Source organism: Podarcis muralis, chromosome 7 (assembly GCF_964188315.1).
Source record: "Podarcis muralis chromosome 7, rPodMur119.hap1.1, whole genome shotgun sequence".
In the NCBI taxonomy this organism is placed as follows: Eukaryota; Metazoa; Chordata; class Lepidosauria; order Squamata; family Lacertidae; genus Podarcis; species Podarcis muralis.
In genome coordinates, this window is record NC_135661.1 from 25,962,639 (window position 1) to 26,023,586 (window position 60,948).

General features: G+C 45.3%; 4 protein-coding genes across 4 annotated transcripts in view; all 4 read left to right on the forward strand.

Annotated features, from left to right (window-relative positions):
* The window catches only part of LOC114603186 (arylacetamide deacetylase-like 4), an 84,202-nt gene extending 67,390 nt beyond the window's left edge, over positions 1 to 16,812 (forward strand). Inside the window, exon 4 of the mRNA XM_077931413.1 lies at positions 16,032 to 16,812. Within this exon, the coding sequence (XP_077787539.1) occupies positions 16,032 to 16,812 (781 nt within the window). The remainder of the gene's footprint in view (positions 1 to 16,031) is intronic.
* A 12,023-nt stretch (positions 16,813 to 28,835) lies between these two features.
* On the forward strand, positions 28,836 to 40,053 carry LOC114603182 (arylacetamide deacetylase-like 4). The gene is made up of 4 exons (XM_028741983.2): positions 28,836 to 29,412; positions 35,707 to 35,917; positions 38,561 to 38,624; positions 39,239 to 40,053. Exons 1-4 carry the CDS (start codon positions 29,236 to 29,238, stop codon positions 40,008 to 40,010), a joined length of 1,224 nt encoding a protein of 407 aa, XP_028597816.2. The 5' UTR covers positions 28,836 to 29,235; the 3' UTR covers positions 40,011 to 40,053.
* A 994-nt stretch (positions 40,054 to 41,047) lies between these two features.
* LOC114602410 (arylacetamide deacetylase-like 3) lies at positions 41,048 to 52,330 on the forward strand. Its single transcript, XM_028740590.2, has 4 exons — positions 41,048 to 41,749; positions 46,173 to 46,389; positions 48,613 to 48,676; positions 50,668 to 52,330. The coding sequence occupies exons 1-4, from the start codon at positions 41,573 to 41,575 to the stop codon at positions 51,440 to 51,442; spliced, it is 1,233 nt and encodes a 410-aa protein (XP_028596423.2). The 5' UTR covers positions 41,048 to 41,572; the 3' UTR covers positions 51,443 to 52,330.
* Positions 52,331 to 54,023: 1,693 nt separating this feature from the next.
* CFAP107 (cilia and flagella associated protein 107) lies at positions 54,024 to 60,357 on the forward strand. Its single transcript, XM_028741982.2, has 4 exons — positions 54,024 to 54,424; positions 56,385 to 56,498; positions 56,603 to 56,780; positions 59,776 to 60,357. Exons 1-4 carry the CDS (start codon positions 54,314 to 54,316, stop codon positions 59,970 to 59,972), a joined length of 600 nt encoding a protein of 199 aa, XP_028597815.1. The 5' UTR covers positions 54,024 to 54,313; the 3' UTR covers positions 59,973 to 60,357.
* The last annotated feature ends 591 nt before the right edge of the window (positions 60,358 to 60,948 follow it).

The window sequence follows — 60,948 nt, forward strand, 5'->3', positions numbered from 1 at the left end:
TACCAAAAATAAAAAACTGCCAGCCGCACTCCTTTACACTGTTACTCTTTTGTCTAGGTTGGCTTCCAGAACTACCATGACAGGGATAAATGAATTTATCCTAAAATTGTCTCTTGCAGAAAATTTGTCTAAGGCTTCAGGTGCTGTCCAATCATTGGTGGGTGTTGTGTGTTGGTGTGGTTTTTTTTGTACTCTCTTCCTTCTTTTGATAGTTTTGTACTCTGCATCTGATAAGAGTAAATTTTGCTTGCTGTTCAATTTCATCTCAAATCCTGTTCTCAAAATGGAACTGCCTTTTGGTCTTGCAAATATTTCATGATGTCTTCTTTCTAACTATATCATTGTTTTTTGTGCTCATGAGAGAGGCATTGTATGTGGTTCATGGCGGCTTACTCTGCCAGATTGGAGCCCCATTTTCCATAAACCACTGAACAGTTGACTTTGCTTGAAATGCATTGAAAGTGACACGTTTCCTTTATAAAATAATAAGAATAAGCATAATTCTATTATTTATTCCCCAATATGCTTTGTTTGACCTCACCCAGATAAACACCCCAGGTATCTGTGCTTTGGGTTGTCCCTTTTAAAAATAAAATTAAATGGGGGGGGTTTTATTGGGTTGTTTTTGTTTTGATCATGGATTTTTTGTTTTTATATTTGTGATACAAAGCTCATTGTAGCGTAGAAGCAGCTGTATAGTGGCATGCCACTCGTGGCTTTGTGTCGGAGGCTGTGGACAACTTAGGGTTGTCTGCCAAAAGTGGGAGTTCCTGCACCTCTTTTTCTAGAAAAAGAGCTCTGGCAATTAGTAATTACCAAGCAAATCAATGATGATGATGATGATGATAATTGATTTGTACCTCGCCCATCTATGGGGTGGCCCCAGCCACTCTGGGCAGCTTCCAGCAAATATAAAAGCATTATAAACATTGAACATTAAAAAATACCCGAAGGGCTGCCTTCCGATGTCTTTGTTTGACATCTGATGGGAGGGCATTCCACAGGGCGGGCACCACTACCGAGAAGGCCCTCTGCCTAGTTCCCTGTAATGTCACATCTCACAGTGAGGGAACGGCTAGAAGGCCCTCGGAGCTGGACCTCAGTCTCCGGACTGAATGACAAGGGTAGAGCCACTCCTTCAGGTATACAGGGCTGAGGCCGTTTAGGGCTTTAAAGGTCAGCACATATATGAGCTGAGGGAGTGAGTTCCATGGTTTAACTTCTCATGGAATTCTACTCACTATTGATCCAGAGTAGATTCCAATGTATAGTTAGCAGTTGTTGTTGTTGTTTAGTCGTTTAGTCATGTCCGACTCTTCGTGACCCCATGGACCAGAGCACACCAGGCACTTCTGTCTTCCATTGCCTCCCACAGTTTGGTCAAACTCATGCTGGTAGCTTTGAGAACACTATCCAACCATCTCGTCCTCTGTCGTCCCCTTCTCCTTGTGCCCTCCATCTTTTCCAACATCAGGGTCTTTTCCAGGGAGTCTTCTCTTCTCATGAGGTGGCCAAATATTGGAGCCTCAGCTTCAGGATCTGTCCTTCCAGTAAGCACTCAGGGATGATTTCCTTAAGAATGGATATGTTTGTTCTTCTTGCAGTCCATGGGACTCTCAAGAGTCTCCTCCAGCATCATAATTCAAAAGCATCAATTCTTTGGCGATCAGCCTTCTTTATGGTCCAGCTCTCACTTCCATACATCACTACTGGGAAAACCATAGCTTTTACTATACGGACCTTTGTTGGCAAGGTGATGTCTCTACTTTTTAAGATGCTGTCCAGGTTTGTCATTGCTTTTCTCCCAAGAAGCAGGCATCTTTTAATTTCGTGGCTGCTGTCACCATTTGCAGTGATCATGGAGCCCAAGAAAGTAAAATCTCTCACTGCCTCCATTTCTTCCCCTTCTATTTGCCAGGAGGTGATGGGACCAGTGGCCATGATCTTCGTTTTTTTGATGTTGAGCTTCAGACCATATTTTGCACTCTCCTCTTTCACCCTCAATAAAAGGTTCTTTAATTCCTCCTCACTTCCTGCCATCAAGGTTGTGTCATCTGCATATCTGATGTTGTTGATATTTCTTCCGGCAATCTTAATTCCAGCTAGGGATTCATCCAGCCCAGCCTTTCACATGATGAATTCTGCATATAAGTTAAATAAGCAGGGAGACAATATACAGCCTTGTCATACTCCTTTCCCAATTTTGAACCAATCAGTTGTTCCATATCCAGTTCTAACTGTAGCTTCTTGTCCCACATAGAGATTTCTCAGGAGACAGATGAGGTGATCAGGCACTCCCATTTCTTTAAGAACTTGCCATAGTTTGCTGTGGTCGACACAGTCAAAGGCTTTTGCATAGTCAATGAAGCAGAAGTAGATGTCTTTCTGGAACTCTCTAGCTTTCTCCATAATCCAGCGCATGTTTGCAATTTGGTCTCTGGTTCCCCTGCCTCTTCTAAATCCAGCTTGCACTTCTGGGAGTTCTCGGTCCACATACTGCTTAAGCCTGCCTTGTAGAAATTTAAGCATAACCTTGCTAGCGTGTGAAATGAGTGCAATTGTGCGGTAGTTGGAGCATTCTTTGGCACTGCCCTTCTTTGGGATTGGGATGTAAACTGGTCTTCTCCAATCCTCTGGCCACTGCTGGGTTTTCCAACCTTGCTGGCATATTGAGTGTAGCACCTTAACAGCATCATCTTTTAAAATTTTAAATAGTTCAGCTGGAATACCATCACTTCCACTGGCCTTGTTATTTGCAGTGCTTTCTAAGGCGGAGTAACAACCTAAACACGTTGCAGGATTCCCAAACTATAGACCAGAGGCAATTGTGTTTCATCCAGCAGAGCTTTACTGCCACTGAAGGCAAATGAGCATAATGGTCACAAATCCAATTCATTCAGGTTTGGCACTGTCCATAAGAAATCCAGTTGCAGCAGACTTTACTTAAACTATGAGCTCCTAGCTATAGCAACCACAAATTAATTGCAGAGCTATCTTGAGTGCCAAGATGGTGTAAGCACAGCTTCCGGAGCAGTTCACTTTTGGTGCAACACAGTTGAAATCACAGAGGTGAAAGATCTCATGGGGTTTAGAGAGGAGGGGACCGGGGACTAAGGGAAAGCAAACAGGTGCAATGGGTCAGTGCGTCTGATGGTTAACCAGAAGTTTGGTGGTTTGAGCCCACCCAGGGACAGCTGTGGGCAGTATTCCTGCATTGCAGGGGGTTGACCCTTGAGGTTCCTTCCAAGTCTATGATTCTATGAAAATATCTGCAAAGTGCTCTACAATGAATGACCCGATGCCCGCATGCACTCCTGCTGTTTTTCTAACTTGACCATAAGGTGTTGGGGAGGAGATATGGGAGAAAGGGGACAGGAAAGGGTTGCATTCTTATCCCCCTATGTTCTCTAGGGTAATTGTTGATCACCCTAATACGCTGCTGATGGATAACAACAGAGTGCCTGAACAATGCCTTTCAGAACATTGTAATTGGAGTGCTATTTTGTATCATGCAGACTGATGAAGCGTGTAGCGAAACCTGTAATATATCCGGAGAACAGGTCTCCTTTTGCCCATCTAGGTTATTCTCACCAGGGTGGTGGCTTTGATTTGCCTTCCCGTGATTGATCCATGCACACGGCTTTGTGTTTCCAACTGAAGACCCATTGAAGAACATCTCATCCAGTTCAATCTTTGAAAAACAGCTTTGAAAAACTTTTTCATATTCTCCAGTGTGCTACCCTTGCCGTTGTGGTGGCACGGGGTTGCCGTTCTGTGGCTGGACTTACGCTACTTGTTGAACGGTTCATTTATCCAATCTGTATAATGTTTACTGCACATGTAACTTGTTAAGATAGACTTGTACATTTATCCACTCCATGTTTACAGTATCTCCAGGCTTTGTCTTGCACATGGCACCTTAGGATGTTTGTTGTTTGAATGGTTATAAGTCTATCTCTAGTCTAGCTATTATTCTAGTAAATTTGGTTTTATACTTATAAGCCAGTTTGTGGTGGTGTTGTTTTGTTGTATTTCAGAACGATCTGCCTTTGAGAAGGGTACAAAGTTTTGATCGCTACTAACAGCTGAGGTCATCAGGGTGAACTAGGATTATCTGTTCTGTATTATACTGATTATGTCTTGTACGTGTCAGGTCAAAGCATAAGAGTGCTGGTGGAAGAATGAATGAGATTCAGATATGGGATTGGGAGGTTCTGGATAGATGCTCTGATAGTGAAGAGTCATTATGCCTAGGTCACACTTGCTAGTTTACAACAGTGGAGGAAGTATTATTCTCCTTTGCCCAGGGCTAATATCCCAACCCTGCAACCAAGCCACAATGATGCCCAGGGAAATTTCTATAATGACCACATGTTAGTCATGCCCATTAATTTTTATAAACACCTTAGACAGGCCAGCTAAACCAGGTGAGGGTAGCTGATGAGTCCCAAACCCTCGGTGAATTAGGGACTTCACCTGCATGAGAAGACAGGCTCCAGCGGATTGAGTAAACAATACCAATAGTGGGCCCAACGGTCAAGGAGCTGGTTTCTGCATGTGCTGTTGAGGGAAGTGAGAGGCAGGTGGGGCACATCAATCTAGGACGCTAACCCATCTAGTAGAAGGAAAACTCTGGGACTAAACCTAAGCTGCCTTTCAGGAAATCTTTGGGAGAAGAAAAGACTAAGGAGTAAACCCTACACAAATTCTGAGTGGAGTCCCTAAGATGGTCGTATGTCACCTTTTACACCTCCTTCCAGCAACTTAGAATCAGCTTGTTAAAATCAAGGAATCATTCATTATCAGAGTTTACGGCCAAGAGATTATTTATGGGAGGGAAAGCAGCGCCAGGAAGTTCCTGAGTGCAATGATATCAGGAGGTTCTATTTACCAGAAGCCTCACTTGTGCAAACTCTGTGTAATTCAACTGGGTTTTGCAAGAGTTGCTCCTTATGGCTTTCAACTTGTGATTAAAGTATCAGATGTGACCATGGTCATTAAGCATAGGTATGGAAACAGTAATTAACTATGAAACATATAAGTGGGGAAGCTGTGATGACACATCTTGTTGTATTGATTTATAGCCTGCCGTATTTTTCGCTCTATTAGACGCACCGGACCATAAGACGCACCTAGTTTTTAGGGGAGGATAACAAGAAATAAGAAGGCAACGCAAAGCCTCATGAGTGAAGAGGGAGCGCTCCTCCCTCTCCGCTCAGGAGGCTTTGCGGGGCTATCCCTGAAGCCAGGAGAGCAAGCGGGATCGGTGCGCACCCATCCCTCCTGCCCTCCTGGCTTCAGCGAAAGCAAGCCTCCTGACTCCCCCCCCCCCACCTCCCACAAGAGCTGCACGCTCTGTCCCTTCCCCCACCTCCCGCAAAAGCCAGTGATAGCCGCACAAAGCCTCCGCGGGGTAGCGGGATGAAGGCTTCCTGCTGCCCTGTGGAGGCTTCACGCCGCTAAGGCAGAAGTTAGAACAACTAGAGGGAGCACTGCGCAGCGCTCCCTCTAGCTGTTCTGGCTTCTGGGGTAGCCCACAAAGCCTCCGCAGGGCAGCGGGGAGCCTTCATCCCACTGCCCTGCGGAGGCTTCGCGGGCTACCCCAGAGCTGCTCAGGAGCGCAGGGCATCTGCGTACAGCCTGCCCGCTGCTCCCAGGGCTCGAGGGGGAAGCCCGGGTTTCCCCCGCCAGCCCCAAAGAGCAGCTCAGGAGCATGCCGCACTCTGGCAATTTAGCTCCAGGGACCACACATTCGCTCCATAAGATGCACAGACATTTCCCCTTAGTTTTTGAGTGCGTCTTATGGAGCGAAAAATACGGTACTTTTCCTCCAAGGTTCTTACCCTTCCCATTTTCATTCCCACAACAGTACTGTAAGGTATGAAAAGTTGGAAGGGACCCTAAGGGACCATCTAGTCCATCCCCCTGGCAATGCTGGGATCTCAACTAATGCATCCCTGACAGGAGGCCATCCAACCTCTGCTTAAGAAAACCTCCAAGGAAGGAGATCCCATCACCTTCCGAGGGAATCTGTTAAAAGCTCTTACCATCAGAAAGTTCTTCCTAATATTAGACAGAATCTCCTGTTTTGTCCTTTGAGTCCATTGTTTCAGGTCCTAAGCTGTGCAGCAGCAGAAAACAAGCCTTCTCCATCTTCCATGTGGCAGCCCTTCAGATATTTGAAGAAAACCTCTGTCTTCCCTTCTCCAGACTAAACATACCCAACTCCCTCAATCATTCTTCACAAGGCTTGATTGCCAGATTTTGTTTTGTTTTTTAAAGCACAACTTTGGCTGAAACTGAAATGATCTTGGAAAGGCACCAGAACAAATACTCATTAAAGGGTGTGTCCTACTCAGTGTAGACCCATTGAAATCATTAATTTCAAGGGGGCTACTCTGAGTAGATGAACCCTAAGAATGCAATGTGTCTAAACAGCAATGGGCAGCCTGTAGCCTTCTAAATGTGGTTGGATTCCAACTTTCATCGTCCCTACTCATTGACCATGCTGGCTAGGGATGATGGGACTTGCAAGTCAGACATCTGGAGAGCCACAGGTTTCTGACCCCTGACTTAAAGACACTCACTGGTTTGTAGAACGCGCTTGAACTCATTGTGGCTTTTGAGAGAGGACATGTTCATAGGACTGTAGTTCATTCTTGGCTTGGTTTATACATGGCCTCATTAATTAAGAACTGATAGGCACATATGCAAATACAACACATTTATAAGACTGTTTGGCCTGATAATGACATGGCTTGGTGTGTTTTGCAATCTAGGACTTCTTGTCATCTAATGGGAGCATGATATTAGTCTTCACACCTACCGTTCAGGGGGAGGGCAGTAGTACAGTTGTAGAACATCTGCTTTGTATACAGAAAGTCCCAGGTTCAATCCCCAGCATCTCCAGGTAGGAGATACACCACAGTTTCCCAAACTTGGGTCTCCAGCTGTTGTTGGACTACAACTCCCATCATCCCTAGCTAGCAGCACCAGTGGTCAAGGATGTAGTCCAAAAACAGTCTCCTTTCTTGTGGCTTCCAGCAGCTAGTATTCAGGACCATTGCTGACTCCAATGGGGCTAGTAGCAGTTGTTAGTCTTCTCCTCCATGGATTTGCCTAATTCTCTTTTACAGCCATCCCTGCCTCCTGAGGGAGCGAGTTCCATGGTTTAACTTCTCGTGGAATTCTACTCAGTATTGATCCAGAGTAGATTCCAAGGTATAGTTAGCAGAGTAACAACCTAAACATGTTACAGGATTCCCAAACTATAAACCAGAGGCAATTGCATTTCATCCAGCAGAGCTTTACTGCCACTGAAGGGAAATGAGCATAGTGGTCACAAATCCAATACATTCAGGATTGGCACTGTCCATAAGAAATCCAGTTGCAGCAGACTTTACTTAAACTTACAATAACTTATAATAAGTCTAAACTCTAACACTAAGCATACTATGTGCAGAACACCACACCAGAAGGAAAAGAGATAGAATGAGAAAGTGAAACCCAGGCTCCTTCTGGCTTTACTTTTATAGTCAGCATGACCTTGACAGAAAGAGATAACAGAAGGAGTTTAAGCCAGCTGTACTCAGCTTCTCTGAAGGAATAACCCAAACATCATTAGCCTTCTGTCTGTTTCTTTCACACAGAGAAGCTTCCAGAAGCTTCTAGAACCCTCTTGAATTAATTAGAATAGGAAAGATCTCTACACATCAGATCAATACTTTCTGTACTAAGACATGCAAACTGACATAACTAAGCACTGCATGAAGAAGGAAATCTTTTAATCCAGCCTGAATTTTCCAACATCCAGTTTTCTTGGAAGCCCTTCTCTGAAGGCCTTCTGAATGTTCACAGCCAGCTCTATCAAACATTATGCTGTAGCTATATCAGATGGGCTCCATTCCTGGCACTGTTGAGTCAAGGAACATGCCGCCAACAGAGCCTGCTCTTTGTCATGGCAATTGTGTGGTGAGTTGACAGGACTCATCAGCTGGCCATTCCACATCCAGAGGCAGGTTGTAGTTAGGAGAAGTAAGCCAACTGCTCTAATACTACAGAAATGCTCCTTTGATCTGACTTGTCCTACATTCTATGGAGAATCCATTAGCTCACTAGCACAGGTCTACTATTATTACTTTCTTTTGTAAACAACGAACACCGCCACACAGGCAGTATTTATTTATCGTTTGTTTCAGAAAATGCTTATATTGTTGTGTTTTAAACACACACACCAACCTCAAAGCAGTTTGCAAAAAGATAAAAGAAGAAAATCAAGGCGTACCTAATATTTTAAAACAATGCAGTGGTTAAAATACAATAGTTAAAATACTAAAGCAGATTAAAATTACCTCAACTTCCTAGGCGTCTAGGCAGGCTTGTCTAAAGAAGAAGGCAACTGAAATAGTACAGTGAAGGCACCTATAATCTCAATAGACAGGGAGTTCCAAAGTGTAGGTGCTGCGACACTCAACAATTGCAGACTGGGTATTATGTCGCCCCCAAAGTGGTGTGGGGTTGCCATACGTCCAGATTTTCCCAGAGACGTCCTCTTTCTCAGGCCTAAAAATTCTATGGGACTGTGCTTTGGGGGACTGAACTCTAGGTTCCCTGAACCTGGATTGGCTGCAGAGGCGGGTACCTGGCCTGACGTGGCTGGCTGTATTGAACCTGGACCTGTTAGACTGCTGGACCACTCACTAGCATTTGCTCTTGGGACTGTGTACATCAGTGGGACTGGTTGCCAGGTACGCTGGGGTGCAGGGCATGCAGGAATCCGGTCCTTATGTAACCAGTGTGTGAACTCCTGTGGCAAGGCTTTACAGGTCCAGGAATGGCTGAAGCTGTCAAACCATCCACACTTGGTCAAAGGCACTTCTAGCCACGGAGACTACCTGAGCTTCCAGTGACAGAGCTGGATACAGAAGCACCCCAAAGTGCGAACCTGCTCCTTCAGGGTGGGTGCATCCTGCGTAGGCAAGATACCATGGCCGATGATATTGAATGCTGATGATAGAGTAAGAAGCAGGAGCAAGGTTGCACTCCAATAGTCCCGCTCTCTGCATCAGGGTGACCAAGGCCAATTCAGTTCTATGGCCAGGCTGGATTGGAATGGATCTAAACAGCACGGCAGTGCCCATTTTAGGTTAGGATCCTACTAATTCCTCCTTAGATCTCACTTGACTTCACTAGGTCTACTCTGAATAGGACTAATGTTGGCTGCAACCTATTATGCTGAAATGACCTCATGAGAAGGATCTGTTCTCTTGTCTTCTATAAAGCAACCTGCACACTAATGGTGATGTCCATGTATAAATACAGAGAGACACACACTTTCTAGACCAGTGTTTCCCAAACTTGGGTCTCCAGCTGTTTTTGGACTACAACTCCCATCATCCCTAGCTAGGAAGACCAGTGGCCAAGGATGATGGCAATTGTAACCCCAAAAAAGCTGGAGACCCAAGTTTGGGAAACACTCTTCTAGACTAAGCAGGGATGAGCAATATCTGTGTCCCTGAAGATGATTTTGGACTTCAGCTCCCATGAGCCCCAGCTAGCATGGCCAAGAGCGATGGGAGTTGTAGTCCAGCAACATCTGGAGGGCCACAGGTTCCCCATCCCTGCCCTCTTCATATCTCCATCTATTTCTCTATATAAACATATGAGTGCAAATTTAATAAATAATAAAGTTTGGAATATTAATTTCCTTAGAAATGAAGTCCATTTCCCCTATCTAACTTGCTCCCCATTGCAACCTCCTTTGATTTATTGATGAGCAGCTCTTTGTTGTCATATGGGTGTTTTGCATCCTGGGCAGAGGTGGAGCCAGGCTGATACTGTCTATTCTAATTTGTCCACCAGACCTTTTGCCCTATGACAAATATATTTGGAAGCTCTTTCATCGCCTACATAAAGAAACAACTGGTTGACACGGCAGGAGGAGCTGCCATAACCACAGCATGCTCTGCCCACAGCAAAGTGGAAGGATGTCCTTTGGCAGGTTCGTAGCATCTGCTCTTGTTACAGTTTGCATCTATCCAGCCTTGTTTTTGGTCTCCACTGTCATCCACTTTGCCCAAGCTGTCTTGCCTCCTGGAATTGACCAGCCATTAAAGCTCCGTCTTTGTCATATTATATTCATCTCCTTGTTCCCTCTGGTAAGTTTTCCTTAATTCTGAGTACTCAGAAGCTCTTAATCTCAGAGTTATAGGTTCAATCCCCATGTTGGGCAAAAGATTCCTGCACTCCTAAGCCTATTGCGGAATGGTATTATAGCCTCCAGGGTCAGGGAAAGTCTAGCCGTGCCTATTAACTATTTGAGAACATTAGCAGGGTAGGGTTGAACTAGATGTACTCTTGGTCTGAACTGGAATGGGAGGAACTGTCAATTTTGTTTTCTCACCTTTCCAATCTTAACTTCACTCTACTTTTGCCTCAGTCTCTGGTGCATGTTTGCTTGTTCTTTTTAGAAATGTTTTCAAAAAACTTCATGCATATTTTTGAGCTCATTTGCTCATTCTTAGTGTCAGTGAAGTTAATCCTCTTTATTCAAAGAAGCAAAATAGCTCAGGAGGCCAAGTGAGCACAGCAACTCTTCCCCAAAGAGGGGAAGTTCATGCCCCAATGAAGCTGTTGTGAGGACTGAAGGTCCCTGCCTTCCCACAGATCCCTAAGTCTCTTCCCCCACCCAGGTCCTTCTCAAGCAATCTGAGACTTCATTGCCTCATCTGTCTCTGCTCTGCTCTCTTCATACCTCTTCTGGTCCTGGGAAACCAGGGGAGAGGGAAGCTGATTGCAGCAGGAGGGGAAGACTCACTGTCTTCTTCAGCAGCCTGCTTGGCCTCCCTCCCTTGTAGCCTTTGCTTCTACCTCTGCTTCTGGACTCTTCCTGCTCACCAAACCCTGTTACCTCTTCAGCTCCCGACACCTCTTCTGCTCCTTCTTCTCCCTCTGACCACGTATTGTGGTCCCACTACAACTCTCCAGAACAAGATAGAGGACCGGATGAACCAGTGGGCTAGTCTTCTTATGTCCTTACCTGTCACCTTACCTGTTTAGTACAACCCCTATCATCTGCAACCTTCGGCCATGCTGGCTGCAACTGATCTGAGTTGAAATCCTGCCACTGGCTCCCCAAATTTGATTTGTATTATGGAAATGAAAGGGAGGGCAAGTTGATGGCAAAACACAAACAGGATTCTGCTTGTTTCAGTTTTCCATTTATTGCAACTCTTTTTTACGCTTTATTGGTTGAAAACTTTATAATGGAAATGCAATAGATGTTACAGGCAAAATGAGAAATACAAATAAACAATTATTCATTCTTTAACTAATATTTGCTTTTGTAGATTTGACAAGACCTCCAATCTTCCCCTTGCGTTCCCATATTAAGTTCCTTAAATATGCACTTAAACTTTACTTTCTCTATGTTATTTGACTTACTATAAATTTTATTTTACAAAATTAACCTAGTTACACACCAAAGCTCAATCAAGACCTGCCAATTGATTTTTTGACAGTATACTCTGTATGTATCCCACTCTCTGATACATTTTTCATCTGTAACATCTCTTAACCTTTCTGATCTCACCAGCTCAGCGTACTCTCTTGTTTTGCCATTCTAATTTAGATGGAATCTCTCCCTTCCAGCCTTTTGCAATTAGCATACTAGCAGCAACTATAACATACATAAAGACTCTCCTGAACTTTTTGGGGATTTCATTACCCATAATTTCTAGCAGGAAGGCTTCAGGTTTTTTAGGGAAGGAGCATTTGAACATTTTCTTGAGCTCATTATAAATCATTTCCCAAAATTGTCTGATCTTTTTACAGTTCCACCACATGTGGATCCATGTGCCTTCAGCCTCCCTGCATTTCCAGCAAGCATTTGTCTTAGATCTGAACATTTTGGCAAGCTTAACAGGCATTAGATGCCATCTGTAAAGCATTTTCATGCAATTTTCTTTTAAATCATAAAAGGGTAAAGGTAAAGGGACCCCTGTCCATTAGGTCCAGTCGTGGCCGACTCTGGGGTAGCGGCGCTCATCTCGCTTTATTGGCCGAGGGAGCTGACATACAGCTTCTGGGTCATGTGGCCACCATGACTAAGCCACTTCTGGCGAACCAGAGCAGCACACGGAAATGCCGTTTACCTTCCCACTGGAGTGGTACCTATTTATCTACTTGCACTTTGAGGTGCTTTCGAACTGCTAGGTGGAAGGAGCAGGGACTGAGCAACAGGAGCTCACCCTGTCGCGGGGATTCGAACCGCCGACCTTCTGATCGGCAAGTCCTAGGCTCTGTGGTTTAACCCACAGCGCCACCTGCATGTTAAATCATAACATGCTGTAATTTTGATGCCTTCCTTCCAGAGTCTCTCCCAACTTTCCATGTAAATGTTGCAGCAGCGGCGGTTCCATTTATTGTAACTCTATAGTCATCTGACCTTCTCAAACAAATAGTTCACATGTTTTCTTTTTCTTTTTGCAAACAGGGAGCAATTGGGAAGAAACTGGGACTCTTCTCTTTTTTGGATGTTTTGAGACTTGTAGCAAATGGAATCCCACTCTCCTCGGATGCATCCCTTCTAATTCAGAACCAGCAGTTTGACGAGGTGCCGGTCAGGGTTTATCAGCCTAAGAAAACAACTACTGGGAAAAGGAAAGCTTTTGTTTTTATTCATGGAGGGTCTGGTGTCTTTGGAAGTCCTGGTAAGAAGAAAAGGCTTCTTTAGATGACAACTGAGCAAACAAAATTAAACCCCATCAGTGCTGTGCTACATTTTTGGGTGATTTAGTTTTTTCAGTTGGGGGGGGGAGCTGCAGAGGTGTGCTGAAAAAGTTGCGACCTACCCTTAAGGTCCAACTCTTTCTTTCTCTCCACTGGAGGTTTTTAAACAGAGGTTGGATGGCCGTCTGTCAGGGATTCTTTAGCTGTGATTCCAGCTTTGCAGGGGGTTGAACTAGGTGATCCCTAGGATCCCTTCCCGCTCCATGATTCTATGATTCATTCACACCCTGCATATTCTGCTTGTCTGCCCTGCTTTTGTAGAAGCTTATTACTTCTCGACTGCCTATCCCTAACCCACACTCCCTCTCCTTAGACCACATCTTTCCCTTGCTCTGCTTCATGGTCTCCTCAAATATACGGGGATAGGTCACTCAGTAGAGCATGAGATTCTTAATCTCAGGGTCATGGGTTCACGTCCCATGTTGGGCAAAATATTCCTGCAGCGGGTTGGACTAGATGACACTCATGGTCCCTTCCAACTGCACAATTCCATGATCCTAAGTGTCGCGAACTGTGATGAAGCTTCCTGCTTGACTATCTGCATGGACCTCTAAGTCTAGCTCTGGCTGGAATGTAGCCTACAGCAGTACAAATGTAAGAACTTTGTCCATTGCTCCACCTAATTTGTTTGTTTGGTTGATTGTTGGATGTTTGCATCAGGCCCTCCCCACCACCCTTAGCCTGTGCCCTCTAATAATAATAATTATTATAATAATTATAATAATATTTATTTATTTATACATACATACATACATAGGACGCGGGTGGCGCTGTGGGTTAAAGCCTCAGCGCCTAGGGCTTGCCGATCGAAAGTTCGGCGGTTCGAATCCCCGCGGCGGGGTGCGCTCCCGTTGTTCGGTCCCAGCGCCTGCCAACCTAGCAGTTCGAAAGAACCCCTGGGTGCAAGTAGATAAATAGGGACCACTTACTAGCGGGAAGGTAAACGGCGTTTCCGTGTGCGGCTCTGGCTCGCCAGATGCAGCTTGTCACGCTGGCCACGTGACCCGGAAGTGTCTCCGGACAGCGCTGGCCCCCGGCCTCTTGAGTGAGATGGGCGCACAACCCTAGAGTCTGTCAAGAATGGCCCGTACGGGCAGGGGTACCTTTACCTTTTTTACATACATACATACATACATACCCACCTCACCCATCTGACTGGGTTTACTCAGCCACTCTGGGCAGCTTCCAACAAAGATTAGAAATACATGAAAACATGAGTCATTAAAAACTTCCCTAAACAGGGCTGCCTCCTAGACAGTTTCCTAAGAGGGAATCTAGGACCTGGGCTGAGAATAAAAAATCCCCCTACCCCTCGCTTTAGGACATCACCTGGGCATCTCTCTGAAAACTCTTTAAGGGGCTATAGTTGGTTTGATTGACCTTGTATGTATTGCAACTGTCTCACTTTTAGAAAGCTACGAGAGATTATTGCGGCATATTGCCAAGGAATGTGGAGTGGTGGTTGTAGCTGTTAGGTAAGTGCCTTCTCCATCTTGCCATTGCTCCCTGATTACGCTCTTAAAACCCAAGGCATTTCAGCACCTGTGGCGAAACACCCATTGTTGCACCTGCGATGGGAATGCAATCTCCTAAAGGAGTCTCCTCTGCTCTCCTCTTTCCAACTCAGCAACAGGGGAAGTGTTCCAGAGAGATCTGTTGCTAGTCCCCCTAGAGACAAGGGAGACCAGCAGCAAAGCTGCGTGCAGGAATGGGTTTGCTGCTCTTTCAGGGTTGCCGCCTGAGGCAGCCATCTCACCTAGCCTCATGTGTAGGTTGACTCTGGTGAGGTGGCCAGTCAGATGTCTGTGGGAACCAGCAAGAAGGATTTGAGGATATAAAAGCACTCTGGCCTTCTGTGGGTCTTCCAGCAAGTCCTGTTCAGAAGCATTGCTGCGTCCAACTGTGGAAGCAGGGCGGAGACATCTTGGAGCGTAGCCCTCAATACCCTCCTCCTCTATTAATTTGTCCAATCTTTTTTTAAAGTCATCCAAGATGGTGGCCATCACTGCCTCCTGTGGGATAGCACTCCGTAGATTAACTATGCACTGTGTGAAGAGCCCTTCCAACATTCAGCTTCATAGAATGTCTACGAGTTCTAGCGTCACAGGAGAGCAAGAAAAACCTTTCTCAATGTTTTACCTCTTACCTTGTAAGAGCCAGCTGTGACCATCAAAATCGCTCTCTAGCCTTCCTGCATCTCCCTCCTCACACCGAGGTTTTCTGTTTCATAGCTTAAAAATGGAACATATGTACCTTTGCCAGACCTTACTACGGATGCAGGTGGCACTGTGATCCAAACCACTGAGCCTATTGGGTTTACCGATTGGAAGGTCGGCAGTTTGAATCCCCTTGATAGAGTGAGCTCCTGTTGCTCTATCCCAGTTCCTGCCAACCTAGCAGTTAGAAAGCACACCAGTGCAAGTAAATAAATAAGTACCGCTGTGGCGGGAAGGTAAAGGGCATTTCTGTGCGCTCTGATTTCCATCACGGTGTTCCATTGCACCAGAAGCAGTTTAGTCATGCTGGACACATTACCCTGAAAGCTGTCTGTGGACAAACACCAGCTCCCTCGGCCTGAAAGCAGAGATGAGCGCCGCACCCCACAGTTGCCTTTGATTGGACTTAACCATCCAGGGGTACTTTACCTCCCCCCCTTTACTGGGTTCATGGTATGTTTTCTGAACCAGGATGTTTATTTAAAAGAGAGACCAAATGTTTCTGAGTACTTAAGATCACCTCCATGCCCATGGCTGCACTGCTCTTGGAGGATCAGCCCCTAGTTCTAATTTCAGTACCTCTACCACCAATTGAAAGGGATGCAGGTGGCGCTGTGGGTTAAACCACAGAGCCTAGGGCTTGCCGATCAGAAGGTCGGTGGTTCTAATCCCCACAACGGGGTGAGCTCCTGTTGCTCGGTCCCTGCTCCTGCCAACCTAGCAGTTTGAAAGCATGTCAAAGTGCAAGTAGATAAATAGGTACCACTCCGGCGGGAAGGTAAACGGTGTTTCCGTGCGCTGCTCTGGTTCGCCAGAAGCAGCTTAGTCATGCTGGCCACATGACCTGGAAGCTGTACGCCGGCTCCCTCGGCCAATAAAGCGAGATGAGCACCACAACCCCAGTGTCGGCCACGACTGGACCTAATGGTCAGGGGTCCCTTTACCTTTACCACCAATTGAAAACAGGATAATAATTCTTCTGCACATATGATAAGAAGCAATGACCCCCCTTTTTCTTCTCTCCAGGTATGGGCTTGGTCCAGAGAACCCTTACCCAAACCAGTATGTCGAATGTCTCAGGGCCCTTGTCTACTTCATGAGGAATGTTGCTGATTATCATGTGGACTCCTCCCGTATTATTGTTGGGGGGGACAGCTGTGGGGCCAATTTTGCCACCCGGCTTTGCCAGTTGCTGGTGGACAGGAAAGATCTCCCCAAGGTTCATGCCCAGTTGTTGATTTATCCAGCACTGCAGGGAATGGACTTCAACCTGCCTTCCTATCAGCAGAACAGCCAGGTGCCTATGTTGTTCAGGCAGATGGTAAGCCATTATACATGCCTTTTCCTGAATAAGAATACTTCCCTTGCGAATGATGTCCTGGAAGGCTGCCATGTTCCTGAGCATGTCAGACTGAAGTACCAGAAATGGGTAAATGGAGACCTCATTCCTGAAGAATTCAAAGTCAGAGGCTACAAACCGCAAGACCCCAAAATATGTAAATTTAAACCTAAGGTGTATGAAGAAATGAAACAACTATTGGAGTTGACGTTTTCACCACTTTTCGCTGAAGATGCTGTCATCTGCAAGCTTCCACAGACATACCTTTTGACCTGTGAGTTTGATGTGCTTAGGGATGATGGGCTTCTGTACAAGAAGCGGTTAGAGGACAATGGTGTGTCTGTAAAATGGGTCCATCTTGCAAATGGCTTTCATGCGGTGGCCGTTTGTTTCGGCTATGGGTATCTGTCATTTCCGGTGGCAGATCAGATTGCGGAAAGTGTAGTGGAATTTGTCAAATCTTTATAAGGCAAAGGGACAAGGAAACAAATTGTCTTGTCCCACCCTCTCTTGAAATGTTGAGCCCACATTACATCTCTAAAGAAATGGTGTTGGCTAAGGCCCCCTGCCACTCACCAAACCCCCCCCCCTAAACAAATGGTGTAGTACAAATGGTTGCATCCCATTAAATCCAACACAGAGTAGACCTATTGAGATGAATGTACCTAAGTTAGTCATGCTCACCAATTTCAGTGTGTCTACTCCGAGTAGGGCTATCATAATAGAAACCAAATTGTTGGCATACATCTGTCTCGGGAGACAATGGAAGAGTGTGCCTTTGATTGTGAGGTCAAACTGTTGGAAGGTCACAGTGCCTGCTGTGGCTGTAGGGACCGATGCAGGAGAGACATGTTTTGTTGCATCTGGGGCAGATGGAGGCATCCGGTTGTGCTGCTGTAGATACACCATGGTGTTTCTTCTCTCTGAGCTCCTCCCAGGGAACATTCATCCTCTGGTCACTGCTGTGGACACAACCTGACTGTTTGTCTCCAGGCACTGTCTGTCTCCAGGCACTGTGGTTGTCTGCAAGGGATTATCACATGGCTGGGTTGATGTTGCCAACCTTCACAACTTTGTTTGGGACTGTCCTGCCATGTGATACCCCAAATCCTCTTGAGACAGTGCATGTGGAAGGTGTTGTGGCATTGCTTGACTCACTTCCATAAAGCAGCATGCTCAACACACAAGCGGTCCTGTATACCTGAAGGAGCGTCTCCACCCCCATCGTTCAGCCCGGACACTGAGATCCAGCACCGAGGGACTTCTGGCAGTTCCCTCATTATGAGAAGTGAGGTTACAGGGAACCAGACAGAGGGCCTTCTCGGTAGTGGTGCCTGCCTTGTGGAACGCCCTCCCATCAGATGTGAAGGAAATAAACAGCTATCCTGTTTTTAAAAGACATCTGAAGGCAGCCCTGTTTAGGGAAGTTTTTAATATTTAATGCTTTAATGTTTTTAACACTCGGTTGGGAGCCGCTCAGAGTGGCTGGGGAAACTCAGCCAGATGGGCGGGTTAATTAATAATAATAATAATAATAATAATAATAATAATAATAATAATAATTAGCTTGGTAGACCTTCATCTTGATATTGGATGTTAGTATCATATTCCACCATACCCTTTTGGAGAGGTGAGTCATTGCCATAATTGCCTTGCCAGCTAAGCATCGATGGAGAGGTTGCTGGTTATGGTGGAACCCGGCTAGACAAATTTGTCTGCCATCTTGCCTACTCTGAGCTAACATAATATAAACCAAACAATGCATTATTTATTCAGGGACAAAACAAGGATTTCTTTCACCCAGGTCAAAGACTCAGATCAGCACCATCCCATGTGTGATTGCATGCACATGTACACACACACACACACAGCTCAACAAGTTTGTTCTTGAAGGGCATAAAAAGTAGGTAATGTGATATTTGAATACACACAAACACACACAATTTTTATTGGTTTCCAACATAATTTAAGCAACAAAATATCCAACAGGATATTTGGGAGTGAATAGGAGTCGCAGGTGAGGGTGCCTGGGAAGGAAGGACAGGGCAGAAGAGAAGCCCAGACAGTAAAATAGTTGGGAGGCTGAGAGCAGCTATGGCGCCTTCTGAAGGCTTCACTCTGGGCAAAATTCCTGGCCAAAATGCCCTTACTTATGCCACCGATTTATTTCTTTAACATATTCTTATCCGCCTTTCTCCCAAACTGGGATTCAAGGAAGCTTCCAACATATGAGAAACATTGTAAAATACAAAGCAATAAAAACAAGCTAGTTATAAGCAATAAGTAAAATAATGTACATAAAGAACACATTTAGAACCAGCAATCAAATTAGCAGTTAGCATTGTCTGCTCCTGAGTTTCCAAAGGCTTCTTGGAACAAGAAGGTCTAAGCCTGCCAGCAGAAGGATAACGAGGAGCAAACCAGTCTGAGAGCGTTTTGGGGAAGGGATTCTGCAACACAGGAGCGGCCTCAAAAAAAGCTTTCCTTTGTGTCACCACCCACTGTGCCTCTGATGTTGACTGGACTAAAAAAAGGTGAATCTTTTAGGTAACATGGGATAAGCTATTCATCCATCAGTCCTAAGCCTGCCTTGAGCATCAGAGCCTACCTGCAAACGCTAATGTATAATCCAGTGGTTCTCAAAGTGTGTGGTATACCACACTGGTGTGGCAAGAGAGGATGGCAGGAATAATAATAATAACAACAATAATAATTTATTATTTATACCCCGCCCATCTGGCTGGGTTTCCCCAGCCACTCTGGGCGGCTTCCAACAAAATATTAAAATACAATAGTCTGTTAAACATTAAAAGCTTCCCTAAACAGGACTGCCTTCAGATGTCTTCTAAAAGTCTGGTAGTTGTTTTTCTCTTTGACATCTGGTGGGAGGGCATTCCACAGGGTGGGTGCCACTACCGAGAAGGCCCTCTGCCTGGTTCCCTGTAACTTGGCTTCTCACAGTGAGGGAACCGCCAGAAGGCCCTCGGTGCTGGACCTCAGTGTCTGGGCAGAATGATGGGGGTGAAGAATGATCAAAGAAACATTTAAATATTTCAGTGTAGTACAGTGTAGTATCAAAATAATTTTGTTTAGCTGCAGAATATGGAGAGATGGTGTATCTTTTCGAAATCAAACACTGCTAGGAGATTTTTCTTTTTGTTTCCAGAGTATTTCTTACCAATTAAAAAATTGGTTTTGCATGAGCAAATTCTTATTCTGAAAGTGCGACCCAGAGAAAAATGTCTGAGGACCAGTGATGTAATCCTTTCATTCCTGCATTAGAGGGACTTGGACTAGATGACTCTCAGGGTCTGCAATTCTGTGAACCTTTCTGCTTTCAGACAACAGTATGAAGAAACAAACGCCTGCCTTTGTTTGCAAATGAAATTAAATTAGTTGCACCATTGTTTGGGGAACATATGTGGGACTAGCATTGGGAAATGCAATTTAAACCAGTGATTAATAGGATGAGTAAGATTGCTACTTTGTGGGAACTGTGGGTTCTTAACTGCTGCAACAAATGCAGCAAATGAATGGACTGATTTGCTTGTATATCCATAAACACTTCATAATTCTTTAAATTGACCTTTTATCTTGCTTGATTTTATTTATTTGTTTGTTTGTTTGTTTCCCGCTTTTCGTCTGGGATAGCTCAGTCAGTAGGGCATGAGACTTCATGTCAGGGTCACGGAATCGAGCCCCACGCTGGGCAAAAGATTCCTGGCTTACAGGAGGTTGGACTAGATGACCCTGGTGGTCCCTTCCAACTCCATGATTGTAAAATAATCCCAAAGTGGGTTACAATAAAGCAAAATGGGCCAAATCCAACTCAGTCCCACTCAAACTAGACCCATCACAATTACTCAAATGGGTTAAGCCGACATGCATTTTCAAATGTTATTTTCTTCTTTGGATAATGTATATGTTTAACTACTGGTTTTCTTTTTCTTTTTTGAAATGTTTTTATTAACAATTTCAACATAACAAATGATCAAAACATATCATATTCATTATTTCTCCCCTTTCCCCCCTTCAACCCCCCCCAGAGACTTCCCTCAGCTCCTCTCTCTGATTTCTCAACACATATTATTCTCTGCATGTTACAAAATTATACATATCCTTACCGTTATCAACCAATAAGTTTGTGTGTGTTTATTCAAAATCTGCTAAGGAGTCCAATTCATTTTGTTGTCTTTTTAGATAAATTGTAAAAAGCTCCCATTCTTCCTTAAAATCACAATTGTCCTTGTCCTGCAATTTGTATGTCAATTTAGCCAGCTCTGTGCAGCTCACCAATTTTTCTTGCCACTGTTCTTTCGTTGGGATTTCCTCATTCTTCCATGCTATCAAAACTTTTGCCACTGTTGTCGCATACATAAATAAGTTCTTTGTCTTTCTCGGCAGGTCTTGTCCTACAATCCCTAACAGAAATGCTTCTGGGTTTTTTTACAAATGTCATTTTAAACATTTTTTTCCAGCTCAAACTACTGGTTTTCTTCATATTTGGAATCAGCTTGCCTTTAGCTTCTTGTGAGATATAATTTCGAAGTATATTTTATGCTTAATGTAAAATATGCTTAGTAGTTTCAACAATCAAGCATGGTACAAATCTGGTTAAATAGATAGCTGAACTTAAGTTACATGTGCCCATTCCTTTCAGTGGGTTGAAAGCATTTCTCTATAAGCAGGCCTTTGGCTAGTTAACATTCAATGGCCTTTTCAAATTGGGGGGGGATGGACGATATTGGTTTATTTCAGTTTTAGTTTGATTATGTATTTTGTGTTCTCGTTTTGTATTTTTATGTTCTGAACCACCCAGTGACCTTCAGATGAAGGACGACATACACATCATAATCGTAATCATAATCACAAACACAATCATAATCATAAACATTATTTAATGCTCAGGTCTGTGTGACAGAACAATGCACCTCCAAACTTGGCAGCTAGTAAAAGTCAAACAGCCAGCATGGTCAAACAGCCAGTTTGCCCTGTGCGGAGCTTCCTGTATATGTGGAAGTCTGGAGACACAGAAATATTTGCCACTAGGTGCCGCCAAAGAACAAACAAAAGTTAAGCATCTTCCTTATATTCCCCCTACAAGCAAGCACATGTGGGAACTACATTCTCATTTTCAGGAAATACAGAAATACAACCCATGAATGAAGCCTGGGGTCTACTCCCTCTCCTTTTCCACTGCCCTCCACAAGTTGGAGGACAACTGTAATGATAGTGTTTGTAACTTATTGACACTCCCTTAGTGTTAAGGACTTGGAAATTTGGGGACTTCCCTTGCATCAACATGACCTGGCCAGTTCCTTAGGCAGTTAGCTTCCATTCTTGCAGAAGGTCTTTGAGGCTCCTCTAAATAAAGCTCTCTTTATAAACCTATTCCTCGTTCTTGGTGCCTGTTATTGGACCCATGAACATTGCATGGTGTCAGAAGGTGGAGAATAAGGGTTGCATTAACCGGCAGCCAGTTTCTGGTTGCAGGGCAACAAAGAGAAGATAAGAAGCTGCAGCAGCCATGACCAGTAATAAAGCATTCATAGATACTGTCAGGTCTTTGCAAACATGGAAATGTTGTAGCCTTGCTCCAGCTTACAAGTGTCAAGGGCTATTGGACATAACTGGAAGAAGTCTGGACAAAGTTTTGATGTGCACCTGGCAGCAAAATGGTTGAGATCATATCCTTCATTTTCCTTGATGTGGTGGGAGAGGAGGCTCTAGACATCTATCAAAAGGTCTATCAAAACTGAGACCAGCAAATATCAAAATTACTGGTTATTGTGCAACAAATATTCCAATACTGGCGAGATGCATTGCAAGTACAAAAATGCCACATACCACTTGTTCCTTATTGTACTGAAGAAAGTGATACCCATCCTAGGACTAGCAGCCTGTGGAAAATTAAATGTAGAAAAACACATATTTGCATTACAGGACCATACTGAGCAAGGGTATGAGATTCTTATAGCTGAATACCAGGACTTGTTTGTTGGTTAGTCTGCTTGCCAGGTGAACACTCCACCCAGAATAATAAGGCATTGCCCTCCAGTTGCTCAGCCATGCAGGAAAGTGCTATTTGCTCTTCAGGACAGAACTGCAAACTGAGATGTTGTTGTTGTTGTTGTTAAAATTTGTATACCGCCCTTCATCCATAGAGCTCAGGGCAGTTCACAGGGTAAGAGGACTTGGAAGTAACCAACTGGCTGGTTGAGACTTGTGGGAAAAGCATAATGGCCACGTGTGTATATGCTGAGATTCAAGAGATCTCAACAAGACAATCATAAGAGAACTCTTTGAACTGCCAACTAGAGAGGAGATAATGATGCAGTTTGCAAATACACTTTTTTAAAAAATGAAAACTGGGTGCCTTTTCAGGATCCTGGCAACTGAAATTAACAGCTCATAATTATGGGCATTATAGATTTTTATTATTGCCCCTTGCATTTGCACCCAAAGTCTATCATAAAACCATACATATTCTCTATGAGCACATCACTGGGATGGCTATCTTTATGGAGGCCATTATCATTTGGAATGCAACTAAGGAAGGGCATGATCGACAGCTCTAGCAAGTCCTCAGTACCGCGAGAGCCTGAACCCTCAAGCTGAACAGGGATAAACATATTTTTGGTGTTAGAAAATTTGATATTTATAGGAGCCGTTTTTTCTGATGAAGTTGTGAAACAAGCACAAATAATATAATGGTTATAAACATGATGCATGTGTGTAGAGGACATTTGCCATTACTTACTACAATGTCCACTATATGCAGACCCAGGAAATCGATTCATAAAACCCATTTTCACGAAGGAAGCAAATCTAACCAGGGTGGGGTGGTTCAAATGGCTCTGTGACTTATAAGGTGGCTCTCTATACCCTGGCAGCTAGGAAGATTAGGAAGGAAGAACTGGATGGGCTAGCAGTCAATTGCAAAGGGGGCTCTGAGATCTAATCTGCACAGTTTATTTGTGTAATGAGAACTTTTGGTGGATTTGACCATGGTTTTTCTGCATATGTAGGGGACGCCGGTGGCGTTGTGGGTAAAAGCCTCAGCGCCTAGGGCTTGCTGATCGAAAGGTCGGCGGTTCGAATCCCCGCGGCGGGGTGCGCTCCTGTTGCTCGGTCCCAGTGCCTGCCAACCTAGCAGTTCGAAAGCACCCCCGGGGGCAAGTAGATAAATAGGGACCGCTTACTGGCGGGAAGGTAAGCGGCGTTTCCGTGTGCTGCGCTGGCTCGTGACCCGGAAGTGTCTTCGGACAGCGCTGCATATGTAGTGACTACTGTTTCTCTCTCCCCCCCCCCCCTCATTTTGGCTAGTGCAATAAAATATCTGAAAATTATATATATATGCCATGCTCAACATTCAAAGAAGTATGTTCAAAGATTTGAGGGGGCAGAGATTACCTTGGGGGGGATACCCCTAATTTATCCACGGCAACGAAACTTCTTTGGCAGCTTCTGGAAGTGAAAAATTAATGGTGCTGGGATGCAGAACAGAAGGCTTCCAGGAATGTTTTGAAGCAACACCATAGAAGACAGCTGGTGTTAAAGTTTACTGACCAACTAGACTATCCAGATTTCAGCAGCTGTCTCACGGTCTAGTTTGGGTGCTGGGCTCTTACAAAAATATTGGCATATGATGTTTGGCAACCAGTAGCATATGCCTCAAGGTCCCTCACTGATGCTGAAACTCAGTATGCACAGATTGAGAAAGAGCTACTTAGTATATTGTTTTCCTGTGAAAGATTCACTGGATATATATTAATGTCCAGTGACTGTGGAAACAGATCACAATTCTCTCGCAACTTTTTTCCACAATCCCTTGAATACTGTCCACTATGGATCCAACAAATGATGCTCAAGCTGCAGAAGTATCACTTAGAGGTGACTTGCACAACAGTGAAAAAAATTTCTCACTGCAGGCACACTTCCAAGAGCTGTGCCTTCCTCTGAACTAGTAGAAAACAAGAGGCAGGAATGGGAGCTCATGTAGATATGTTTATTGCTTCCCTTCCTGTGGCAAATGAAAAATTATAACAACTCAATCAGGAAACAGATAAAGACCCATCACTGTAGATCCGGAAACATGTGTGATTTGAGATTCTTCAAATTGCGGGCATGAACTCACAGTGATAGATGACATTGTCTTCAATCGAAACTAAGTGGTGATAATTAGTAGCCTCTGTAAAGAAATGTTACAACTAATCCGTGAGAGTCATTGTGGCATTAGGAGGTGCACGAGAGGTGATGTATTAGCCTAGGATTAAGAAGGAAATAGCAGCCATTGTAGGAGGTTGTTCCACCTTCTTAAAGTGCAACTCAAAGCAACAAGCAGAGCAAGATGATGAATTGGGGCCTAGGAGAAGATAGGAACTGACTTATTCTCATGCCATTCCAAGGACTACCTGATAGTCACAGATCTCTCCAGAAATATGCACACTGCAAATTACCAGCACTTAATCAGTGATTGCCAGCCAACCAGATGCATGCCCTCCGACATTTCTCCAAAGAAAGTAGGAATGTCCAGTTCCATAATAATTCCACTCTGGGTGACTTCCAACATATATAAAAACATAATAAAACATTAAACTTTTTAAAAAAAACTTCCCTACACAGGGCTGCTTTCAGATGTCTTCTAAATGTTGTATAGTTATTTATCTCCTTGACTTGGGGGTCACATAACTCCATACCCTCCAGTGAAAATAGGGACGTCCTACCATACCATCCAACATTTCTCTGATGAAAATAGGGATGTCCTTAGACCAAATACCCTGATGTTGGGAAAGACTGAGGGCACAAGGAGAAGGGGACGATAGAGGACAAGATGGTTGGACAGTGTTCTCGAAGCTACCAGCATGAGTTTGACCAAACTGCGGGAGGCAGTGGAAGACAGAAATGCCTGGCATGCTCTGGTCCATGGGGTCACGGAGAGTCGGACACGACTAAATGACTAAACAACAAGGCAAAGTGGAACATTCCGATATCAAATAAGAAACCGGAACAGCTTTTGTAAATCCAGGAGTGACCCTGGAAAATAGGGACACTTGGAGGGTCTGCAGTTGCTTTCTTGACAGCATGAAAGCAAGACATCAGCTCTATGCGCAATATCAGCTCTATGCTTCTGTAGTGGGGAAGGAGAACAGGAAAAAACGCACATGCAGGAAAAAACACAATGCGCCCCTTTAGTTTCAAATAGTACATGGATACCAATGTATACTTGATTCTGACCAAACTAAACCCCCTAGAGCACAATATATAGCAGGCGGCTTCATTTGGTCAGAACTGAGTACAGTGGTTCCTTTGTTGTCGAACGGCTTGGCTCCCAAACAAACTGGATCCCGAACGTCACAAACCCAGAAGTGAGTGTTCCGGTTTGCAAACATTTTTTGGAAGCCGAACATCCGACGCAGATTCCATGGCTTCCGATTGAGTGTAGGAAGCTCCTGCAGCCAATCAGAAGCTGTGCCCTGGTTTTTGAATGGTTATGGGAGTCGAACGGGTTAAGTTTGACAACCAAGGTTCCACTGTATACACTTTTAGAGTTAACGCTAAATACATTACTTCTGGTAAATGAACCACCGTAGCTGCTAGAGGGCAGAGGGCTGTGGAAATTTGTGTCCTGGGCTTCTTAGACTCGTCTACCCATGTACCATTTGAAACCAAAGGGGCACATTGGTTGCCAGATGTGAAATATGCAGTATACTGCCTCCGATAGTAAAAGTAGTACCCTTGTCCAGTAGGCGGCAGTCATTGTTGCTACTAGCCACTCATTCTTTTGAAAGAAAATCTGTGCATCCTTATTATTAACAGGCTGTTGAAGGATGATTGCTCAAACTATGCAGTGACAGAAGGAAAGGTTTGATAAGAGAATACAGTGGTACCCCGCAAGACGAACGCCTCGCGAGACGAAAAACTCGCAAAACGAAAGGTTTTTTCGTTTTTGAGTTGCCTCGCAAGACGAATTTCCCTATGGGCTTGCTTCGCAAAACGAAGCTTGCCCCGGGGACAGCGGGTCTTCTCTTTTGAAGCAAGGGGCGGCGGGGAGATCGCTTCTCCCGGTGCTCCGAAGCGGGGTGGGGGGGCGGGAACACCTGCCCCAGCCACCCCGCTTCGGAACGCTGCTCCGAAGTGGGGGGGGGGCGGGAACACCTTCTGAAGGTGGGCGGGGGGCGAAAGTCTTTGTCCCCCCTGCCTGCCTTCCCAGGGGCTTTTAAATCGCCCCGGACAGCGGAGAAATCCTCCGCTGTCCCGGGGCGATTTTAAAATGCCGCCCGCCAGCATTTTAAGATCGCCCGGACAGCGGAGAAGTCCTCCGCTGTCCCAGGGTTTTTTAAAATGCTGGGGGTGGGAAGAAAAGCCCTTGCCCCCCCCCCCCAGCCTTCAGAAGAGGTCCGGGGACAGTCTGTCCCCGGACCTGGTCTGAAGGCGGTTTCCCTAGGAACGCATTAATTGATTTTCAATGCATTCCTATGGGAAACCGTGCATCGCAAGACGAAAAAACCGCAAGACAAAGAGACTTGCGGAACGAATTAATTTCGTCTTGCGAGGCACCACTGTATACGGATACGGAAGACTGGAGGAGGATCCCAGAGGATCAACTGTAGGGGGAGCTCTTTGTGCTGCACCGAGGTCCAACTTGGACCCTGAAGTCCAAGGCTCAGATGTTGTGGGCCTCCCAGATGCATCAGGTAGGACACTGTGGGAAGCAGGATGCCTATGTAGTTTGGTCTTTGATGTTATTAAGCAGGGTAGCTCTCGGACTCATATGTCATCTGCATATTGCCTTTGAGAAAATGCCCTTAGGAGGCTCCTTGAACAGTCGCATAATTGGAAGCTAAACCTGCTGGGTCTCGTTTGGAGGTGAGGGTGGATGTGCATTGTATTCTTCCAGTCACTCCCAACATCCCTGCAATGTCACTGAAATGCAAGTATATTCAGGCATCACAAAGATTATAAACACTAATATTAATTATTACAATTTTATGAATGCAGGAATCATGTTTCAGATAAGTCCCGAGGCAACCTGCAAGCATGCAATAAAAACAGGTTAAATAAGTTTAAGAATAGTACGAACAAAATCTAAGATTGGCTTTAAAAAAATAACACAAAGAAACACGCAAGGCAGAGACCTAATCACACACACACCCCACACTGATGGAAAAGATAAATGATCTACATTTGTTTCCAGAAAGATCAGATAGTGGATCTCGAGAAGGATGCTGTTCCATTAGGGTTGTCATCCTGAGAATTCAAGGCCTAAACCTGAAACCTGGGAGTTTCTGTGGGCAACAGAGGCAGCAGAACCTAACTCCTGCTGCCGCTCTTCACATATTCTGCCCACTTCTGCCACCCTGCACTAGATGCACAGTCAGACTCATAACCCCCTCCTCCCTTTGAGCCATGCTCAGTTCTTTTCCTTTCTCTGCACTCCCTCTGAGCCCTGGAGTCAGAGGTTAATTGGGAAAAGGGAGGAGGGCAGACTCCCTGGAGTATCTATGCAATAATTTGCAGAGGCGGAGGTTAATTGGGAAAGAGAGTCTATGCAGTAATCTGCAGTTGACGCCTGCCAGGCTGAAGCTACATGCACAGTCTACTTTTTTTTAAAAAAATGGCATTATCATCCACTTGGAGAGTCAAGCCCTCCACCTGCGACCTGGAAAGGGACAGGCTAATTTTGAGACTTCAGCTCAGTCCTGGAGGTCTGGCAACCCTATGTTCCATGAAACAGAGGAATGGGAGTGGTTGTGGCGTGGACTTTTTCTATTTAAGGGACTGTGTTACAAGCATATGCTTTTGGGGACCACAGTCCACTTTCTCAGATGCATGGGATGCCATCCTAAATTGGCAAGTATATGAATGTGGCCCTCTTGGCTTCTCTGTGTGGCCCTTCAAACTCTCTCCAGACCACACATCTCACCAGCTGTGTTCCAGGTCCTCCATGAGTGACTAAACTATGTCTCTGTACTGTGGAAATTCCTCTTCCATTTGTTTGTTTGTTTTTCTGTCCTTTGCCCTAATATTAGAGGGCGGTTTACAGCATAAAATGTAATATTATCTTCTCAAACAAGGTTGCAAGTCCTTGCCTTTCCCCATAATCTAAATTACCCCTGGAGCTGGTTCTAGCTCGGTTCATGCCAAAAAGGCAGGCATAAACTGCTGTTAGCTCCAAGAGGGTGGAGAGATTGCAGCAGGGCAGCTCAAACTCTAATTTGGACCCAAATCATGAAAACAAAGAGGGGCATGCTCTGCTGGGTGCTATAAAACTTGAGGGATCTAAAGGAGCCTTCCTCAGAGGCAACCTTAGACACAGATCCCCTACCCACATAAATCCAGGTGGTGGTTGTGTTGCTAGTTACAGAAATTAGGAGAGGGTTCTGCCCCTTTGCACCACTTGCTCCACCCCTCCGCATCCATTTTCGCAATCGCCCTTGGCATTGCGATGCCTTTGAAGTGAGTAACCTGGGGACATGCTTGTGTTTAGCAAGGTGTTCCTGAACCACTTCCATTGGCAGAGAGGCACTGGAATTTGCTCTTTCCCAAAAGAAAGCAACAGCACATGGATCACAGGACACGTGAGCTGGGATCAAAACAGTCATGTTTTCCTAACCTTCCTTAGTTGCCCGATTCTTCGACAGGGCTTGCACAACCTTAAAAGAACTCCAGCGGCTCATTGGCCAACTTCTATTTTCAGACGCTCTTGGGCTTCCTGTGTGTTTGCTGCAACCGGAGCCTAAAAAAAGCCCAGCCACCCTCAGATACTACTACAGTGTTCCAAGCAGTATGCAGCTTATAACATTGGGAAACTGCAGACACCGGAGATAACAAGCATCTGGAACCAGGAGATAACAAACAACTGGAAGCACCCGACCAACATTGGAGAACATGCTGCTAGTCTTCAACTTTTTCGTGATTCTCCTGCAAATACTGATCATTTCCTTTGCTCTGCTGATCACTTGGGCCATTTACTGTGATCTCTCCAAGTCTGAGATTCCTCCTGGCATTGACCAGCCTATGAAGCTTCGCATTCTTAACTGGTTCTTGATCCTTGTATCATTCCTGGTAAGTTTTTCGTGTGTTTTTTAATGATGGAACCTTTTTGTTTTTAAATTGACTCTGTGATTAGGAATATAGCAAGCTGCCTTAGAATCACAGAATTGTAGAGCTGGAAGGGACCCCAAGGGCCATCTAGTTCACCCCCTGCAATGCAGGAATAGTGAGTCAGACCATTGGACTATTTTGCTCGGTATGCTCCACATTGACTGGAAGGGTCTCTTCCAGGTTTCAGGCAGGAATCTTTCTCAGCCCTACCTGGAAGCGCCAGGGATTGAATTTGGGACTTCCTGCACACAAGGGTGATGCTTTAACACTAAGCTATAGTCTGACTCAAGATCGCATCCATTAGGATATCAGGGTTGCATGTTATATGGAACAGGAATGGACCTTTAAAGCCCTAAAAGGCCTCGGTCCAGTATATCTGAAGAAGCGTCTCCACCCCATCGTTCTACCCAGACACTGAGGTCCAGCACTGAGGGCCTTCTGGCGGTTCCCTCACTGCGAGAAGCCAAGTTACAGGGAACCAGGCAGAGGGCCTTCTCGGTAGTGGCGCCCGCCCTGTGGAACACCCTCCCACCAGATGTCAACTACCAGACTTTTAGAAGACATCTGAAGGCAGCCCTGTTTAGGGAAGCTTTTAATGTTTGATGTATTACAGTATTTTAATATATATTTTTGGAAGCCGCCCAGAGTGGCTGGGGAAGCCCAGCCAGATGGGTGGGGTATAAATAATAAATTATATTATTATTATTATTATTATTATTATTATTATTATGGACTCCAGCTCCCACGAGAGCCAGCGGAGAACATGGGCACTGAAGCCCAACAACAGCTGGAGGTCTCAAGCCCCCCATCCCTAATACACGACAACTCTTTTAACTTCTTGCAAGTCAGTTTGGAAAGAGAGATGGTTTGGTATGAAGCAGTTTCCTATGTCTATAGAATACCCATAGCCCAGTAGCTCAACAACTGCTTTGCATGCAGAAGGTCCCCAAATTCAATCCCAACCATCTCCAGGTTGGGTTGGACTGGGCTTGGGAATGTCCCCTGCCTGGAAAGCCATCACCAATCAGTGTAGATACTGATGAGCCAGATAGACCAGTGGTCCGACTTAGTATAACAGAGCTTCCTGTTTTCAGATGGAATTAAATATGATAGGAAGGGGAAGTATGTAGGCTGAATGAAAGAAATATGTAAATACAGTTGTGCATGCGATCTTCCCTGGCATAATCTTGAAACTCATCGTAGAGTATTTGTGCTGCACGAAGAAGGTCCCAGATTCATACCCCAGCTTCTCCCACAGCCAAAGCAGGTGCAGGCAATAGTGAACTAGGTGGACTCCACAAAAGCAGCATCCCATGTGTCAATAGGAGGTCATAAAAATTGCGTGGCGCAGAGAAAGCGGATAGGGGAAAGATTTCTCCCCTTCTCTCATAACACTAGAACTCATGGACCTCCAAGAAAGCTGAATGTTAGGAGATTCTGGACAGATAAAGGAAAGCACTTCTTCACGCAGTGTATAGTTAAGCTATGATACTGCCTCCCACAGGAGGCAGTGATGGCTACCAACTTGGACGGCTTTAGAATAAGATTAGACAGATTCATGGAGGATAAGGCTGTCACTGGCTACTAGCCACAGTGTCTATGTTCTGCCTCCATGGCCAGAGGCAGTAATGCTTCTGAGTACCAGTTTCTGGAAACCACAGGAGGGGAGGATGCTCTTGAATGCTCCTGTGTGTTCAAGTTTCCTTCAGGTCCACCATGGTGAGGCCAAGGTGCCGGACTAGATGGGCTCTTCTTATGTATGCCTGTTGACCATGTGGCTTTCTGGGCTCCATCAAGGGGGAAAAGGGTGACGTATGAGTTCAAAGAATCCATCCTTCCTGATTATACCCCAGTACAAAGGACCATGGCAGGGACTGTGGAGCAGATGGAAGGTTTGGTTCAGAAAGAAGCTACGGAGGAAATGGCAGCCCTAGCAAGGACTGCAGCGGGCAGTCTTGTTTTCCTAGGTTGATGGTTCCCTTGAGCCAGAAGGAGAACTACTGATGAAAGAGGTAGTGGTGGCAGGAAGAGAGCATGGCTGGAGAGCTGGAAGGTTGGAGAGGCTACGGCCGAAGGGGTGCTACAAAGGCCAGCCCTGTTCCATATATAGTGGTACCTCGGGTTACAGACGCTTCAGGTTACAGACTCTGCTAACCCGGAAGTAGTACCTCAGGTTAAGAACTTTGCTTCAGGATGAGAACAGAAATCGCGCAGCGGCAGCGGGAGGCCCCATTAGCTAAAGTGGTACCTCAGGTTAAGAAGAGTTTCAGGTTTATGCTACAACAGCAGCAAGAATACTCATTGCAAAGTATTGGAAGACACAAGATCTACCCACCTTGGAAGAATGGCAGATGAAGGTGATAGACTATATGGTACTGGCAGAAATGACTGGCAGAATCCGTGACCAGGGAAGAGAGACTGCGGAAGAAGATTGGAAGAAATTTAAAGACTATCTCAGGAAACATTGCAAAATTAATGAATGTTAGAACGATGTTGATTTTAGAAATTAAGTGGTTGTCAGCTGTAATGATTAAGTAAAAAGAAAAGAAAGGTTAAAAATTAAGTAAAATTAAGGGAGAGGATTTGCTGAACTAATGAATTAGAAATTGGAATACAGAAAGGGGAGGTATGAGGAGGTCGGGGAAGTAAGTTATAAGAAAATAAGGGATTGAAACTATACTTGTTTTTGTCTGTGTTTTGTTTGTATTACTGTTTTTTCTTTTATATAACTTTTGAAACTTTAATAAATATCTTTTTAAAAAAAAAAAGAAGAGTTTCAGGTTAAGAACGGACCTTCAGAATGAATTAAGTTCTTAACCAGAGGTACCACTGTAGAGAAGCCAACTAGACTCAACAGCCTCGGTCCTGCATACCTGAAGGAGCATCTCCACCCCCATCGTTCAGCCCGGACACTGAGATCCAGCACCAAGGGCCTTCTGGCGGTTCCCTCATTGCGAGAAGTGAGGTTACAGGGAACCAGACAGAGGGCCTTCTCAGTAGTGGCGCCTGCGAGGGAAATAAGCAGCTATCCTATCTTTAAAAGACATCTGAAGGCAGCCCTGTTTAGGGAAGTTTTTAATATTTAATGCTGTATTGTTTTTAATACTCAATTGGAAGCCGCCCAGAGTGGCTTGGGAAACTCAGCCAGATGGGCTTGGTATAAATAATAAATTATTATTATTATTATTATTATTATTATTATTATTATTATTATTATTATTATATAACAGGGACAACGTGGCAGTGTCCTCCATGGGACTTGTGGGCCACCCCCAAACACAGCACTCTTTGGAGCAATAGTAGATTATGGTTCACATTGTGTTTTTGCGTCTTCCCTGCTTCTTCACTCGTGTGCTTGTGGGTGCTTTCAGGAACTACAGCCCCAGGAGATATAAGACTTTCACCAAAGTACTGACCAGCACAAACAGAGCTTCCAGTGCAGCACAGTCTAAACAAACCCAGTTTAAACATAGGGGGCAGTGTGTGTCCACACACCAGAAGTAAGGGAAAGGTCAATATCACAGGGTGCCATGCAAGGTATAACACACCAGAGCAGAGTAACTAGACTCGGGAAATAAGACAGAGATCCGTGTTTCTTCCAGAACCAGGAAGGCATTATATACCCTGGCCTCCTGACAGGAGAAACACAAGAAGAGCCTGCTGGAACAGGCCAATGGTCTAGCATCCTGTACACCCAGATGCCTGTGGGAAACCAGCAAGTGGCATTCGAGCACAAGAGCCTCTGCCCTTCTTTCACTTCCCAGCAATTGGTATTCAGAAGCTTTGCTGCCTCCAACTGTGGCAGCAGAGCATAGCCGTTGACAGATTTATCCTCCATGAATTTGTCTCATCCTCTTCGAGAGCCACCCACGGCTGCTGGCAGTGAAGGAGTATCAGGTAGGCCTGAGGCCTGGGCGATGTACTGATGTATGAAGGGCAGGCCGTGAAGGCTGCTTCACTGGGCGGTATATTACAGGCGAAACCGCCTCCACTCCTGGGTCCCTCTGCTACCAGTGTCACTTTCAACACCAGGCCACTGGTAGCAGAGGGACTCAGGAGCAGTGGCTGCTTCACCCGAAAGTTACGGTCGGGTGAAGCCGCCATCGTTCTGCCCCTCACACCGCAGAGGGAGGAGCAAGCTGTATCGCCAGGCTGATATAGCTTGTTCCTCCCTCCGCTGTTTTAAACTGCTCTCACCTGCCAGCTAAGCAAGCCCTGTGTGGTGTAGTGGTTAAGAGCAGTAGACTCGTAATCTGGTGAACCGAGTTCGCATCTCCGCTCCTCCACATGCAGCTGCTGGGTGACCTTGGGCTAGTCACACTTCTCTGAAGTCTCTCAGCCCCACTCACCTCACAGAGTGTTTGCTGTGGGGGAGGAAGGGAAAGGAGAATGTTAGCTGCTTTGAGACTCCTTCGGGTAGTGATAATGTTGGCTATCAAAGCCAAACTCTTCTTCTTCTGATGCCTCGCATGCAAGCTGGAGAGGCATGGGGCATGCTCAGTTGTTCATCCCTCCGCTGTTTTAAACTGCTCTCACCTGCCAGCTAAGCGAGCCCTGTGTGGTGTAGTGGTTAAGAGCAGTAGACTCGTAATCTGGTGAACCGGGTTCGCTTCCCTGCTCCTCCACATGCAGCTGCTGAGTGACCTTGGGCTAGTCACACTTCTCTGAAGTCTCTCAGCCCCACTCACCTCACAGAGTGTTTGTTATGGGGGAGGAAGGGAAAGGAGAATGTTAGCCGCTTTGAGACTCCTTCGGGTGGTGATAATGTTGGCTATCAAAGCTAAACTCTTCTTCTTCTGATGCCTCGCATGCAAGCTGGAGAGGCATGGGGCATGCTCAGTTGGGGGGCAAAACCAGTTTCATGCTCAGCTGGGGGGCAGGAGCCTTCCCTCCCCCTAGCTGAGCCTCAGAAAGAAGTCCCGAGGTCCCTGCGGGGGACTCGCTTAGCTGGGAGGAGGGAGCCCTCCCACTCCCCAGCTGAACCTCGCAAACAAGTTGCATTGTCCCGGCCCACGAGGCACTGTGGTGAAAAGTGCCTCAGCTCCCATAGTGAGAGCTGTGGCAGCTTCACCTAGCACCTCTTGGGCTGGGGCCATTGCAGCTTGTAGTTTCAGCCTCGCAGTGTATCGCCAGACCACAATGCTTGGCTGATGATACATCATGCTGTTGAAAACCTGACATCTCCCAGCCCTAGTGTCAGGGATTGCTTACTTACGAAGAGACACCTCACTCACAAGTAGACTCAGTCAAAACAAAAAAAATTCCTTCCAGTAGCACCTTAAAGACCAACTAAGTTAGTTCTTGGTATCAAGTATTTGAAGAAGTGTGCATGCACACGAAAGCTCATACCAAGAACTAACTTAGTTGGTCTTTAAGGTGCTACTGGAAGGAATTTTTTTTGTTTTGACTATGGCAGACCAACACGGCTACCCATCTGTAAGTAGACTCAGTGTTGGCCTCAGGGGGCCCTGCCTGCTCCTCAGTATCCTCAGACTGTGAGGTGTCTTGTTCATCCGCTAAGAACTCAGAATCTGGCACTCTGCTAGGGCTATACATGACAATGACAGAAATAGGGAATATAATCATCATCATCATCATAAATTTTATTTGTATCCCGCCCTCCCCAGCCAAAGCCAGGCTCAGAGCAGCTAGCATCATATAAAGAAGAAGAAGAGTTTGGATATGATATCCCGCCTTTCACTCCCTTTAAGGAGTCTCAAAGCGGCTAACAATCTCCTTTCCCTTCCTCCCCCACAACAAACACTCTGTGAGGTGAGTGGGGCTGAGAGACTTCAAAGAAGTGTGACTGGCCCAAGGTCACCCAGCAGCTGCATGTGGAGGAGCGGAGACGCAAACAAGACAAGACAAGACAAGACAATATGCATAATACAATATGCAATATGCAAATAAAACAACATTTATTAAAATAAAATAGAATAACATTAAATATTAGCATTTCAAGATTTAACAGAAATCCACTCCTAACAGTTACAATAAGTAACTGCAGTGGGGCAGAGTGGGAGAATGAGAGCAGTTGCTGGAAACCACAGGAGGGGAGAGGGCTCTTGTGCTCAGTTACCTCTTGAGGGCTTCCCAGAAGAGACATCTGGTTGGCCACTATGAGAACAGGATGCTGTGCTAGATGGTGCCATTGGACTCTTCTTATGAGAATGGAAACATCCAGCACAGGAGAGAACACGCTCTTTGGAATTCATATCACCTCCTCTCCTCTCACTGTATTTTTCTTCCAAACAGGGGAAGATTCTGGAGAATCTCCACCTGTGCACTGAGATTCACTTCTACCGCTACATCCAAGAAGTAAAGAGAATGGGGGAGGACCCCAAGCTTGACATTAGGGACCTGGTGTTTGAGGACATCCCAGTAAGGGTTTACCAGCCACGGGGCCCAAGAGAAAGAAGAGGAGTCATCTACTTCCATGGAGGATCTTGGATGTTCGGCAGCATCAGTAAGGCATCCTGAAAAGTCAGCCACTTCCACTTGAGGAAGGCATGGAGCAGAGGTGTTGATGGGTGTGGCCTGGGGAAGAGGGTATCTCACCTGAGATGGCCAAGGGTCAAATAGAAAGGACTTGAGGGCTTCATTTTGTCCATGGACCTGAGGATCCATAACTCCATCTCCCTGAAATGCAACATTATAATAGTTCTCATCCTTATTAGACAGTCTTCATTCATTTCTATTTAGGATGATAGATGATGATGGTAATAATAACTAATTATTTATTTTTATTCATAATTATATTGTAACATGGGGACAATTTTCAAGGCTAGGGAGGAAATGGTTAAACTTCTCTTTCCGCACATGCTGTGGGATGGCATTTTTTGTATTACTTAAAAAAAAGCTAGTCATGGTTACTAATAATGAAATAAATGTAATACCTAGATCGTCACCAAGATAAATGCTTTCTGTAGCATTGAGAAACAACTGAATTTCTCTTGGATCAAATCTGCTTTTCCTATTTGATTTGTTATTCAGGTCAAAATCAGATCTCTGAAATCTGATGCTCTGCCCCCGGCCCCATCAGAAATCTAAAAAAAAAGCTATATTTTTTTCCTGCAGAAGTGAATGAAAGTTGCAGGCAAATTTGCCCTTATAGACTGAAACTGGATAAACTGCAAGCAAATCCATCCAGGTTTTTTATTTTTATTTTTTTAGCAGTTTTTCTACAAGGAAAGATTTGACTATTTTGGTGTGGGCAGTCAGTCAAAAAAACCGGAGACATGAAGCCAAAGAACAAGGGAGATGGTCCTCCAATAGATGAGAAAAGGAGCAGGTGGAAATAATTTTCAACAGGGGAAATGGCCCAACAGGAAAGAAGTTACTCCACTGTGTTGGTTGTTGACGTCAAAAAGTAACCTTAGCCAGGGAATCAGTAGTACGTACAGTTGGTTCCACATGTCAACAACATCATTGTTTATCAGTACCAGTTTGAACTGCTTGTTTTTTAGCAAATAAGATAGAACCACCTACACAACTGCCCACCTAACAGTTCAAAAGCACGTCAAAGTTCAAGTAGATAAATAGGTACCGCTCCAGCGGGAAGGTAAACCGTGTTTCCGTGCACAGCTCTGGTTTGCCAGTAGCGGCTTAGTCATGCTGGCCACATGACCCAGAAGCTGTATGCCGGCTCCCTCGGCCAGTAAAGCGAGATGAGCGCCGCAACCCCAGAGTCGTCTGCGACTGGACCTAACAGTCAGGGGTCCCTTTACCTTTACCTACACAGAACTTTAAAAAAACAACAACACAACCTCACATTTGACCTTAAGCTTTGAGCTGCAACCTTAAGGGACAAAAATCAAGTCTGGGGCTCTACCTCTGGGACCAGCCTCTGATTTGTCTGTGGCAATTTCCTCTGCAGCACTTGAGGGAGGATAGAGCAGTTGGGCTGGATGAAATGAGAAAGATTTTTGTAGTAATTGAGGGATGAATGCTGTTCTGGTTGTGGATTTCTGTCCATCTAACTCAGTGTTGGTACCTGTGATGGCTGGTGCCTACTGGGACTGGTACGGTGGAAAGCAGGGAGGCCAACAGTAGCCAAAGCCAATGACAGGCAGACTCAACTAATTCTAGTTTTGTCTCCATCCTCCTCCTCCTCTTCCTCCTTGCAAGGGAAACAATGAGACCAAGAAGGAGAAAGGTGATAGTCAGTGCCACTGGCTGAGATCAGACTGAGGATGAGTTTCTCATGCTACACACACACACACACACACACACACACAGAGAGAGAGAGAGAGAGAGAGAGAGAGAGAGAGAGATGTCCTTATGGATGATTAGAGAGGGAAAAGTCTTCATGCCTTCAGATCCCAGAAGAGCTACAAGTGTTGTTTGTTTGTCTGTTTCCCCTTCTTCTTCTTCTTAACTTTATTTTTCAGTTTCTAAAAATACATATAACAGATCATCTCCATATACCCCCATGCAACAAGTAACATTCCAGGTGTATATGATGTAAATAATGCAGCCAAACATTCAGCTTGCAAATAGTTTAGAACAGATTACATCAGTTGGGTATCTTCCTACTCTCCATCTTAACAGATTGTCCCAGAGTGAGCCGGGAATAGCTGGCGGTGAGGAGCTCACCTTGTCCTTTCAAGTGTACTGAAAAATGCATAACATACAGTTTGGGGTGGGGGTGGGGAGCATGGAATGGTCCTTGTGTCTCTGAGCATTCTAAGATGCTTTGTTGGTTTCCTCAGAAAGGGCTATAAATGAATAATCTTGAAGTGCTCAGGTGCACAAAGACCAAAGGTGAATCATATTTAGCTCATTTGGCAGATCATTAAATTCTTAACCTTAGAGTTGTGAGCAGGGCCGTCTTAAGTATATCTATGGGCAAGACGCCCCCGGTTGAACAAAATGTTGAAGAAAAGATTCCTGCTTTGCAGGGCTTGGACTAGACGAGCCTCGTGGTCCTTTCTAACTCTACCATTCTATGATTCTACTATTTTGAAACTGTATGGAACATGTTGGTTGCTTTGGTTGTTCTAATTGGAATCATTTGCCTTCATAACACCTGTATTAATCCCAACTTTCTGCTAGGATGAGACGGCCTCCAGAACTCTTCTAACATGGCCCACACATCTTGTCTTTCCAGATTCCTATGACCCCCTTTGCCGCTACATTGCCAAAGAAAGTGATTCGGTGGTGCTTTCTGTTGGGTAAGTAAACAGACCCTGGGAACTGACTAATAGCGTTATCCTGCTGAATTTGCTAAACGCTGCAGGGATTCCACCACTGGCACCTGCCTGGTCACACATTCAGTGGACAGAATGTGGAGTTGGCATCACTTAATGGTGGACCCCAGCAGAAGGCTATCTCTTCCCAACTGAAACACACCCAGCCAAATGCAAAGTAAATTCAGATTGCAGTGCCTGATGGGAAAATGGCTATGAGTTTGGGGTTGGATCCTATTCAGAGTAGGCCCATTAATGTTAATGACCATGAGTAACTTAGGCTTATTAATTGTAATAGGTCTACTCAGCTGGCTGGCTACAACCTTTCATTATGAGCAGGCATAGGCAAACTCAGCCCTCCAGGTGTTTTGGGACTACAATTCCCATCATCCCTGACCACTGGTCCTGATAGCTAGGGATGATGGGAGTTGTAGTCCCAAAACATCTGGAGGGCCGAGTTTCCCTATGCCTGATTATGAGCCACGTATGGTTGAAATCATGTGAGTTAATTGTGTATAAGAAGTGATCCTATCGTGCTGTTATTTTGGTTTGGTTATTCTGGCCAGATTTGTCTTATATACAAATAAATCATATCCCAGGTATCATTTGGCCCCTGAGGAGAAATATCCATCCCAGTATAAGGACTGCCTGACTGCCAGCATACATTTTATGAAAACCGCCAAAGATTATGGAGTCGACCCGGCCTGCATCGTCATCTGCGGAGACAGCGCTGGAGGGAATATTGCCGCCTCTGTCTGCCAGGCATTAGTGACCAGATCTGGTATCCCGAGGCCACTTGCTCAGATTCTGATCTATCCTGGCCTCCAAGCGATAGATTTCAACCTGCCTTCGTACCAGCAAAACCGAGCCGTCCCCATCTTGTACCGGGAGAACGTCATTGGCGCAGCCTTGCGGTATCTCAATAAGGACTTGTCAGTGTTAGAAAGCGTTATGCAGGGCTGCCATGTTCCCAGAGACATAAGAATGAGATTTGGGAAGTGGATCAGCTCGGAAAACATCCCCAGTGAGTTTAAGGTCAGAGGCTACAAGCCACCTACGGCCGCTTCCTATGAGAACAACCTCTACGAAGTGGTGAAGCAAGCGCTAGAGCCAACTTTCTCTCCGCTCATGGTAGAGGACGTTGTGGTCGGCCAACTTCCAAAAACATGCATCGTAACTTGTGAGTATGATGTGCTACGGGACGATGGCATCCTCTACAAGAAAAGACTGGAGGACAATAGGGTACCGGTCACCTGGTACCACATTGAAAATGGATTTCATGGAGTGATAAGTCTATTTGATGGATTTCTATCATTTCCTTCTGGGAAAAAGGGGGTAGACAACATTATAACATTTCTAAAAGACTTATGAGCATTAAAAAAAATATCATGATTTATATCTCTGACTGCTTATGATCAACAGCAACTATCTTATTTATTGGAATGAGAAGCATATAACAAACAAATAAATAAAAGAAATCAGTGCCCCTGGGTCACCAGGCTGTTGGTAGCAGGGCCCAGAATACGTCTCCCTGAATTTCAGCAGCCCTGGGGAACTCTTATGCTAGTCTCCCCCTCCTTCAACACACATTTGTGCCAGTGGCGGACTCTGTTCTTTAACATTTCAGCAGCACCTTGTGCAAAGCTAAAATTCAGCACCCCGGGGCCTCTCGTCTTCTGTTCTGCTCCATTCCCTGCATTATAGTTGTGAAGCCCTGCAGCGCCCTCTAGTGTTGGCTCCAAGTGCAGCAGAGCCAGTCGCACCAAAACCTGCTTCTGTTTGTGCATACCTTCTTAAAAAAAACCCTACACACATTCTGAAAGTACTGAGGGCTTGACCAGTGACTGTGATCCTGTCTTCCTACACACACACACACACACACACACACAGAGAGAGAGAGAGAGAGAGAGAGAGAGAGAGTGAGTGAGTTTAGTTTCAGAAAATGATTGTGTAGCATCTACATGGTTCTTGGTTCAAAACCCACCCACAACTCCAAATTTGTTGCATGTGTTTTTGTACATTTCAAGCATTCCAAAAAGTTGATGAGATGAACTTTGGAGAAGCTGTACCAGTTATTCTACTACAACAAGGCATCCTTTATGACAGGAGTGGGCAACCTGGACTCCAACTCCCATCGGCCCCAGCAAGCGGGGCAAAGCTAGGCTTTATTTAGCAGGGGTCAAAGACCCAATTTGGCACCCCACCCCATGCGCATTTACGCGCGCGCGCACACACAAACACAGGTTGGGAGCGTCAATGGCGCCCCTCTGGAGCCTTCATCCGGGACAAAAAATCTGGGTAACCCTTCCCCCCCCCTCGCCCCGTCCCACCCCGCAGGTACGGCTCCGCCAGCAAGTATGGCCAACCGTCAGGGATGGTGGGAGTTGTGGTCCAATTGCACTTGGTCCAACTCCGCTGGACCTGTGTGGAGACTCCTAGATTTAATCATTCTCTCCACCCAATGAGGTGCAAAAGAGACGAAATACTTGGCCCGGCCAGCTTCTGAGCCTAAGTTAGTTTCACTTCGCCGTGCCTTCTGCAGCGCTTCCTGTTCGGGTGTCTCAATAGTCTGTTAACCTGTTCAGCAACCTTGAGGACGCGAAAACCTTTCGCTGGTTCTTTCTTTGCATGCGCAACAACACTTGCCTCTGCTCGGCTTGCATGGGAAAGGGGAGGGGGCGTTTGAATTTCTGGGGGTGGCAATCGAATCCTGCGAGGTTTCGGTCGGTCTCTCTGCTGCTCTGAAGGGAACCCGGGCTCGCCTTTCGTTCCCTCCCGCGCGTGGGAGGGGATTAGGGACGCTCCTTCCAGCTGCCTGCAACCTGAGTATCGCAGCCACGGGAGAAAGCAGGAAATAAGCTACAGCCCAAGCCAAGTTCGGTGAGGAGGAAAATCCAAGGGCGAAAGCAGGCGCTCTTCCGAGCCGCAGCGACATGGGCTTCCTGCACGCGTTTCTGGTGCTCCTGGTGGCTGCCCTCTTGGCAGCGTTCCTCCTGCTGGTTCTGGGAAGCATTTATTTCGATTACGCCAACTCGGAGATCCCTCCTGGAGTCGAGCACCCGGCCAGGTTGCGAATCATTCACGCCACGCTGATTGGGGCGTCTGTCCTGGTGAGTGGATCGCAGCGCCCCATCCAAAGGCGAGGTTGTAACTTGCGGGAAACCCACGAACTTAACCGCCTCTCCATTCGCCACGCGCCATTGCGCTCTCCTCCTGATTTTAACCTGTTTCTATCCGACATCGCGAATGGTAAAGTAGGCGCCCCCCTGTCGGAGAGGGAGAGATCTAACGAGAGACGAATTATCAGGCAGGAGGAGGGAAAAGGAAAGGAACGAGCTTGGCAGTGTTTAAAAACGCAAACCAGAAAAGTTTGGCTCTGGTGCTGAACGACTGGGCAGGATTAATCCTCCAGGTTCAGAGTAGCTGCTTGGCGCTAGCATTTCGCTGAACTTTCTGCAGTGACTTGCGTGAGACTCTGGTCACATCCACGCTGCACGTGACTTTCCCCCAAAGTATCCTGAGAAGTAGGGACTGGGTGGCACTGTGGGTTAAACCACAGAGCCTAGGACCTGCCGATCAGAAGGTCGGCGGTTCGAATCCCCGCGACGGGGTGAGCTCCCGTTGCTTGGTCCCAGCTCCTGCCCACCTAGCAGTACGAAAGCACGTCAAAGTGCAAGTAGATAAATAGGTACCACTCCAGCGGGAAGGTAAACGGCATTTCTGTGCGCTGCTGTGGTTCGTCAGAAGCAGCTTAGTCATGCTGGCCACGTGACCCGGAAGCTCGGCCAATAAAGCGAGATGAGCGTTGCAACTCCAGAGTCGGTCATGACTGGACCTAATGGTCAGGGGTCCCTTTACCTTTATCCTGAGAAGTGCAGTTTGCTGGGACTTGTAGCTCTGTATCAAACTACAGTTTCCAGGATTCCTTGGGGAAACCTGTGTGCTTTAAACAGTCTGGATGTGACAGCTCTCTCTCTCTCTCTGTGTGTGTGTGTGTGTGTGTCTGTCTGTGTGTGTGTGTGTGTGTGTGTGAGAGAGAGAGAGAGAGAGAGAGAGAGAGAGATTAAAAAAAAATTATTAATGGTGCTTGACAGAACCTCTGGAACATTTTCATCCAAAGGCCAATTACTGACTGCTGTGGGAGCAGTAATGTTTGTAGCAGGCTCACAGGCAGACTTCAAATGAATAAATGTAGGGACTGGGTGAAAAGAAACTTTGTGAGAAAGAAAGTCAACACAGATTTTTTTTATAAAAAAATATTACGCAATTACACAAGACCTTTATATCATGCCCGTCTTTCAGTTTGGAGCCCAGGGAACCTAAACATTAACAGATGAAACAGCTGCGCTGAAGTAAAACGGAAGTTAAACTTTCAAAGTCAGCATGGCCAGAACTGCTGCAATAATATCAATAAAATTGCACTCCAAGGAAATGGTCTATCTCATGGGAGTTCAAAACTCTGGCCTGATAAAATGGTTTAAAGCCACCTCTTAAAACATATCTGAGGAGAGCACAGACTGAAGGGAGCTCTACTGGCAAGGTGCCACCACAGAGAATGGTATGCAGTGAGGTGAAGGAGGCATGTTCAATTTTTCCCTGCTCACTCTCTTTCCTGCTGAAGCACACCCACCCACACCTGGGCTGCTGTTTGCCCTTGAAAGTGTTGTTTACTACATACTGCCCTTTCAGGAGCAGATAACAGTTAATAGGCGGGCGGATTTCCTCCAGGCAATTAGTGTAGGCCCGGTGCCAGATTTGGAGAGGGATTCTGCAGCGCTGTGGTAGCTGCTACCCAGTGTTAAGGGGAAAATCAGAAAGGTGGCACCAGAGCTATTGAGAGGGGGTGTTTAAGAAGGATATTGACAAACTGGAATGTGTGCAGAGGAGGGCAAACAATATGATCGAGGGTCTGGAAACCAAGCCCTCGATGAGGAACAGTTGAGGGAGTTGGGGATGTTTAGCCTGGCAAAGAGGAGACTGAGAGGTGATAGGAGAGCTGTCCTCAAAATATCTGAAGAGCTGTGAATTGGAAGATGGAGCAAGCTGGCCTCCTAGTGGCGCAGCAATAAAACTGCTAGCACATTTGCAAAGTTAAGCAGGGTCTGGTATGGTTTCAAATTGGATGGGGGACCGAGGGTTGAGATGCCGGTATTGCGGAGGTGTCTGTGTGCCTGTGTGTTGGACTAGATGACCACCAAGATCCCAGCAGGTTGGTAGGACCCAAACCGGTGGATTCAAATTATAATGAAAGAGTTTCCTACGAACCATTCTGATGATAAGAGCTGTTTGACAGTGGAACTGACTCCCTCGGAGAATGGTGGACTCTCTCTTTCATTGGAGGCTGGATGGCTACCTAGAGGGGGTTTTGTTGAATTTATTTGCATTGCAGGGTGGGACTGGATGACCCTGGGGGGGGGGAGGTCCCTTCCAGCTCCACAGTTCTACAGTTGTACAGTTCTATGGAGCCAATGAATTCAACTTTTGCTGAGTTAAACAAGGACAACACTGAGATTAGGGTGGTGGTAGAGGAAGTTGATAAACAGGCATGACAGGCAGGCAGGCAGGCAGGGACTCGCTGAGGCTGGTGGAGCAGGGCCTCATTCCCGCCAGTGGATCAGCCTCCATTGCCACAGCTGCTTTTTCTTCAAAGCAATCAGCTGAAGCATACCTTCCAAAAAGCTAGTTTGTTCATCTAGCCCAGTGGTTCCCCAAAGGGGCAGTGGGATTATCGGGGGGGGGGGGGGCTAAGAAGCAAGCGGGATGTAGTGTAGGTGCCAATGAGTATCAGATTTTCAAAAGCTCGATTGAGTTCATCAGTGTTGTTGAATTAAATAGTTTTAATTTGATATTGGATAAATGTGCAATTAGCTGTTACTGTTTTGAATTTTGTTGCGTTGTCACCTTCCTTAGGAGGTTGCACAAACTGCTGTTTATGAATAAAGCTTGTTATAGAGTAGGGTACCGGTTGGGAACCAGTGGTCAAGTTCATTAGGTCTATATACCATATACATCATAACTAAAACTCCCAATATCAGCCCTAGCACAAATGGCTTCTAAATCCAGCCTGTGGACAGTCCAGGAATCAGTGTGTTTTTATATAAGTAGAATGTGTCCTTTTATTTATAATGCATCTCTGGGTTATTTGTGGAGCATAGGAACTCATTCATTTCCCCCCAAAAAATATAGTCCGGCCCCCCACAAGATCTGAGGGACAGTGGACCAGCCCTCTGCTGAAAAAGTTTGCTGGCCCCTGGTTTACTGCTTAGCCTGTTCTTCTCCCAAATATATCCCAAGGCAGCAGAGATTTCCTTCTCCTATTGGGCTAGGTTTTTCTTCTTCTTAATATTCTTTATTGAAAAATAGGGGGGGGGGATTATATATATATAGAGAGAGAGAGAATAACAATTGTTAATACACACCCATGTAAATAAATAAATAAGACAAAAGAAAAGAAAAAAGCATTTACAAGGTTGTTATTGTACTTATCCTAAACGTAACCTAATGTCAGGATAAATTATTTAAATATCTTGAACTGGCAAAAATGACAGAGACAATTAGGAGACAGCCAAACCAAAAATTAAAAAAAGACCGGGAAACTTATAAAGAATATTTTTTAAAAAACAACAACAGTGTCCTCAAGTCAGAAGCTGGACGTGCTTTGATTAAGTTTTTGCACATTACAAGAAATATTGTAAGTATAACATTCAAATAATAAAAGAAATGGGAAAATGATCAAAGAAGCAGTTTAACAAAAAGATAAGACAGACTCGCTTTGAGGAAGACGGAAGTCCATTGGGAAGGATAATTGGGAATTAAGAATATGGTGGTGTAAGGGGGTTTTTGTGGGGGTTGTAAGAACTTAGGGATTTATGGATGTAGGTATGTTTTTTCCTTTTGTTATTTTATTTTGTTAATTTTTGTGTGTGCTTGTTATTTAAGAAAACTAATAAAAAGCTATTAAAAAAGGAGTCTTCTCTTATATCATCACCCTTCGCGTCCACCACGCAGGGCCAAATTTAGGTTTGATGAGGCCCTAAGCTACTGAAGGTAATGGGGCCTTTTATATGTCCAGCTGTCCTTTGCCAACAACGAATTGTCACTGTTTTTTGTGTTGAATATTTTAGGGAGCAGGCTAGCAGGCAGGGCCCATTACTTACATCATAGGAGCCTACACAACTCAAAACATTGTTGCTGTGTGTAGGTTTTATTTTATTTGTTTTTTATCTTATATTTTGGAAATGTACATCCAGGGGTTTTTTCCCCCCTTTATACTTTTGGGGGGCCCCCAAAAGTGTGGGGCCCTCAGCTATAGCTTCTTTAGCTTATATCTAAATACGGCATGCCCACCACGTAACCCATAATGTTATAATTCTGAAATGATTTCCCCTGTCCTCATGCCCCAGCATGTTTCATCCAAGCTGGGTAGCACTATGATCCTTAGATTTTGAACATCTGAATAGTTGTTTGGATGAACTTGCCACGAGTTAATTCCTATATGACTTTTGTTTCTTCTTCCTGTCCCACTCTCAATAGGGAAGGATCTTGGAAAACCTACATATCTGCACACAAATCCAGTTTGTGCGGATTGTGAGAAACAGCCGGAAACTGGGGAAAGAAAACGCGCTCTTCATTAAAGACGCAAAGTTTAAGCATGTGCCTGTCCGGATTTACCAACCAAAGACTCCCTCTGCTGGTGGAAGGAGGGGGATCGTGTTCTTTCATGGAGGTGGCTGGGTGTTCGGAAGCATCCGTGAGTTATGTCCAAACTTAATCTGCGTCAACATCTGAATGAAGTGGGGTAACGCATACACAGAGAGCATTTGCAGAGGGATCTCCTCTGAATTAAGACCTAGTTCATAATAAGGTTTCTCCTCAAAATCATCAGCCATCTAACCACACCAAAGCATCCACAAAAATATCTCAAGCCAAAGGGGGCTTTCTGGAGTCAGGATGTGCCTTAACAATCCTACATGCTGCAGCCATCATTTATTGACAAGTTTCAAAGTACCGTATTTTTCGCTCTATAAGATGCACCAGACCACAAGACGCACCTAGTTTTTGAAGGAGGAAAACAAGAAAAAAAATATTCTGAATCTCAGAAGCCAGAACAGCAAGAGGGATCACTATGCAGTGAAAGCAGCAATCCCTCTTGCTGTTCTGGCTTCTGGGATAGCTGCGCAGCCTGCATTCGCTCCATAAGACGCACACACATTTCCCCTTACTTTTTAGGAGGGGAAAAGTGAGTCTTATAGAGCAAAAAATACAGTAGTTGTTGATTCCTGTACATCGTTGTTGCTGCTGCTGTTTTGTTTTTTGTGTTTGTGTGTTTGTGGTTTGTGTTTTGTGTTTTGTTTTGTTTTGTTTTGTTTTGTTTTGTTTTGTTACCCCGCCATCCCTCCAACAAGCTCAAGTTGACCTGCACAGTTCTCCCTGCAATTATATCTTCCCAACAACCTTGTGAGATAGGTTAGACCAGTGTTTCTCAAACTTGGGACTCTAGCTATTGTTGGATGCTGGGAGTTGTAGTCCAACAACAGCTGCAGACCCAAGTTTGAGAAACACTGCTTTAGAGCATGGGGTGGGAAACCTTTAACTCTCTTGATGTTGCTGAACTCTAAATCCCGTCAGTCCCAGCTTGCATTATCAAAGGTGATGAGGGATGATTGAGTCCAGCAACATCTGGAGGACCAAAGATTCCCCATCCTAGCTTTAGAGAAACAACATCAGCCTTCTGTTCCTCATGGGCTCTAGAGGAAAATTCCATCCGTTGAAATCTTTTTGAAGAGACTTAAAAATCAGAAGGGGGTGGTCAAGGCTTTCCAGTATAAGGCTGGAGCTTTGCATCTTGGACCACTTTTCAGTGGGGTTATATTTATTTATTTGTTCCGCTTGTAATTAACCTGCTAATTTAGCCCACCTTAACTCTCTGTTCTTCCTTCAGTCACTGGAAAGTAATGGACAAAAATCTTTTGGGAGGCGGGGCAGTGATCTGCATTTTGGAACTAGAAGAAACTGTAGGTTTGGGATTTATATATTTTTATGGTTTACAATAATGCAATTCTACAATTTTACTGTTCTCTCATCCACTCCCTGTTGGCCAAAGGAGACGGAGTCTGACTGGGACAGGCCCTGATGGAATCTGTGCCTCCTCCCCTCCCTCTCTTCCTTATCATGGGGGAAAAACATATTTATTTTCCCTATTTTGCCATAGAATCATAGAATCATAGAGTTGGAATAGACCACAAGGGCCATCGAGTCCAACCCCCTGCCAAGCAGGAAACACCATCAGAGGACTCCTGACATATGTTTGTCAAGCCTCTGCTTAAAGACCTCCAAAGAAGGAGACTCCACCACACTCCTTGGCAGCAAATTCCATTGTCGAACAGCTCTTACTGTCAGGAAGTTCTTCCTAATGTTTAGGCGGAATCTTCTTTCTTGTAGTTTGGATCCATTGCTCCGTGTCCGCTTCTCTGGAGCAGCAGAAAACAACCTTTCTCCCTCCTCTATATGACATCCTTTTATATATTTGAACATGGCTATCATATCACCCCTTAACCTCCTCTTCTCCAGGCTAAACATGCCCAGCTCCCTTAGCCGTTCCTCATAAGGCATCGTTTCCAGGCCTTTGACCATTTTGGTTGCCCTCCTCTGGACACGTTCCAGTTTGTCAGTGTCCTCCTTGAACTGTGGTGCCCAGAACTGGACACAGTACTCCAGGTGAGGTCTCACCAGAGCAGAATACAGTGGCACTATTACTTCCCTTGATCTAGATGCTATACTCCTATTGATATTGTCAAGTGAATATAGTGCAATAACATCCCCAGGGAGTTTGTTCTCTGTTAATTTTGTTGGCATATATTTTTGGTGGTGATGAGGTTCTTCTCATTAACTGTTGCACCTGGGAGGTACATAATCAAATCATCACATCTTACTAATGAATAAATGGATAACTCTGGGAATATTTTTGTTTCAGAAACCCATGAAAATATCTGCCGCTATTTGGCCCGAGAGAGTGAATCCGTGGTTGTGTCTGTGGAGTAAGTCAATGTTTTCTGCCCCACCCCCAGCCCCCTGTGGTTGTGATGGACTCAACCACAGCATGGCAAAATGTTAAGAGCAGCTCACTTGCCAGCTGGAGAAGGAAGCCTAATTGTGTGGTTGCCCCGTGAGCCGCAACTTACCCTGGCTCTCTGACCACTGAGCAAGTCGGGTAACCCACTGTACATACATGAGAGGCTACTTTATACCATGCCAGACTTTTGTCTATCTAGCTCAGCATTGCTCACCTCAGGGAAAGAGCACCCTTTGCAGCCCAAGGGGAACATTCCCTTTGTGGACCACCTTCCAGGTCTGCCTGACCATGGAGCAGTGGCGTAGCGTGGGTTGCCAGCACCCAGTGCCATGTGGAACAATGGAGTGGGAAGGAGGGAAACAGACGGAGCATGCATGAGCATTCAACTGCCTAATAGCATCTGTGTCAATGCCCCTGTGGCCCTCTCCCATGCTATGCCACTGCCATGGAGGGTAAGCCCATGTGCCTAAATGGCATATAGGGGGAAATGGGGCCCTGCACCACCAACCTTGGTCTTGATTCCTCCAAGCCCTGCTGCCTTATTATTTACAATCCAGTGCCATCTTATCAGGAGGTCCATTCCACACAATGTAGGAAGCAGGTTATTGGTATTGTGGCATCTACCTCCTCTTGTTAAATATTACAGGTGCTGTGAAGATATTCCTCCTGCAACAAGCCTTTTGAGAGCCTGCATCTGTATTGCAGCTGCTCTTACGATGTTTTAATTGCTTTTTTCATTTGTGTGCTGGCCGCCCTTAGCTTCTTTGGGAGGTAGGGTAGAATATATTTTTATAGATGATCGATAGATGATAGATAGATAGATAGATAGATAAATAGATAGATAGATAGATAGAGGTAAAGGGACCCCTGACCATTAGGTCCAGTCGTGACCGACTCTGGAGTTGCGGCGCTCATCTCGCTTTATTGGCTGAGGGAGCCGGCGTACAGCTTCTGGTGAACCAGAGCAGCGCATGGAAACGCCGTTTACCTTCCCGCCTGAGCGTTACCTATTTATCTACTTGCACTGGCGTGCTTTCGAACTGCTAGGTGGGCAGGAGCTGGGACCGAACAACGGGAGCTCACCCCGTCGCGGGGATTCAAGGATTCAAACCGCCAACCTTCTGATCTGCAAGCCCTAGGCTCTGTGGTTTAACCCACAGGGCCACACGTGTCCCTTTTTAGATAGATAGATAGATAGATAGATAGATGATAGATAGATAGATAGATAGATAGATGATAGATAGATTAGATAGATGATAGATAGATAGATAGAGATATAGATAGATATAGATAGATAGATAGATAGATAGATAGATAGATAGATAGATAGATGATAGATGATAGATAGATAGATAGAGATAGATAGATAGATAGATAGATAGATAGATAGATAGATAGATGATAGAGATAGATAGATGATAGATAGATTAGATAGATGATAGATAGATAGATAGATGATAGATAGATAGATAGATAGATAGATGATAGATTAGATAGATAGATAGATAGATAGATAGATAGATAGATAGATGATAGATATAGATAGATGATAGATATCGATAGATAGATGATAGATGATAGATAGATAGATGATAGATAGATAGATAGATGATGATAGATAGATAGATAGATAGATAGATAGATAGATAGATGATAGATAGATAGATAGATAGATAGATATAGATAGATGATAGATAGATGATAGATAGATATAGATAGTAGGTATGGTTTGTCTGCTTCCTCCTTAATCTCAGCATTGCTCCTGAAGAACTCAGCAGAGAGGAGATAAAGGGAAAGAGTAGAATTAGTTGCCTGTCATTGGCTCTGGCTCCACCTGCTGGTGGGCTTCCTGCCTTTCACCCTATGGGGACTGGCCGTTATTTGATCATTCAAAAGCAGCAGCATCATACACAATCTCAGATGGAAATGATTTACCGTGGATTGATTTTGCCTTAGGTACCGCCTGGCTCCTGAGCACAAGTATCCAGCCCCGCTCAACGACTGTCTTGCTGCCACCACCCACTTTCTGGAGACGGCAGAAGACTATGGTGTGGACAACACCCGTGTCATCATTGCTGGCGACAGCGCAGGTGGCTGCATGGCTGCCTGTATCTCCCAGAGTTTAGTGAATAGACCAGGCCTTGCAAAAGTGCGGGCACAGATCCTCATTTACCCGGGCCTCCAGGCTGTAGACTTCAACTTGCCCTCATACCAGCAAAACCACGCCATGCCCATTTTATTCAGGGAACGGGCTGCTTTTTACATATTGCAACACGTGAATGGGGAAGCTTCGCTCCTCGAAGATATTTTGGAAGGCTCTCATGTTCCGGTGGACCTGAGATTGAAGTACAAGAAATGGCTGAGTGCAGAAAACATCCCGAGCGAATTTAAAACCAGAGGTTACAAGCCCGTGGCGACAGTTCCCTGTGATGATGAAGTCTACAACAAAGTGAAGGTCCTAAGTTCTTCAGAGTGTTCGCCCCTTCTTGCCGACGATGCCATTGTCCGCCTGCTTCCTGAGACCTGCATTGTGACCTGTGAATACGACGTCCTGAGGGATGATGGATTACTCTACAAGAAAAGATTGGAGGACAATGGCATAGCAGTGACTTGGTACCACATTGAAAGTGGGTTCCACGGGATTCTAACCTTCTTCGACAGAGACTGGTTGAATTTCCCTTCTGGTAAAAGAGGGCTGGACAAGATAGTCAATTTTATAAAGAGCTTATAAAACTAAAAAGCGTCTTTCTAAATCGGGGGTCTCCGACCATTTTGGACCGGCGGGAACATCCTGAACTTTGAGAGAGTGCTGGGGCACCAGTCATAAAATAGCTACCATGGAGGGGCTATGATATGACACTAAATGGCTGCTAGGGGGTATGGCATAATGAAAAATGGCTGCTGTGGGGAGCATGGCATAACACACAGAGAGAGAAGCACACCCAACCTTATGCTTACAATGGGAATTGAGCTATGTTCTGCTGGAAATCGCACACACACACACACACACACACACACACACACACTGATGCCATCATGGTCTAATAACCACAGGGAGTTTTTCTCAGTACTGAGAACAGTATACAGTGGTACCTCGGGTTACATACGCTTCAGGTTACAGACTATTCAGGTACAGACTCCGTTAACCCAGAAATATTACCTCAGGTTAAGAACTTTGCTTCAGGATGAGAACAGAAATCGTGCTCCGGCGGTGTGGCAGCAGCAGGAGGCCCCATTAGCTAAAGTGGTGCTTCAGGTTAAGAACAGTTTCAGGTTAAGAACGGACCTCCGGAATGAATTAAGTACTTAACCCGAGGTACCACTGTATACATATTGAGAATGATATACGCTGGCTAAGCTACAAGATCTTGGAGGAGGAGTCTGGTAGGGCAAGAGTTAACATCCCCCTGCCCTTAAAGAGAGCTCATATGTACATGGTAAGCAGTTTAATAAATTGTTCTGTGTACACTTATGTCAATGTGGCAACCCTAATAGTGCCTATGGTCCAAGGTTGTTGAACCCTTTAAAAAAAAATCTTCATATGGATGATATTCAGGAAAAGAAGCAACCTCAATAAATGTTTGAATGTTGCCAATTTAAGGACAAGGTAATTGGGAAACAGCTTTGTGTCTTTTGGCTTTTTGTGCCAACCTTTTTTTCTGTAGGGGATCAGTCATGTGACCATTCTTGGCAAACCATTCCTACAAACCCTTCCTACAAAAAGATGCTTTTTTAGAGGAGCAAGACTGGAGTCTGTACCCAGTATCCCTGGGGAGCAACTGGAGCCCCAAATCCCTGGGAGGGTTCCCTACCCCACCCCCACAATTTAACAAAATTAGAGTGGTGGTCAGAATGTTGGACTAGTATCAGGGACATCAGGGTTCAAATCCCCATTCCACCATCCACTCAGTCATGAAGATATTATATGATGTTAGACCAAGGAGAAAGGGGATAGAGACCTTGTGTCGATGGGAGTAGGCCAAGCAGGGAGCCCAGTGTGATGTGCCTTCCTCTCTCATGCTCAGGAGAAGCCAGCCATTGAACCGCTCTGTGCTCAGCCTCCTCTGCCTGCTCGTCATCAAGGGGGCTCAGCCCTCTACCAGAAAATATTGGGGGCGAGGCAAAGACCCCACTAGGCATTGTCAGGAGCTCGTCCTACACTTGAGTAGGACCTGGTAGAGACACAGGCCCGACTGGCATGTTCTCTCCCTCCTGGTCGTTTGGGAGCTTCAAAAGCTTTCTTCAGCCCGAACATCACAGCGACCGATGCCAACAGACACCGGCACACTTAGGGATCCGCAGAGTCTTCACAGTTTGCGTAACAGACCTCAGCAACTCAGCATTTTGGCTAATCTACTTTATTTACATATAAACATACAAGGAGCACTGCAACATGGCTCCCTCTCTAGCATCAGACAGCAAAGAGAGAGAAAAACAAAGGACAATAGTCCCACTTCATGGAACACTGTAACACAAACATCCTATCTCTGTCACTTCCCACTCTCTGGAGTCAAAACATACACTGTCACGTGAAAGACAACAATCCCATGACTGCAATCACAGAGCAGGAATTCTAACAGATGTTGGTGTGCCTGCATTCTGACTACCTGGTCCAAAACAATAGCCAGGTGGACACATCAGATTGTATCCGATGTTAGCTCCACTCACAGCAGACCCACAGGAGTTAGCAGATTTGACATACCATAGATCTTTTAATTTCAATGGGTAAACTCTGAGCAGGACTTAGTTGGATACAACCCATTTTGTACCAACCGAAGCTTCTGAGACATTTTCAAAGATAGCCCCACACTAAATGCATTGCAGTAGTCTACCTTGGCAAGTAACAAATGCATGAGTAAAGGAGGCCAAATCAGAGTTGCAGTTGGACTATTAGCCTAAGTTGGGTAGGGGGTGGGGAGAGTGAGCTCCTAACCACCACTGCAGCTGCCTGGGCTTCCCTAGAGGGCAATATAGGTTTGCTTTGGTGCATTGTGCTATTTGTGGTAGTGCTGTCTGCCACTAGGTAGAGCATGCTAATGGAAAATGAGGGAATCTGGCTCCCTAAATAAAGCTCAACAACACTGTCAGTTCTTTAATACTGTGAGTAGATCGCAGTCTCTTGGGAGTTGGACGTGCCTGCTGTACACATTTAGCTAAGTGTAAGTTCCAGGTTAACCCAATGGGAGTAGTTTCTGAGTAGGCATGCATAAGATGGTGCCCTTTTCTGTCCAAACCCACACATCTTCACAGTGGTCAGATTGTAATCCAGTTGTGGGTAATCTTCATGTTGCTGGATTCCAGTTCCACCAGCCCCAGCCTATCATGCCTCTGGATTTGGATTCCTCATATTTGGAGGGTAAGCAGCAAGCATTATCCCCTTATTCTGCGTCCATTCACAAACACGTGTTTTGTTGCCTTCAGTGGAATAGTAGAATTGGTTTCACCACGGTAGAATCCCTTGTTGCCTGGAGTGTTACCATGGGGATGGTCAACAATAGGCAACCCGAGACCAAGGAACATCAGAGGTTAAATGTCCTGCTCTGCACATACAGAGATGGAAGTCTTTTGAGTTCACTCTTTGCCAAAGCGTGTGAACGGGACCATGTTTACTCAGTGTAGAGATGCACAGGAATGGTACACTCCCGGCTGGAAGGTAGAACCCAAATATTCTACTAAAGTACTTATTGGAAACTGGCTGGAAGAAAGAAAAAAGGTAGGTTTGGGAAGGAAAGAAAGAAAGGGAACTAAATCCCAGGTGGTTGCAGTAGAGAGGGGAGGGAGAAGATTGTAATGAAGCATCACCCCACCCCCAACAGCTATAACATGGGATAAAATGGATGGGACACATTAATTTCCTGGTCCATTTCTAGGCACAGATCAAAGGGCTTGCATTCCTATAAAGTATACCTGAAGTATACCTGAAGGAGTGTCTCCACCCCCATTGTTCTGCCCGGACATTGAGTTCCAGCACCGAGGGCCTTCTGGCGGTTCCCTCACTGTGAGAAGCCTAGTTACAGGGAGCCAGGCAGAGGGCCTTCTTGGTAGTGGCGCCCACCCTGTGGAATGCCCTCCCATCAGATGTCAAAGGAATAAACTACTACCAGACTTTTAGAAGACATCTGAAGGCAGCCCTGTTTAGGGAAGCCTTTAATGTTTAATAGACTATTGTATTTTAATATTCTGTTGGAAGCCGCCTAGAGTGGCTGGGGAAACCCAGCCAGATGGGCAGTGTATAAATAATATATTATTATTATTATTATTATTATTATTATTATTAAGCTCTGTGTGGTTTAGGAACCAACTACTGCAGCTCGACATAGGCAGAAAGTCCCAGGTTCAACCACTGGTCTCTCCAGGTAGGGCTTAGGAGATAACTTTCTCTGAAACCCTGGAAAGCCGCAGCTGGTCAGTGTAGACAATACTGCGGTAGATGGACCCATGGTCTGACTCAGGATGAGCTGGTAGAACAGATGCTTGGCATGACGGAGGAGTCCCTAGCATCTCCAGGCAAAACTCTCCCCCATCTGAAACCACAGAGAGCTGCTTCCAGTCAGTGTGGTGGTGATAATAATAATAAATTTATTTTTTGTACTCTGCCTATCTGACTGGATTGCCCCAGCCCACTCTGGGTGGCTTCCAAGAGAATATACAAAAACACAGCGGAGCAACACAGATTAAAAGCATCCCAATAAAGGGCTGCCTTCAGATGTCTACAGAAGGTCATATGATTATGTACACAATTCTGAGCTACATGGACCAATGGAGTGAATTAGTCCAAAACAACTTCCTGCATGACTGTATAAATTTCTCGGGGACCATTATGTTAGAGGTGAGGTGGGTGTGACTACTGGCAGGGTCTTCTCAGTGGAGACCCCTGGATCTGACAGTTCTCTTCCCAGAGTGGCAACCAGGGCTTGTTGGCACCACATGAAAACCCTTTTGAAAACGCCAGTCATTTGGGATCTCTGGTAATTTTGAAAGCCAGGCTTTATCTGATTGTGTTATTTTGTTTTTGTGAGAATTTGTGTCTATCTTTACTAGGACTACCTTGGACTTTCTGTTGGAAGTTGGGCTTTCCAGCTTATATCGTGGGGTGGTAATATGATAGAGGTGTATAAACATTTGCACGGTGTTTATGCATCGGATTATGCACAATACCGGAGCTTGGAGAGATCCAGTGAATGTGAATGTCAGAGATCCAGGACAATAGGAAGCACTTCTTCAGAGCTAAACTATGGAATTCACTCGCAGAAGATGGGTGGCTTTAAGAAAGGATTAGACCAGGGTTTCCCAACCTTGGGTCTCCAGCTGTTTTTGGACTACAACCCCCATGTTCCTTGCTAGCAGGACCAGAGATCAGGGATGATGGGAGTTGTAGTCCAAAACAGCTGGAGACCTGAGATTAGGGAGCACAGGATTAGACAGACTCCAGAAGTTGATGAACTACAACTTCCACTACGCTGGCTGGGGTTTATGGGAGCTGGCGTCTTATTACATCTAGAGAGTCACATGCTAGCCACTACTGGAGTCCAAGAAGATATGAAGGCCCATTTGTTCCTTACCCCTGCTGTGGAATCTGAGAGGCTCAGAATTTTGCTCCAGGACTCCAAGGTGCATGAATAAACTATGCTTGCTTCCCAAAGAGTGACTGCCACTTGTCTGCATTTTCATAGTTCATACGTGACCATGAGGGAACCGGAGAAAGCACCTACGACCGAGATTACGTTCGTTACCCAGCTCAGATTCCAGACCGAATCGTGATGAAAAGAATTATGAAGCAGCTGGATGTAAGTAATAGAGAGGGTGGGAAGACAGATCCAGGTCTGGGGCTGCATGTCTCCAAAGGCAGAATGGATTCTTGTGCTAAAGCTTGGCATGTGTTATACTTTAGGGCCTGCCAAAGAAGTACATATTGACCCACCATGAAGAACCGAGACACCATCACTTAGTATCGCAATATGACGATCAATATAATAGGCATGGCTACAACCCTTTGCTGCCTCCGCTTCGCAAATGGAATAGACACAAAATGGCTTGGATCCCAGAGAAGACAGACTACCCACTTGTTGGTATGTGGTAGCATCTCAAAAAAAGGAAAAAGAGACAAGGCAACCTTGAAGGTTGACAACAGGGGAAGTTGCTCTCATCATGCATACCAATCCATCATTTATTATATGGTCCTGTTAACCTATTAACATCCCATTGACCCATTAACGGCCTCGGCCCAGTATACCTGAAGGAGCATCTCCACCCCCATTGTTCTGCCCGGACGCTGAGGTCCAGCGCCGAGGGCCTTCTGGTGGTTCCATCATTGCGAGAAGCAAAGCTACAGGGAACCAGGCAGAGGGCCTTTTCGGTAGTGGCGCCCGCCCTGTGGAACGCCCTCCCATCAGATGTCAAAACGATAAACAACTACCTGACATTCAGAAGACATCTTAAGGCAGCCCTGTTCAGGGAAGTTTTTAATGTATGATATTTTAGTGTTTTTTGGTTTCTATGGAAGCCGCCCAGAGTGGCTGGGGAAACCCAGCCAGATGGGCGGGGTACAAATAATAAATTATTATTATTATTATATTAACATCCCAAGTATCTATTCCACAGGGATCCTGTGTGAATACTGTAGGAACCTCCAGATGTTGATGGCCTCCAACTCTGATCATGGTCAATAGTCAGAGATGAAGGGAGCTGTAGTTAGCAACATCTGAACTATGTTCACACAGCTTCCCCATCCCTGAATTAAAAGAATATTGTAACTAGCAAACCTGTGGCCCTCCAGATGTCATTGGACAGCAGTCCCAGCCAGCATGATCAATGGGCAGGGATGTTGGCATCTGTAGTCTAGTAACGTTCACAGAGTTACAGGTTCTCCATCTCTTCTACATGCTGTTTGGATTGCCCATCCCTTCCTCTCATTAAGGCCTTTGGTTTATTGACAGGTTTATTCCATCATACGATATACGATATCTTTATTGTCATTGTCCCTTGCGGAACAATGAAATTGAAAACTACATAAAAACTACATAAAACTACATAAAAACTACATAAAACTACCACAAAACTACATAAAACTACCACAAAACTACATAAAACTACATAAAAACTCCATAAAACTACATAAAAACTACATAAAACTACTAGCATCATCATACAGTGGTGCCCCGCAAGACGAATGCCTCGCAAGACGAAAAACCCGCAAGACGAAAGGGTTTTCCGTTGCGGAGGTGCTTCGCAAGACGAATTTCCCTATGAGCTTGCTTCGCAAGACGAAAACGTCTTGCGAGTCTCGCCATTTTTTTTCTGCTTCCCCCCCCTTTTTCAAAGCCGCTAAGCCGTTAATAGCCTTTTAACAGCTTAGCCGCTAAGCCCGCTAAGCTGCTAATAGCGCTAAATCGCTAATAGTGCTAATCCACTTAGCCGCTAATGGGGTTGCTTCGCAAGACGAAAAAACCGCTAGACGAAGAGAATCGCGGAACGGATTCTTTTCGTCTTGCGAGGCACCACTGTAATGCCAAGAAAGTCATCCAAACACACAGATTTTAATTTTTATTTTTGCCCTATGAATCACAGTGGGTCACGGGTGGTGCTGTGGGTTAAACCACAGAGCCTAGGACTTGCCTAGGTCGGCGGTTCGAATCCCCGTGATGGGGTGAGCTCCCGTTCCTCGGTCCCTGCTCCTGCCCACCTAGCAGTTCGAAAGCACCTCAAAGTGCAAGTAGATAAATAGGGACCGCTCCGGCGGGAAGGTAAACGGCGTTTCTGTGAGCTGCTTTGGTTCGCCAGAAGCGGCTTAGTCACGCTGGCCACATGAGCCGGAAGCTGTACGCCGGCTCCCTCGGCCAATAAAGCGAAATGAGGGACGCAACCCCAGAGTCAGTCACGACTTGACCTAATGGTCAGGGGTCCCTTTACCTATGCATCACAGTGCTTGTAATATTCTCCTCACTTGTGTTTCTGCCCGGATAATTCATTGGTTAGATATTTTGTTTGGAAAGATTAATATACTGCTTAAGCAAAGCAAACCAAAGCATGAAGCAGTTTACATTAATGGGGTAGGAGAGCTGAAAATAATGTCAATATATTTCACATCTGGCAAACAATGTGTCCTTTTAGTTTCAGAGAGTACCTGGGTAGGCAAGGCTAAAAAGCCCAGGACACAATTTTTTCCAGCCCTCTAGCATCTATGGTGGTTCATTTACCAGAAGTAATGCATTTAGCATTATCTCTGGAAGTGTATACTCGATTCTGACCAAATGAAGCCTCCTAGAGCATAATATGCATCGGGGGCTTAATATCAACAGTCTGGGAGTTCCAAAGAGTTGGTGCTGCCAGACTGAAGCACTGATTCATTACAAGTGCAGAACGGACATTATGTGACACTTGTAAATGTGCTAGTTGCACAGATGGAAGTGGTTGAGTGGGCAGATATAGGGTAAGGAGATCATTCAAGTAAACCTGTCCCAAGCTGTTGAGGGCTTGAATTTCAAAGTTTGAATGGCTAGGTCTTGTTTCTGAATTGGTAAATCAGTAAATCACATCAGGGAAAAAAAATGTTGCACAAATCACATCAAAGTTGTTTCCAGCATTTCACCTAACCTAAGACCCGGGTGCTAAGCCCAGAAATAAATAAACTGCATACTTTCTGTAAGACCATCATCCCAGGAAGCTCAGTAACAAAACAGAGAAGGATAAGCCAATGAAAACAGGTGGGTCTCTAAGGCCACCTGGTACGAATTCTAAAGCTGTGGGGCTACTGCAAAGACAGCCCTGTCCCGAATGCCTGTCATGAGTGGCAGGCAAATGAGAAGAGCCTCTGTCATTGATCTTAACATGCAGGCAAGCTGCTCTGGGTGCAGGAGAACTTTCAAATAAATACCTCCATCCGTAGAGCAAGGGTGGAGAAATTCAGATCTAAGGTCCTCTCTACTTGGTCCTCTCTACCTGGCCTTCATGACTCTCTCCAGGTCACACCTCCTCTTTAGTCACAGAGGATCCAGAGGAATGGGTGACTGTGTGTAGAAACTAGTACAGTTTCTCTGCCCACTTTTGCCTTTGTCCTCATTTCAGAACCACCAACCAACTATGGGCTTTTCGAGCACATTGTGAAAAAATGGGGCCAGAATGTGCCTGGAGGGATGAACAGCGTCTACATGGTCTCCTACGTCAAGCCACCTAGTACAGCCTATAGCGCTCGCCGGCGGCCTGTCGCATTTCACACCCTTGAGGCCAGTGTTCCTCAGTGGCTGCCACGAAGTTCTGTTTAGTCTCTCTGAAAGGGTGCAGACCATCCATGTTTCAGCGCAGAGGTGAATTAAATATTGTATCTTTACCCAACCAGCTGCAACAATGAGTGCTTTGTGTCAAGTTGTAAGGGTTTGGATAGAATCATGGGACTGCGGAGTTGGAAGAGATCCCAGGGGTCAACTAGTCCAATTTCCTGCAATGCAGGAATCTCAGCTAAGGCATTTGTGATAGGTGGTTGTCCAAACTCTGCTTAAAAACCTCCAAGGAATACCAAGTCATCTACAAAGGCATTCACTTTATATTCCTTCCAACCGACTGAAATTCCTTTTATTTTTTCATTTTTCCTTATAGTCCTTAGAAAGACTTCCAGTACCAAAATGAATAATAATGGTGATGGTGGACACCCTTGTCTTGTACCTTTCGTAATTTCAATATTTTCTATTATTATTTACTATCAATTTTGCTTTTTGATCAGAATATGTTGCTTTTATTCCTTTTATAAATGATTGTCCAATGCCCATTAATTCCAAATTTTTTAATCATAAATTTCCAAGATATATTATCAAAGGCCTTTTCTTCATCCACAAAAACTAATATCGCTTGCTTTTCATTCCTGGCCATCAAATAGTCAATTATATTCACGATATTCCTTATATTATCTTTCATCTGTTGGCCAGGAAGAAAGCCTGCTTGGTCCTTGTACTGTCAGAACATTCTTCCTGATATTTAGTCAGAATCTCCTTTCTTGTCACTTGATTCCATTGGTTCAGGTCCTAGCCTCCAAAGCAGAAGAAAACAATGTTGGTGGCAGTCATTTAGATCATTGAAGATGGATATTGTATCTACTCTCAGTCTCCTCTTTTCCAGGCTAAACATGCCTGTTATTTGCAACAGGCCCCAGATCTTCTGCTGCTTTCCCTGCTCCCCCCCTCATTTGCATTTGCAGATTGTATGCAAATTTGGGTCATGAGCCTGGGCCACTGAGCCCTTGAAGTA

Excerpts from the sequence above, each read along its gene's own strand:
- LOC114603182 (XM_028741983.2), top strand. The coding sequence starts at position 29,236 with ATGCTGCTAGTCTTCAACTTTTTCGTGATTCTCCTGCAAATACTGATC. Across the intron at positions 35,918-38,560 it reads TTGGATGTTCGGCAGCATCA|ATTCCTATGACCCCCTTTGC; the intron begins GTAAGGCATCCT and ends TTGTCTTTCCAG. Across the intron at positions 38,625-39,238 it reads TCGGTGGTGCTTTCTGTTGG|GTATCATTTGGCCCCTGAGG; the intron begins GTAAGTAAACAG and ends ATCATATCCCAG.
- LOC114602410 (XM_028740590.2), top strand. The coding sequence starts at position 41,573 with ATGGGCTTCCTGCACGCGTTTCTGGTGCTCCTGGTGGCTGCCCTCTTG. Across the intron at positions 41,750-46,172 it reads TGATTGGGGCGTCTGTCCTG|GGAAGGATCTTGGAAAACCT; the intron begins GTGAGTGGATCG and ends CACTCTCAATAG. Across the intron at positions 48,677-50,667 it reads TCCGTGGTTGTGTCTGTGGA|GTACCGCCTGGCTCCTGAGC; the intron begins GTAAGTCAATGT and ends ATTTTGCCTTAG.
- CFAP107 (XM_028741982.2), top strand. The coding sequence starts at position 54,314 with ATGTTTACTCAGTGTAGAGATGCACAGGAATGGTACACTCCCGGCTGG. Across the intron at positions 56,499-56,602 it reads GAATTATGAAGCAGCTGGAT|GGCCTGCCAAAGAAGTACAT; the intron begins GTAAGTAATAGA and ends GTTATACTTTAG. Across the intron at positions 56,781-59,775 it reads GACAGACTACCCACTTGTTG|AACCACCAACCAACTATGGG; the intron begins GTATGTGGTAGC and ends TCCTCATTTCAG.